At 41.8% G+C, this 56,466-nt stretch overlaps 3 protein-coding genes across 3 annotated transcripts in view; 1 reads left to right on the forward strand and 2 right to left on the reverse strand.

Annotated features, from left to right (window-relative positions):
- Nucleotides 1–17,563, forward strand: part of acox3 (acyl-CoA oxidase 3, pristanoyl) — a 22,387-nt gene extending 4,824 nt beyond the window's left edge. The window contains exons 9-19 of the mRNA XM_034557496.1: nt 1,873–1,969; nt 9,935–10,117; nt 10,240–10,362; nt 10,459–10,579; nt 10,653–10,775; nt 11,498–11,611; nt 11,762–11,877; nt 13,529–13,703; nt 13,790–13,857; nt 14,009–14,095; nt 16,856–17,563. Of these exons, the coding sequence (XP_034413387.1) occupies nt 1,873–1,969; nt 9,935–10,117; nt 10,240–10,362; nt 10,459–10,579; nt 10,653–10,775; nt 11,498–11,611; nt 11,762–11,877; nt 13,529–13,703; nt 13,790–13,857; nt 14,009–14,095; nt 16,856–16,975 (1,327 nt within the window). The 3' untranslated portion in view covers nt 16,976–17,563. The remainder of the gene's footprint in view (nt 1–1,872; nt 1,970–9,934; nt 10,118–10,239; nt 10,363–10,458; nt 10,580–10,652; nt 10,776–11,497; nt 11,612–11,761; nt 11,878–13,528; nt 13,704–13,789; nt 13,858–14,008; nt 14,096–16,855) is intronic.
- A 7,720-nt stretch (nt 17,564–25,283) lies between these two features.
- LOC117747731 (serine protease HTRA3-like) lies at nt 25,284–37,984 on the reverse strand. Its single transcript, XM_034557163.1, is given in 11 exon segments — nt 25,284–25,907; nt 26,023–26,118; nt 26,819–26,876; nt 26,971–27,085; nt 27,273–27,305; nt 27,421–27,615; nt 31,400–31,437; nt 31,440–31,488; nt 32,233–32,365; nt 32,616–32,715; nt 37,283–37,984. Coding segments are annotated over 11 exon segments (1,401 nt in total). The 5' UTR covers nt 37,698–37,984; the 3' UTR covers nt 25,284–25,738.
- A 5,384-nt stretch (nt 37,985–43,368) lies between these two features.
- Nucleotides 43,369–56,228, reverse strand: LOC117748165 (SH3 domain and tetratricopeptide repeat-containing protein 1). The gene is made up of 19 exons (XM_034557801.1): nt 56,123–56,228; nt 55,385–55,456; nt 53,197–53,327; nt 52,526–52,631; nt 52,217–52,357; nt 51,371–51,569; nt 51,205–51,281; nt 50,471–50,666; nt 50,246–50,376; nt 49,972–50,010; nt 48,509–49,870; nt 47,762–47,902; nt 47,101–47,319; nt 46,834–47,014; nt 46,181–46,331; nt 45,925–46,047; nt 45,326–45,476; nt 44,522–44,718; nt 43,369–43,635 (listed from the first exon to the last, which is right to left on the reverse strand). The coding sequence occupies exons 1-19, from the start codon at nt 56,226–56,228 to the stop codon at nt 43,369–43,371; spliced, it is 3,990 nt and encodes a 1,329-aa protein (XP_034413692.1).
- Nucleotides 56,229–56,466: the final 238 nt, after the last annotated feature.

The raw sequence follows: 56,466 nt of genomic DNA on the forward strand, positions 1-56,466 counted from the left end.
TCTTAAGTGGCTTGTAGGGAGGGGGAGAGAGATTTTTTTTTCTCCCTCATTGTGCAACCTGAAGTAACATGCCGAACAATTAAATGCTTAGTTAATTTGTCATAAAGGCAATTTCAATTCTCAATTTCTTCCCATTTCACCTCCAGCTGTTGTTTTTTGGTGATTTATTTGCTTTCCATTTTAATGACTAATTTCATCTTTTGTTGTTGTTTTTTTCCTTTACTTGCTGGGTCAAACAAGTGGTCAGAAATACAAATAGTTTGACTGTTTAGTGGTTATCCAATAACTACAAAGACTAAAGCTAATACACTATCCATAGTTGTAGTTTGGGCCTCATCCAACTAAACTTCTGTTTTCTGGATAAATGAAATGCTAACTTCCCCTTCAGCTCATGAACTTTGTCTTTTCCTGCTGCCCTTTAGTTTATTCATAGAACACATTTAAAACCAAGAAAAGTGGTAAAACAATAATAGAATAATAATAAGACGGCTCACTCCTTGGTGACTTCCATCATCATCTGGGGAAAAGATGTTTAGTTCGACCAAGTGAGCTGCTGGATGCTATATTTTATCTATTTATTTTTTAATACATTTTGGCAGATGGTAGATATACAAAAAGGCCCATCTTGAAACGGCACTTCTACGTCTGTTCTACTCCAAACTGCTGTGGTTTTAACATCCTACTCTCACGACTCCCCATCCATCCACTGGTCATGTGTTGGTCAGTACCTCAGTCACGCAGCTAGATGGCGCTACAGTCCGAGTTTATAGAGGAACTGAAACCTTTCAGACTGCGACTTACACATGCAGGAAGGTGATTTTCTCAAACATATCAATATCAATCAGGCTATCTTATACATTGTGGGGAAGAAATGTATCCAATTCTAATATTTACTCTTCTTGAATAGTACTAAAAATGACAGTAAATAGGGCTGGTTTTAAACCTCAATACAATCATTTGTCAGGCAATAAAGCAGAAGAGGAATTATTGTCAGTGTTTGTTTGATTTATTTATTTAGTATCTTTGCAGTAGTGGTTTGATAGGATTTGAACATCATCTGTTTAGTACTATAGAAATACAATTATTATTACTAGATATTGGTCAATGCTGATAATGCTCAGTTACCTGTGAAGTCACCTTTTTGACTTTTAATGACATTGCCATGAAATGCAATTTGAAGCTTTGAAATATGTATCATATTCAGTGTGCATGAGGGCTTCGTCCACTGATGCACAGACATAGAAAGTGGGGGATGAATTTTTGAGGTTGAACGGTTAGTTTCAGCTCCCGTCGAGGTCAGAGATGTTTTACTAAGTTGTGACACCTTCATCTCCTGCTATCTTTTAAGTTTGGTTAGGGTTCCTGTTTCAAGTCAGTTAGAAGTAGCAAAGTGCCGACACACCACAAGCTTCAAAGGTAATTTACTGTCGTTCTACAAGTTGTCGTCCCTCAAGCTCCACATGTTTTATGATGAGTTGATGAGTTCTCCATCCCGAGGAGAGAGGCTGCACTGTTGTCTGGTGCCACGGCAACGGAGACTTGTGAGCTTCTTGCTGGACGGCCGCAGGGCGATCGGGTGTTTGCTGGGGGTTTTTTGTCTCCAGGACCCTGTTGGCTCGGCGCAGGCACCCCCCATCTTACCCATGCTCCTGATGCTTGGTAGATGGTTACCAGTTATGTTCTGGGTGCTAACCCCTGGCTGCACACTACCTCCCATCCTGGCTGCACACAAATGCAAATTCAGCACGCGATTGTGAATTTGGCACGTAAATGTTGCCTTTTATAAGGAACACTATCATATCTATGACCTGCTTTAGTGTTGCGCACATATCGTCAGTGTAACCAAAGAGCACTCCATCTTTTCCCCTTCAGGTTCGCTTTGTTTCACAATGTGAGGATCCCTCGGGAGAATCTGCTGAACAAGACTGGAGATGTGACTCCCGATGGCCGCTACGTGACTCCATTCAAGGTTGGTAGGATTTCCACTGGCATGCCAAGGTAGTTTGTGTGAGTGTTTCTTTCCTGGTAATTATCTTTTGAAAAGCTTTGCACTGAGGACACAGACCCAGCACATGAGTTTAATTTTGGCACAATACTTAACAGAATGGCTGTAAAATTGATGACACATGCATGAGGCTGTGGTCGCGTTGCCGAGGACAAGAGAATGAATCCGAATCTGAATCGGATGTGTTTATTGCCAGGTAGGTTGTCTTGGTAGTTTAAACACAAAACAATGCGCACCAACACAGCGAGCCGCCATCCTAGGTGAGAAGTAGGTGGTCGGTGTCCGTGCCCAAGATGCTCTGGTCGTCGGTCTCCTGTATTGTTTTAAGTGAAATATAACCAGCTCCAACGCAGCGTGGAGATGACTGATCTGCTCAGATTAACTTCATAACTTCTATGTACACACAGCCTACTCAAACAATAAAGATAATTTCAATAATTTCTGTCTCTCCTTCTATCACAGTAACTTTTTAATAAGCAAGTTTAGCTGCTGTGTAACAAAACCCAGAGCTTGCATTGCATATTTGAAATAGTTTAACATATTGATATGAATCCAGTTCCCAAATTCATGTTGCCCATGTTGTTCGGGATTTAATTTTGGGGGGTCTTAATTTTCAATTCAATTTATTTTGTATAGCCCAATATCACAAATTACAAATTGTCCTCAGAGGGCTTTACAATCTGTACACATACAACATCCCTGACCTTTGACCTCACATCGAATCAGGAAAAACTCCCCAAAAATAACCTTTCACAGGGAAAAAAGGGAAGAAACCTTCAGGAGAGCAACAGAGGAGGATCCCTCTCCCTGGATGGACAGATGCAATAGATGTCATGTGTACAGAATGAACAGCATTTACAAAGTTACGTTAACACATAACATGAATATGACAATGTATGAATGGAACTCCAATCCATGAAACAGAAGGAGGTAGAGAGGAGGGGGGGCGGGGCGCATCAGCAGGGCCAACGCGGGAGGCCGGCTCACCAGGCATCAGACACCGCCAGGTCCAATGGACCCTATGAGACGTGAATTCACAAAGACTCCGGGGAGGAAGCAGAGTTAATAAGGTGCAATGGAGAGATGTAAATTCATCCATAAGGAGAGAGAGAAGAGGAGATAGGTGCTCAGTGTATCCTAAAACATCCCCCAGCAGCCTATAAGCCTATAGCAGCATATCAAGGGGCTCGACCAGGGCAAACCTGATTCAGCCCTAACTATAAGCACTATCAAACAGGAAAGTCTTAAGTCTGTTCTTGAATGAGGTGAATGTGTCTGCCTCCAGGACTGAAAGAGGAAGCTGGTTCCATAAAAGAGGAGCTTGATAACTGAAGGCTCTGGCTCCCATCCTACTTTTTAGGACTCTAGGAACCACAAGTAGCCCCGCATTTAGTGAGCGCAGCTCTCTAGTGGGGCAATATGGTACTACGAGCTCCTTAAGATATGATGGTGCATCACCAATCAAGGCTTTGTAGGTGAGGAGAAGAATTTTAAATGTGATTCTTGATTTTACAGGGAGCCAGTGCAGAGCAGCTAATACAGGAGTAATGTGATCTCTTTTCTTAGTTTTTGTGAGTACACGAGCTGCAGCATTCTGGATCAACTGGAGGGACTTAAGAGACTTATTAGAGCAGCCTGATAATAAGGAGTTACAGTAATCTAGTCTGGAAGTAACAAACGTGTGAACCAGCTTTTCTGCATCTTTTTGAGACAGGATGTGCCTGATTTTTGAAATGTTACGTAGATGAAAAAATGCAATCCTTGAGATTTGCTTAATGTGGGAGTTAAATGACAAGTCTCGGTCAAAGATAACGCCGAGATTCTTTACAGTGGTGTTGGATGCCAGGGCAATGCCATCTACAGAAACCACATCACTAGATAATTGATCTCTGAGGTGTTCAGGGCCGAGTAAAATAATTTCAGTTTTGTCTGAGTTTAACATCAGGAAGTTGCAGGTCATCCATGTTTTTATGTCTTTAAGACATTCTTGAATTTTAGCGAGCTGGTTGGTCTCCTCTGGTTTGATCGATAGATATAATTGAGTATCGTCTGCATAGCAATGAAAGTTTATGGAGTGTTTCCACATAATGTTGCCCAAAGGAAGCATATATAAGGTAAATAAAATTGGTCCAAGCACAGAACCTTGTGGAACTCCGTGATTAACGTTGGTGGTCATTGAGGCTTCATCGTTTACAAATACAAATTGAGATCGATCTGATAAATAGGATTTAAACCAACTTAGTGCGGTACCTGAAATGCCAATCGACTGATCCAGTCTCTGTAATAGGATGTCATGATCAATGTTGTCGAACGCAGCACTAAGGTCTAATAATACCAGTACGGAGATGAGTCCTTTATCTGATGCAATTAGGAGGTAATTTGTAATTTTCACCAGTGCTGTCTCTGTGATGTTTTCTAAATCCTGACTGAAACTCCTCAAATAAACTATTCTGATGTAGAAAGTCACACAACTGATTTGCGACTACTTTCTCAAGGATCTTAGAGAGGAAGGGAAGGTTAGAGATCGGTCTGTAGTTAGCCATCATCTCTGGATTAAGAGTGGGCTTTTTCAGGAGAGGTTTAATTACAGCTACTTTGAAGGAATGTGGTACATGGCCTGTTAGCAAAGACACATTAACAATATCCAACAGAGAGGTGCCCATTAAAGGCAACACATCTTTAAGCAGCCTCGTTGGGATGGGGTCTAAGAGACAGGTAGACGGTTTAGAAGTAGAAACCGTTGAGGACAATTAGTCAAGGTTAATGGGAGAAAAGCTATCCAAATATACACCAGGGCATACAGCCGTTTCCAAGGCCACTCTTCTTGATGACAGATCGGCAGTGGTTGAGGGCAGGAGATCATCAATCTTGCCTCTAATAGTTCAAATCTTTTCATTGAAGAAGTTCATGAAGTCATTACTACTGAGGTCTATTGGAATACACGGCTCCACAGAGCTGTGACTCTGTCAGCCTGGCTACAGTGCTAAAGAGAACCCTGGGGTTGTTCTTATTTTTCTCTATTACTGATGAGTAATAGGCTGCTCTGGCATTACGGAGAGCCTTTTTATATGTTTTAAGGCTGTCTCGCCAAACTAAGCGGGATTCTTCCAGATTGGTGGAACGCCATATGCTTTCGAGCTTTCGTGAAGTTTGCTTTAGGTCTCGGGTCTGAGGGTTATACCAGGGAGCAAACCTCCTTTGCCTCACTGTCTTTTTCTTCAGTGGGGCTATCAAGTCTAGTGTCATTCTCAGTGATTTTGTAGCACTATCGACAATATGATCAATCTGGGACGGACTAAAGTTAGCACAGGAGTCCTCAGTCACATTGAGATGCAGAAGGAATCGCTTCTTTAAATTTAGCTACAGCACTGTCAGTTAGACATCTGGTGTAGAAACTTTTGACTAACGGTGTACAAACTCAAAAGTTATGAGGTAATGGTCTGACAGAAGAGGGTTGTGTGGGAAGACCTCCAAATGCTCAATGCCATATGCAAGAACAAGGTGATGGGTGTGGCCAAAGCAGTAAGTGGGTTTCTGTACTCTCTGACAGAAGCCAATCGAATATGAGGTTATTTTGTATGACTCCTCTTCTGGTTACTTTTGATTTAATTAATTTAAGTGGCCGTGAGACAGACACAGTCTCTATAGAGTTAAGGTTAAGGGTGGGTAACTGCTCAGATGGAAGTGCAGAGAAGGGTGGAAGACTACAACTCTGCTTCTGCTTCCTGATCTGAACTCTCGGTCATGGATTAAGTCCGTTAATCAACTTGGCCATGTTTGCAGAAATGAGACGCGCTCCATCCCAAGTGGGATGAATGCCGTCTCGACTCATCAGATCAGGCTTTCCCCAGAAAGTCTGCCAGTTATCTATGTAGCCCACATTGTTTGCTGGGCACCACCTGGACAACCAGCGGTTGAATGACGACATGCGGCTATACATGTCATCATTGATCAGATTGGGGAGAGGGCCAGAGAAAACTACGGTGTCTGACATTGTCTTGGCATAAGTACACACCGATTCCACATTAATTTGAGTGACCTCCGACCGCCGCAGTCGGGAGTCATTACCGCCGGCGTGTATTATAATCTTACTGTAACTACGCTCATCTTTAGCCAGCAGTTTTAAACAAGATTCAATGTCGCCCGCTCTGGCCCCCGGGATGCATATGACTTTGGTCCCTGGCTTCGCTATCTTTACGTTTCTGACTATGGAGCTACCTATAACCAGAGTGGGTTTCTCAGCGGGTGCGTCGCTGAGTGGGGAAAACTGGTTCGAAACGTGAAGAGGTTGGTGGTGCTCAGTTTGCTTCTGTTTAGACTTAAAACTCCTTCGAACAGTCACCCAGCCATCCGGCTGCTCGGGGGCTGCCGGGGAAGAGCTAACAGAGGCTAACGCTAGCGGCTCCGACCGGCTATGGCGGGCGGGCTAACTAACGTAGCTCTATGAGCTTCGATGGTGCGGAGCCGTGCATCTAACCCACTTAGAACTGCCTCCAACCTAGCAAATAAACTACACTTGTTGCATGTACCGTTATCATTAAGGGAGGCAGAGGAATAGCTATACATGAGACACTCTGAGCACGAGGGAGGGGGAGAGGAGGAAAACATCACGAGCTGCTAAGCTGGCAACGGGAAGTGATGCAATACGCTTACCGGAAGAGAGAGAGCGATGCGTTCAGGAACCTCCTGTAGAAGAGATAGAGAGAGCGGTAGAATCTGTTTGTGTGTTAATGATGCAAGATAGAAATGGCAGCCAGTGTTGCGATACTATATTGGAAATATATCATACCGTAGAGATATAATATAGTCCTATAATGTGTTCATATTTGAGATGCATTTGGGTTTACTCATGTGAATGTCACTAGGACTCTATGGTGGTACTTTGGATGGCAGCAGTGTATTAAAGTATAAACGGGTCTCAAAAGTGTCGTCAGATCAATAATAATAATAATATGATGCAAATCTCAGACTGTATAAGAAGTGGACATCGTAATGTCACCCATTTGTTTGGGCAACACGGTTTTTTTCACGCCATCTTGGTTTTTTTGCAACCAGTGAATGGAAGTGACCATATTTGGACTGCGGTGTAGAAACGTGGATGAGAAGAACACGAGCGGCCGAGCAGCAACCACAATGCATCTGGACCCATTCCTACCTCACTAGCTCTCTTAAAACCCTCACATTCCACTGGGATAACTTGATGGCAGAAAGTTTCCCAAAAATGTGCTTCCCTAATATTCAAAATCAGATGCATTTGGTATACGTCTGGGGTTCAGTTATGTCAAAGTGTCTCACATAGCACTCATTTTTAGGTCTTACTAAAAATTTGTGACAGACCTATTAATCCATAACAGAATGTTCTTTCAGGCTCTCTTGGTTCAGTGGCTTGGCTCCGCCTCAGTAGTTGTTCCTTAAATCAGGTTCCTTAGAGATCTACAGAGGGAGCGCTTGAGGAACCGGTTCAGGAACTTAGATCGGGGGTTTGGTCAAACTTTCAGGCGAGCAATAATGCAATTATGTCAGCTTTTGATTAATAGGGAAGGACATTTGTAAATGTTATTTTAAAAGCCCCATCCACTTTTAATGTGTAGTATCTGTGGTCTCTTAAACACTTTTCTGAGAAATTACGACCATTTGAAAATGGAATAATACAGTACACACCCAGAAATGGGTGACGCTCTTGACCTTTTGACCTTTTAGTGCTGGTCTTTGGGGACATGCAGCCAGGGCGTTGCTCTTTGATGGAAAACTGAAACCAACCTCCCGATCCTCCCAAGGAGGCGGTTCGTCTGGTTCACTGGGATTCCCCATCGGGATGCCAAATTGATCACATGTGCAAAGCAAGCTGTCTGTGGTCCCAGTTCTATCACGGCATCATTTATTTGGTTCCTGGCATTATCTGTGGTGACCGGGAGATTGGCATTGGGCCTCTCTAGCTTCCACTCTGCGGCTGCTTCTGTCAGTACTCGTGCCAGATCCGTGGCTGTGGGACTCTCAGAGGGGGCATGAGGGGGTATTACTGGATTTTGAATCCACTATTCGGCTGCCATGTGGTGATCAGTCTGTCAGTTGCTCTGGAGCCCTTCTGTGGTGAGGGCGACTGAGCATGCCTCGGATAATTCGTCAACAATTCTGATTATAAAGACCTTGAATGATCTTCATACTGAAATGGGTACTTGAGGGCATATTGTTGCCTTTCTCAAGCACTTTCACCACATGTTGAATGGTGTATGGCCTAAGGGCTGCAGCCAATAGATTTGGTAATAGCTTTAGCTTGGTCTGAATCTGCCGCTTACAGTTCCTCAAACACTACGGTGAGAAGAAGTTGTTGTTGTTGTTGTTGTTGTGGTGTCCTGGCTCCCGGCGATGTCGCTTCAAATGTGTGTCATTGCTCAAGAGATTGCCGTTGTCATGTGTCTCAAGGCCTACGTATGGAAACGGTGGTCAACATACAGTCTGCTACGTCAACGCTCAGACTCCAGCTGTTATTTCAACAGAAAACTGTTTTGGCTAACATAATAATTCTTGATAACGAGGTGAAACTATTTGGGAAACATTTTTAAGAAAGCTCTGAAATGTTTGCGAGTATTATACAATATGTGGATCTGAATTCAGTTGGAATGCAAGTTCAAAGTGGAAATGCTGGATAGAAATGAGGAGCTTCTCCTAAAATTATTTCCACAATGGAATGGAAAGATGGAAGATTACTCAGTTTATTGCATCGGGAGGAGAAGGTTCATCATGCAGGAGGCATCACCTGGATGCAGTTTGGAGAGACTCCTTCTAGACGTCACAGAAACTCAAATCAACGTTGTGTTCATTGCATTAAGAAATCAGAAATAGTTAAAGAACACAAAGATGGTGGTTGAATGTTGAAAATAAAATGGCTAAAAGAAAAAAGTTCTTGCTAAGTTTTGTAAAAAAAGAAAAAGAAAAAGAAGCCTGATATTTAGTTCTGAAATGGGATTTTTCAGGTTGAAAAGGAACTAACTACGGTAAGAGAGAAGGGATAAATTCAAGAACAAAAATGCAATTCCATTCTACGCCACTTGGTGTCTCTAATGCAACACATGAAAATGTGGGGCAGAACAGTCAGTATTGGGGCGACTATGGGTCAGTGGTTAGCATGCCCGTCTTTCAATCAAGGGGTTGGCAGTTCAATCCCCGCCCTAGTCGATGTGTCCTTGAGCAAGACACTTAACCCTGCATTGCTCCCCGTAGCTGTGTCTACGGTGTATAATGTAAAGTGTCTTTGAGTATCTAGAAAAGCACTATATAAATTAAATGGATTATTATTATTATTATTAATAAACGTATCCCGTTTCATAACCAGTTCAACGTTCCTAACAATAAAGCGGTGCCGTCCAATCACCCGCAGAAGCAAAGTCTTGATTGGTTCTCTCGCTCCAATTGAACGCCTCTTCTCTCGCAATGAAACGGATCTCACTCTCAACACAGCCGTGTCAGCATTTTGCTTTTAATGTTTCTGAGTACTTGAGGTGGGAAATTGTCTGTAGAGATGATCTTGAATGTCGATCCCTGCTTCCGTTCACACACACACACACACACACACACACACACACACACACACACACACACACACACACACACACACACACACATGAGCGCATGCAGGGAATGTTCAGGAACCTTTCAGGGATTGACTGCATCCCAGGTCTCACCAGGCTGAAGGAGCATTTGATTAACACCGTGGCACACCTGGACATGGACATGTTGTTGGACAGGGGGAAGAGGAAGAGTCACTGGTGAAATCCTGAGCTGTTCTTGAGGGGACACGTTTCCTATTTTCTTAGATCTTAATCCGTTATCTAAGATCGTGTAGGATTGTCATTAAAATCAAGGGAAATTGTAAATATAGAAATGTTCTTTTTTTTTTCTGTTATTCATCATGTCTTTCCTCTCCTTCAGGATCCCAACAAGCGTTTCGGGGAGTCTCTTGGTGCCCTGTCTGGGGGAAGAGTGTCCATCACCAGGATGGCTCTGGTCAACCTGAAGCTGGCTCTGATTGTCGCCATCCGCTTCTCAGCCACCAGGAGACAGTTCGGACCCCAAAACACGGAGGAGATTCCTGTTTTAGAGTACCAGTTACAGGTGAGGATGTGAACGCAAATATACTTTATCAAAGTAGAAAGTACTTTGTCAAAGAAGGTATCTAAAACCATGTTACTTATGTACATCTCTCAGTTTTGAGTGCCACTTACTTCTTTCTCCAGCAATGGCGTCTCATCCCGTACCTGGCAGCAGCATACGCTCTGGAACACTTCTCCAAATCCATCTTCATGAACTTCGCTGAGTTCCAGCTTGGACAGATGATGAGGGAAAAGAGTGCCAGACAAGTGAGCTACGATGAAGTGCAATATGCGTGTCCATATCCAGAGTTATCCTTCTGTATGAACTGTAGTCTCATGCGTCTGTCTGCTGTGTGTGTTTAGGCAGAGATGGGCAGAGAGATCCATGCCATCGGCTGCGCCAGTAAACCACTGGGCTCGTGGACCGCTCAGAGGGGAATCCAGGAGTGCAGGGAGGCATGCGGTGGTCACGGATACCTGGCCAGTCAGTCTCACACACACACACACACACACACACTCTCACACTCAGAGACCTAACTACCGTCTCTCTCTTTCAGTGAACCGGCTGGGTGATCTGCGTAATGACAACGATCCAAACTGCACATACGAAGGAGACAACAATGTGTTGCTGCAACAGACCAGCAACTACCTCCTCGGCTGGCTGCATGCTAAACACAGAGGTCAGTTCAGTAGACATTGATGGATTAAAACAAGCTTTTATTGTGAGGTATTGGTGATTGACATGATGACATCCCATTGCTATGCTCGTGCTGACGCGCCTTCCACTGTTAAAGGGATCGTTTGGATGTTTTGTGTGAGGTACTTCTACATGGCTAGTGTATCACCTACACTAGATGGAGTTTGGAGGACCAGCACGGGAGCAAAACAATATACAGCTTTAGACCGGCAGCAGCTAAACTTATTTCAGACATCTATGAAAAAAATCTATATCAGTTTAAGCGTATGCTATATCTAAAATGTTTTCACTGCTTTATCTTGCTCTCAGACAGTGTTTTAAGACGAGGAGTGAAGCTGTTATCTTCATCTATAATGTCTCTTCCAAACCACTAGACTCCTTTTGAGTAAAAATAAATAAATATGATTTTACCTTGCAGAATACTGGAGTTTCTGGTGTATCCCCGCCTCGATCGATCTGTTAGTTTGTCTTATTGTTTGAGTTTGGTGATTCTGTACAATCCCTTAAAAACACTAAAGTCACACTAATACATGCAGCGGTATATCAGCAGCTCTTGTGTTCTTCACGGTACAATGACAGTTTTATCCCATTTTGGTGCTGTTGTTGTCTGTTCTCCTAACTGGTGGCGTGCCAACAGTCAAATGTGTCCAGCCACAGTTTCGTGATTAATCTCTTAAGTCTCAGCTGCTGTGCTTCTGGTTTCAGACGCTGTGCGGATCGAGTCTCCTTTTCACACTGTGGATTTCCTGAATGACTTCCACAAGATCCTGGAAACCAAGTTCACAGCAGGAACAATGGAGGAATGCATGGACTCTGCAGGTACTCCTAGAATTCAGAAGGGGTTGTTCCCTTAAACCAACGGGATTTCTAATTATAACTCAACAAATTATCTAACTATTGCAGATATAGAATTTCTACAGTGGTTTCTCAGTTCTACCTATTGAATATACTGTTTCTTTGTCACATCAGTGCCACTGGCAGCTTATAAGTGGCTCGTGTGTTTTCTGCTGGAAGAGAGCCGGAGGAGGCTTGAACAGCTGAGGGCCTCGGGGAAGGATGAGTTTGAGGTCCGGAACAGCAGCCAGGTACGACCCTCACTTTCCTTCTTCCTTTGGTCCATTGTGTCCTTGATGGCTGTAGAGTTTCACACGCTGTCTTCTCCCCTGAGTTTTGACATCAAGCTGTGATGAAATGTTATATAAATATATATATACACACCCTTTCGTCCCTTCTTTCACATAAACTAGTTATGAGGAATTATGAGAAGATAGACATAATGTTTCAGGCCAGCTGATCATAATCAGATTAAATGAGTGTTGGCTGCCTTCATCTAACGCATCAGGTTTGCGTTATTATGTCACAAATTAATAAGATACAGCTGGAGGTCACTGTGCCAGACGGGTTTCTCGGAAATGTGTGCGTCACTGGATTCAGTCATTGAATGTATTTGTTTTGGTTAGCATTAATATGATACGGGCACAGGTTTAATGTTCATTGTAGAAATGTAACAGTTTCTAGAGAGTTAAGCATTCAGTTTGTTGTTTTTATTGTACATGTACAGTGTGATTACATTTTTACTAAATTATGTATTGCCCATGTGCTATGCAATTTTAAAAACACTTGGTTGCTGTCAAATAATATAAGACTGGTTCGGTCATGTTATGTCCTTCACAGCGTAAATACCAGCAATACTCATCCCGTTACATTAAAAGGTAAAAGACCCCAAAAATAATCCTTAAAATCCAATCTTGTTTCCCTAAAAAGTAGCTAAGTGGGGCTACCTACTTTGTGTGACCACAAGGCTAACAGTAAGAGTAGCTATCTCTGATTTATGCTCCCAATTCTGTCGACTTTGCGTGATTGCAGCCTCAGAACCAAGACAGGAAGTAGAGCCGTTAGCTTACATGCTAAAGCTATTTTGACCAAAGTCCACGTTAGCTGCTGTTCCACTAGCTTCTGTAGCTCATTGAGGACTTTTACCAGCACAGTAGAAATGTTACTACATGATTGTGCATATTATATTTCACGGGTTAAGAACCGCTACAAAAGTACAAATCACGCAACTCCCGTTTAGCCACGTCTTGCTTGTTGCTGCTTGTCCTGCTTCACTGTTTCTCTTATCCATGATATCCACCCACGTTCTCTTCTGATTCCGTCTTTCCAATGTTTTCTGTGTAAACTAAACTGTAAAAAAAACTCTACGCCTTTCGCCCCTTCTAGCGCACCATTAGAACAGCTTTTTCTGACTGGTGTTTATCCCAGGAGGCAACCGCTGCTTCTGAAAAGTGACTTAAACCTGCATTCTTTCCAATGGCCATCAGGGGGTGACTTCTCTGGTTTCAGAAAGAAGTTATATAGTATAGAAGTCTATGAGAAAATGACTCTACTTATCTTGATTTATTCCCTCAGTAAACATTGTAAACATGAGTTTATGGTCTCAATCTCTAGTTTCAAGTCTTCTTCAATACAGCGTGATGTTCATTTAGTAAAGTATGGTCCTTTTAGAGTCAAACAGACCATAAAGCAGGGGATGCTTAGGGGGAGGGCAATTTTATTGGCAGGGCTCTACCAGAGCTGTATACAGCGTCTCTACGTCACTCCTCCACAGTCCAAATATGGTCACTTCCGTTCACTGAAATAAAAAAACTAAAACAAATATTGCATGTTTTTCTGCTTCTGCTCTGGCAACAGCTACAAATATTCATTGTGTGTGTGTGTGTGTGTGTGTATGTATAGGTTTACTACTGCCGTTCCCTGGCCATCGCCTACATAGAACTCAACTGCCTCCAGAGGTTTCATGATCTGGCCACTGATGAGGACACACCAGCTGGTCTCAGACCTGTTCTGAGCAAGCTGTGTGCCCTGTATGGGCTGTGGAGCCTCAGCAGCCACATGGCCACACTTTACCAGGGTGCGTAGTGTACTCTACACACTGCATGCATCCTTCCAGAGAACACATTGCATTGATATTTGTAACGCAGTCTTGTTCCCGTACAGGTGAGTACTTGAGTGGGAGGAAGCCCACAGAGTTGGTCCAGATGGCCATTCTCGCTCTCTGCTCCCAGGTACAGAAACACTGCATCTTCTTATACTATTTTACAGTGTGTATTCATGTGTCCTTCTCTACTTCCTACCGGCTTTGGCTCTGCTAGATTCTGCTCCTCCGTTGGACTTTAAGCTCAACCTAAACGTCTCTGTCTGTGTGTCCTCTTCCAGCTGAAGGATGATGCCGTAACATTGGTGGATGTTTTCGCACCTTCGGATTTCATTCTCAACTCGCCCATCGGCAATGCCGATGGACAGGTAAAGACACACACACACATTGAGCCTAATTATACCTCGGTATTTAAAGTCACGAGCATAAATACTGCGGGAATTGTCATAGCAAGACATTTCAAAAGAGCTTTGGCAGGTGAGAGGGTGCCTGCTCTTTTCATTAGATCAGAGTCAGATCAGCTGTTTCCGCAAATGTGTGTCCACACCATATATTTTGTGGTCAAAAGAGCTGCTTTTCTAAATAATCTTCACAATTAAAGTCCCTCATTATTGTTGCTGCTTACTCTTCCTCTCTGTAGTGTGAGTCGGCTTGTTTTAATATCAAGTAGCCGCTAAGAAAGCTCTGCTAATTCGGTGAAAACATCTTTATCTAAATTCTTCACAATACAAGTCTCCTGTCCAGAGACTGGGATCCATACTGAAAGTGGTCCATGCGGTCCCGCTGATCGCATATTTGCTGATAAATTGTACACTACCGTTCAAAAGTTTGGGGTCACTTAGAAATGATTATTTTTCAAAGAAAAGCACTGTTTTTTTCAATAAAGATAACATTAAATTAATCAGAAATACACTCTATAATGTGGTAAATGACTATTCTAGGTGGAAACGTCTGGTTTTTATTAGGTGTATAGAGGCCCATTTCCAGCAACTATCACTCCAGTGGTCTAATGGTACATTGTGTTCTTAGAAGACTAATGGATGATTAGAAAACCCTTGAACACCATTGTGCAATTATGTTAGCACATCTGAAAACATGCTAGTGAGAGAAGCTATAAAACTGCTGCAAATGGAGCATTCTTTGATGAAAGCAAAGTTTGAAGAACAAAATTAATATTTTAAATATAAATCATTATTGCTAACCTTGTCAATGTCTTGACTATATTTTCTATTCATTTTGCAACTCATTTGATAAATAAAAGTCTGAGTTTTCATGGAAAACACGAAATTGTCTGGGTGACCCCAAACAACTGAACGGTAGTGTATATTAAAATCAGTGCCACATATATTATTGGCCAATAAATAATAAAAATAATTATATATTTTTCTTATGTATATTTAATTTAGAATAACAAAATGTAAGGTTATTACAGAGAATTGTATGATTGTATTACAGAGAATTAAATGATTGTATTTATTATTCTAGGTATGGTGCAGGTTCTAAATACTGTTAGTGTCAATCGAAGATATGTATTTATTTTCCTCTTCACATTTCTCCATTTGTAAGATTAATATTAAAGAGGGATAGTCAGCTGTAACCAACACCCACCCAGTGAGTCAGTCACAAGCCATCCAGTTGTTCCCCCCGTGTGGACCCCCTCTGAGACACTAAGTCCGTCAGGTTCAGGCTGCCGTCTCCCTCTTCCAGGAAAACACAGACAGCGATGACTTTGCTCATCAGTTGTCTTTGACAGTTGTTGACAGTGATCTCCTCTGCACTTCCTCTTTCTCTGAGAAATGAAGACCCTCGGTGTATTCTGTTACACCGTCTAGTTTATTTGAACAGAGAAATTGGTTTACATCATGATGCGTTCAAGCTCCATTCAGTCAAAATGAGCATTGGGGCGATAGTAAATGAAACCATTATCATGATGTGTTTGAATCTAATCGTGGTCAAATGGAGTTTTTGGCGAGAAATACCAAATGTTTGTAAGAAATGTTTTCACGGTAATCTAAAATAGATAGAGGAAATTATGACTTGTTTATCTAATAACTGTCTAATACAGGTCCCCCTAGATGTCTAATAATTCAGGATCCAGATACTTTTTCATATTTTGATGTAGTGTTCAATATTTAAAGCAATAGCTGACAACAAGCCGTGTATGTTGTAATTCTATCACAGCTGAGGGGAGTAGCACGGCTCATTAGACGTTCTGTTGCATGCGTTAGCTGCCATTGTTGTCTGTTTGTGTAACCTGGAGAAAGTGACCCCCCCACCCTCAAGCCATTAGTCAAAGAGTAATCATTCTCAAAGGGGCTAAGGTATTAGTCGTCATAGCATTCGTATGTGGGTATTATATCACGGCTAGTATGAACCAATATTCTTTTATTTTGAAACCAAAATATGAAGCCTCTGGTTATCTGAGGCCTTAGATTATAATGCAGATTGCTTTAGGATATATGAGTCCTGATGAATCTTTATTAAATCTATTTGCTTCCAAACAGCACAAGAAACACAAACGCATCGTCAAGCTGCGGACCTGTGTCATGTGTCATGTGTCATGTGTCATGTGTCACGTGTCACGTGTCATGTGTCATGTCTTCCTCTAAACTTAAAACAACAACCCTTCTGTGAATCTCCAAATTAATTGAAATGTGACCACACAAACAAACTTCCTGTTCAACTGCGGTCGTGTTCAAATAACACGGAGAGGCTCCAAGTCATAATTCATCCAACGTGTTTGGGTTGTTTGTCTGAAATGGGGAAGAGATGTGCCTTTTGGAAAGGGCCAGTAGTTTGTTTACAGTATCCTCCAGACGACAGCTTGGCCTCTTCTTGCGGCTCCAAAAGGCTTTGATTGCATGTCTGGTTAGACAGGAAGTGATGATGGGAGCTCAGATTCTACAGGAAGGGAACTTGATCGTATCAAAACATGGCAGGAAGACGATGTCCACCCACACTCCAATCCCCTTTGCTTTGTGGTCAACAATATCCATCAGTCCTGCTAGAAAGGTGGATTAGGAAAATGGTTCCAGTTCCAGTCTTTTTTTTGCTGGGATGTTTGGATCAGGACCTTTTATGAGAGATGCATGAATAAACCGTCCTCTCCTTGTGTCTCTCACACACAGCTGTACAAGAACCTGTGGGCGACAGTCATGCAGGGCAGCCAGGTGCTGGAGCGGCCTTCCTGGTGGAAAGAGTTCTGCTCAGACAAGCCAGTGGTCGGATCCCTCCGTCCCAAACTCTAGAATCTAGTCTAGACCACAATCCTGGACTGCAACTCTAGACCACAACCCTGGACTACGTGTGAGGGGGGTGTGAAGTGGAAAATGTGTGTGGCCTTAAATAACTGTGCAATTTATACCTTGTGATGATTATTCTTGCTTGGGGTTCACCAACATGGATTCATTTTTTCACCAGATGAATTCATGATTTAAATTGTGTTGTACACAAATTTGAAATAACAAAAAAGGATACATTTTAAACCTCTTCAGTTTTTTGAGAAAATCAAGTTCTTCAAAATAAGGTAAGGGAGCGACTTGAAGGAGCTCCTCAACAAACACTTGTCTTCCCTAAGATGATGAACCATGATAGGCCAAGAAGACATTTCAAATTCAAATCATTTGACACATTGTTTTGGGGGTTTTCAGTTGGACACTTAGATATGATTTGTGTGTCACAGAAAGACCATAATCTGCTTTATTAAATGTTATTCCATATGGAGATGAAATATGTACCGGTAATGTAATAATTCGTCTGTAAATTGTGTTCATCTGTAGATGCATAATCAATGTTTTGATATTTAACACTATGCCAAATAAATATTTTTAATAACACAACGTGTTTTGTTAAAGTATTTGTTGCTCCAGTGAAACCAGAATGACTTGATTAAAAAAAGACAAAACATTGCAGAGAATTTCATGGCGAGAAGATGATTACAGTTTCCGACATATAATACCATTTATTTTTTCTCCACCTCTTTTGCAGATTAATTTTCAAGGCTAGTTTTTCTTTGTTCTTACGCCATAAACCAAAAAGGGGAAAAAATTAGGGAATTAAAATGGCTCACCAGAAATCGCTGACGCTAACTCACTGAGCCGGACTCATTTGTCGAGACTGGATTTAGAGACCAGAACCCTCATTTATAGTATCAGAGGTCTGCCCCAAAAACCCAAACACTAAATTACATGTTAGCTTGTGACAGCTGGTAAAAATTAAGATGTTGTGTGGAAATGGTGAGGAAGGAAAATAGATGAAGACGAAAGGGAAGAGGGAAAAAGAATGATGAAGGTACCTACTTCCAGGAGTATATTATGGATCACAAGTGGTATGCACTTAACTGGTTTAGGGCAAATAACATAAAACCCGTTGTGTTTATAGTGGGAAATGTGAGTTTGGATCACTATTACCTCTGCAAACAGGGTGACGCACGGGCCGACGAAGAACCCATGAGTGTTTACTCTGTGTTTACAGACTCATTGACAGCTATTTATTATAAACCCCCCCAAGGCAACTCTAGTAAAACTGTCTTGGTGTTTCATGAATTGTCTGATTACCTTTTGGACAAAGGGAACCAATCCTAACCACTTAAATGTGGGCTATTTCATGGGCAAACTGGGTGATTACCCAACATGAAAGATTTTAGGACAAAGTCCAAGGAATCGACTCCTCTTCTACATTTAGGTGTGACAGAGTCTGACAAGGACCGGGTGGTTTTGAGGCTCTGATTATCAGTATACTTATGTGTTGGTACCCGGCTGTTTTTAAAACGTAGGCCGATCGTTGCTATACATGAACCTGAGCCAAGAGCAACTGGCAGCCCACGTGAAAGCCTGTTATCATGGTCTCATGGGCTCATTCATTTCTCTGGCGTGTGACATTTATAGCCACTGTGTCCCCACATAACGCCTGTTTGAACCGACCACAGAACCAGTCAGCATAACCACGTCATTTTTCCCCATAGTGAGGTTATCGGCGATGTTTGAAACTGTGTTTTTAGACCCAGATGAATAATGTGGTCTCTAATTAGAGGACGTTTGCTCATGGAAACAAGGATGCTCTTTTCTGCTAGGGAGACAGCAGAAATATACTTTTAGACTCAAATGTTCCACTCCCCAGGCAATTCCTCCAGCTCCTTCTATGGTATCCTGAGGGGTCTTTGGGCCAGATGGGATTTAATCTTTTCAGCATGTTCTGGTATCCTAGTTGCATATACCCATAATTTGTCAACAGGGATGTGTCAAGGAGGCATGCTGATCAGATGCCTGTACCATCTCTACCAATTCCTGCCAGTGCAAAGGAGCAGCAGATCAAATCTTTTCAGAATGTCCGAGCCCCTCACCCGACTCTTAAGGGTGAGCTCAGACACCCTGCAAAGGAGACTCACCTCTGGATTAAGAGTGGGCTTTTTCAGGAGAGGTTTAATTACAGCTACTTTGAAGAAATGTGGTACATGGTTAGGGTTAGGGTTAGTAATAATATAATTAATAATTAATAACAATATCCAACAGAGAGGTGCCAATTAAAGGCAACACGTCTTTAAGCAGCCTCGTTGGGATGGGGTCTAAGAGACAGGTAGACGGTTTAGAAGTAGAAACCGTTGAAGACAATTGGTCTAGGTTAATGGGAGAAAAGCTATCCAAATATACACCAGGGCATACAGCCGTTTCCAAGGCCACTCCTCTTGATGACAGATCGGCAGTAGTTGAGGGCAAGAGATCATCAATCTTGCCTCTAATAGTTAAAATCTTTTCATTGAAGAAGTTCATGAAGTCATTACTACTGAGGTCTATAGGAATACACGGCTCCACAGAGCTGTGACTTTCTGTCAGCCTGGCTACAGTGCTAAAGAGAAACCTGGGGTTGTTCTTATTTTTCTCTTACTGATGAGTAATAGGCTGCTCTGGCATTACGGAGAGCCTTTTTATATGTTTTAAGGCTGTCTCGCCAAACTAAGCGTGATTCTTCCAGATTGGTGGAACGCCATATACTTTCGAGCTTTCGTGAAGTTTGCTTTAGGTCGCGGGTCTGAGGGTTATACCAGGGAGCAAACCTCCTTTGCCTCACTGTCTTTTTCTTCAGTGGGGCTATCAAGTCTAGTGTCATTCTCAGTGAGCCTGTAGCACTATCGACAATATGATCAATCTGGGACGGACTAAAGTTAGCACAGGAGTCCTCCGTCACATTGAGACGTGGTATTGAATCAAATGCAGAAGGAATCACTTCTTTAAATTTAGCTACAGCACTTTCAGTTAGACATCTGGTGTAGAAACTTTTGACTAAGGGTGTGTACTCCGGGAGTATAAACTCAAAAGTTATGAAGTAATGGTCTGACAGAAGAGGGTTCTGTGGGAAGACCTCCAAATGCTCAATGTCAATGCCATATGTAAGAACAAGGTCGAGGGTGTGGCCAAAGCAGTGAGTGGGTTTCTGTACTCTCTGACAGAAGCCAATCGAGTCCAACAATGAGATAAATGCAGTACTAAGGCAATTATTATCAATATCCACATGAATAACAAGGCTTTCAAATGAGTTGTAGTTTAGTTTAGGTTTAGGATTCATTAATAGGCTTGAGTCAAAGATGGCTGCTACTCCACCTCCTCGGCCGGTGCCTCGAGGAATGTGAGTATTAATATGACTTGGAGGAGTTGATTCATTTAGGCTGACATATTCTTCATGGCTCAGCCAGGTTTCAGTAAGACACAATAAATCATTATGATTGTCTGATATTAAATCATTTACTAATACAGCTTTAGATGACAGAGATCTAATATTTCATTTAATTATCCTGTTTTGTTGCACTGTTGCAGTAGTGATGTTAACCTGTATGAGGTTATTTTGTATGACTCCTCTTCTGGTTACTTTTGATTTAATTAGACTACATAAGACTACAACTCTGCTTCTGCTTCCTGATCTGAACCCTGGGTTGTCATGGATTAAGTCAGTTAATTAACTTGGTGGATTGGGGTTTTAGAAACCTCTTTAGCGATCTACATTCAGTAATCACACTTTTTGAAGTGAATTTTAGTAGTTTAGGGTCCAGGTATCATTATCGGAAAATGCACAATTCATTTGTGATTTCGATTTCGATTTTTGCAAATAGTGTAACTTTTTTCATTTTCCTTTTGAATAATAAAACATAAAGTGAGACAGGAATCAAAGTAAATATATACAAAACAAAAGACGAGGATAGAATGTCCGCCTCCCGAGCGCCCGACTCCTGTTGTCTTCACACCAGCTTATCCAGGATTACATGGACCTGTCACGAGCGGTGATGGAAAGATTGATTATGTCCAAAAATGATCACCGTCTGTCTGCAGTGACTTTATCGCTGAACCTTATAAAGGGTTTCCTTCCAGTTTTGTTCCCCCTTTCCATTCCACCACAGAGACTTGTTTCCACTCAGGCTCTGGCCATGAGGAGAGCTCAGCCTGGTTTCACAGTCGGGTACGAGTGCTGCAACAAAAAACCCACGAGTCATTGCCTGGGACACAGATTTGAATGTGAGGAAATGAGGGATACATGATGACATTTGAATTCTGCACCATCAAGACCACAGATGTAATTAAACAAACTTTATTTGGTGGTAAAGGCCACTGTTGAAAGTTGATGTAGAGAATTGCCATGTTGGCAACATGCATGTAAACATTTGGTTTGAGTCTTTTTATTCTAAAAGCACAAACAGTTATGAAGCAGCAGCAGTGGTGAGACTACGTATACAAAGCTAAGCACATTTTCTGCTCTTCTTTCCAACATCATTTAAACTTAATCAACACACGTTGTTCACATTTGGTTATGGAAGGACAACTTGCAGCAGGAACAAAATCATGCCAACCATAAACCATAGATCTCAAATGTACACGTTGAGTTCATTGTGGTGCCTGAAAACACAATTTGACACAAAGCATCAAATTTGGCAACTTTCAACCTCCTGAATGTTTACCTGGTGTTTATTATAGATAAATAGTGTATTATAACAATTAGATACAAGTAAAATGTTATCTCTGTGTCTCATTAGCTGCTAAAGAGAGACGTTTGTTTCTCAATAGTTGGTGGAGACCAAAACAGACAAATCAGCTATCATAAGCATGATGCATGTAAACACAAAAGTATCAAGTGTTTCATATAGCATCCCAACATGTGGCCAGGCCCCATTCCATGCATTAAAACAGACCCAACGCACTGAAGGCCAGAAGGTTAACCTCTACCTCTCCAGAGGAAATGGGTCACAACGGATTCATCCTGGAATAAAATCCCATTTCCCCAAACCTCGCTCAGACCAGCGCTATTGGTGATCCTCCTCAATCTTTTCAGGCAAAAATGGATTCCCAAACTGGGAAGTTGCGCTCTAATGACGTGAGTGTATTTCAAGAGTAGTTTGTACAATGGTCTCAGGTTGTCATTTGGCCAAAACAGCCATTAGTAAGCTGGTTTGGGGTCCCTACATTTGATCCTTCTCTCATGAAATGTGAATGAATAGAAACCAACAAAGCTCAGTGCCAAGTTGGTCATGTAAAATAACACCGGCCCAGCTCCGACCACTCAGGGACTGAGTTGACACAGCAGAGAGTTACCCCAAGAGGAAGAGTCCATGGATATATATATATATATATATATATATAATATATAGACAACTGGCACAAGAAGCAAAACACATCTGACTTCCGAGTATCGCGTACATGAGGGTCCACATTATGGTTTTCTTTAACCCCGCCTCCCAAACCTGGTTCGTTCACATGAATGGAGGAAGGAAAATAACCTTTTGGCAATTAGTGTATTTTACAACTTTTAGGACCTATTAATTTAAATAATTGCTAATCATGTGTTCATAGTGGTTTGCTCTTTCATTTCCCAATGTAAGTCTAAAGTATTTGTGGGCCCCATGGTGTGACGGACCTGGACATTGTAATTCACAATGTCAAATCTGCTGCAAAGTCTGGAGCTCCTCCCTGGGGGCTTGGACAAGTCAAGCTCAATGGGGGTCAGGTAGGCCCGCACCCTTTTGTCCTCTCATCCTCTTAACGGTGGACCTCTTTCAGACAAACAATCCTCAAAGACATCCATAGTGTTGTCCTCAGTTGTTCACATGAAATGTGACTTACATATTTAAGTAAAAATTAAGAAAGAAGGCTTGGCTTCCTGGTTTTATCCTGCAACTTCCTGCCGGATTGGTTGAAACAAAGTGGATTTGGGGAATTACGTCGTCTTGCTGGGAAAGAATAGTGTTAATGTTGATTGATTCAGTAAATGAAAGGAAATTAGTGATTCATGGTGTGGAGGATTGCCTATATGTCCTTGGGGTGCTAGGCAAATGTTTGAGATGTTTTCATGGTCAATTCCCCACATCGATACATGAATCATGACCCCAAACACCCTGTCACGAACCCGCTTCACTTAAATCAAGTGAAACAGGATATCAAAATGCACTCAAATAATAAGTTGACCCGACATCCCCAAAGCGGTCGGAGTTACTTACTAAGTTGATTGCTTTCAAGTGCATGCTTCTTTTTCTTTCAAGTCCAAGTGAAGTCACTTGGATTTATTGGTGGTAAAGTCCAAGTCGAGTGAAAGTTTTCTTTGATTTTGTTAAGTAATCAGATTTGTCCACGTCATGTGACTCGAGTCGACGCCTCTGGCTTGGGAACTGTTAGATGATCTGACGAGCACAACATACCGATGAAGTGAAACTCAAGTTGTTAACTCGGGTACGTTCCATGATATGCAAGTATGAGTTATCATCTGTTGTCAACGTGAAGGACCAATCCCAAAACTAATATGAAGCCAAGAAAGCTATCCTCTGGTCTAGAACAAGTAACCATTAGAACCAAGGTCTTTCAGAGGTGATACAACTTTATGGCTCAGATTGGATGGACCCTCATCCAGCCATACTCAAACGGTACTACAGCACTTAGTTCGGGTCTATAGAAACATATCTTTCAGTAAAAGACACAATGCACGTCGTCGTCATATTCATTAGAGGGTTTTAAAGGGTTTTCAGCAGTTTGGGACTGAAAGCTGCTTGGCCTAAATATATTATATTGTATTCAGACCGTTTTAATAACAACAAATAAATTGCAGGTTTTAAAAACTGTTAAGCAAACGCTCCACTAACATTCTGCAATCCTCTGATCATACAACTAACATACAGTACAAATCATACAAATTATAAACATAACGCTTACTCGTGTCAGGATCTGTAGTGTTGTCGTGTTTCCTGTTTTATTTTGAAGTCCTTGTCTCTCGTGTCCTCTGTTTCTCTTCCTGTCCCTGTGATTGTCTGCCCTGTTCCTGATTGTTTCCTCCTGTGTCCAATCACCTGCACCAGCCCTCTGTATTTAAGTCCTGTTTGTGTCATTCCCCTTGGTCGGTTCGTCTTGTCTAGATCGTGGAAGATCTTGTGTGCGTGTTTTGTATCCTGGTTTTTGAAGCCTGTTTTTGGAATCCTGTTTAGCAATAAAGTTGCTTTTCCATCGTTGACGGCGTTTGGGTCCAGTGTCCTGTTTGCAGCCCCACATAACAGAACGAACCGACCAAGGGGAATGACACAAACAGGACTTAAATACAGAGGGCTGGTGCAGGTGATTGGACACAGGAGGAAACAATCAGGAACAGGGCAGACAATCACAGGGACAGGAAGTGAAGAGAAACAGAGGACACGAGAGACAAGGACTTCAAAATAAAACAGGAAACACGACAACACTACAGATCCTGACACGTTGAGGTCCAGAAAGGCCGTCCATCATATCTACAGTCTGGCTGATTGAAAAAACTAAAACCCTATTTTGGTGACTAAATGGTGCAGCCCAAGACACGAGTATGTTGACACTTTGGTTAAAAAGCATTTATAACTCAAATGATAAGTGATAAAAGCAGTTGATGAAGGTGACTAAATTGTTAAGATTTTAAATGAATACTGTCCTGAATATTATGATTTACATAGACAATAAAGAGGTCAGCACTTTAACATTCAATACAATTCTGTTAGTTCATTTAAAATTGAAGTTGGCATTGGTGCATTTATTTTTGGGTCAGACCCCAGTGACTCTCATCCATCCATTATCCAACACTCAACGCTCCCCGGTCACGTCCTACATAACCCTTCCAGGGTATTCTTGGTCTGACCCTTTGTCTCCACTCAATGGGACATGGCCAGAACCGCTCATAGGGGAAGCCTCCAGCAACTCCTTTCAACAAGAAGAAGCAGCACTTCTACTCTCAGCTCCTAACCCTGCCCAGGCACCTTCCAAAGGAAATTAATTTGAGATGCTTGTGCCCACAATTGTTTCAGTCATAATTCAAAGCTCATGACCAGAGATGAGGGTTTGAATGTAGATCGGCTAGTAAATCAAGAGCTTTGCTTAGTCCATATCAAAGCTACCTCACTTGGATTTGGATTGGCCTCAGTGTGCTGAGCTCAGGCCACAAAGAACAGTCCTGTTGTGGTGCAGTGGACCAGCTTTACCCTTGGACGTATACTAGAGGGGTCATTAGAGTCTATTTATGGAGGCGCATGACCCTGTCCCCCAGTCAGAAAAATGCTTTAGAGCAAAGTCACCATCATTTAAAACATCTTTTATGGGAAGTTTTCAATTCAACTGTACATTCATCAAGATTTATTTTATCTTTCTGTGATGTGAATCATAAAATGCTGCCAAACAGCCATTATTGCCTCATATCAACATCTTGAGGTACTAAAAAACGGTATAATCAAAGTGAACCATAACATACATTATAGGGTATGGGTTTATGTGATTCTCTAAGGTGTACATGTATGCACCTGTTCCAAACGAGGCCGGGTGAGCAGATGGAAGGCACAGTTCTGGATACCAACGCTGCATTGACCATGTTGCCCACGTTGGTGCAGTTAACAGCCAGTTGCCAAAGTACCAGAAGACGTGTGTGCTTGACAAAGGTTCCAGTGCACCGGTGCAGAGCTTCCACCATCCACCGCGTTCTTTCACAAACATAAGGCCTTACATGTTGGTCTAACTCCACAGGAGAGCTTCCGATGTCTACTGCATGATAACGTCGGGTTCGATGTTAAAGAGCAGGTCGTCGTTGTCCCTCCTGACCTCCAGCAGGAGGGCTGTCTCCTCCTGCAGCGCCCCCTGCAGGTCGGCCGTGGCCATGAGAGGTTTTCCATTCAGTTTCACAATAATGTCCCCATCTTTGATACCGCCTCTGGAGACAAAGAGAGGAATGAATAGAGCCTGTTATAAAGTATTCATGGTACTTCAGAAGATAACACACTGTGTACTGCTTTTGTTTGAGGAATAAATGAATAATAAAAACCTACTTCTGTGCAGGTGAGTGAGGAACAACTTCATGAACATAAATCCCACTGGTAACATCGGGGAAGTCTGGGTTCTGTTGTTTAAGCTCTTCAATTAATCTGGAACCAATACATATATACATTTTTTGTTTTTCAAAGAAAGTCCATGTAAACCAGTGGTTCTCAAATGGGGGTACGTGAGATTTTTAAAAATATATTTAAAATGAGCATTCATTACAAAATCCTTTAAAAATAGTTATTTAATAAACATTCAATCACATAAACTGAATTAAAATCAGACACTGATGGCACAATGCTGTATATTACTTTAAATGCTTTGCAGTGGTCAGGGGGTACATCACTGAAAAAAGGTTGAGAACCACTGATCTAAACAATCCCACAATATTTAACAATTTCTATTCAGGAACCACAAGGTGTACACATACTTATACATACTGTATTTTTATTTAACCTTTGAGAGCCTCATTGTATCGAGTGTCCTGACTAAGATAGACTGCAAAAAGTCAGTCATAAAATAAAAGACCGATAACAAATTTGACAAAGTTTGACACATTTTTTATACAATTTCATTTTCAAATTCAAAACATAAACGATTTCATCATAGAAGTGACCCAAATGGCACCTTAAAACCACCCATAGTTGTCCTATCTAAAACCTATCCTGCAAATGCACATTTAGATAACTTCTGAACACAGTTTCAGTGGATTGTGTAAATACAATAACTTTTAATTTAAAGACAAAACATTTTTAGACATATTTCCCATCAACACAATAATTGTCCTTAGTAGTTCAGACTTACGTTGGTGTTATGGTCAGCATCCTGATTCCAATGAAACGTTTCTTTATTGACCTCACATCTGAAAGAGACTCCAGTTAGTTTCTGTATATTCAGCGGGATACTCAAGATGTTTATGAGATGTTTAATTCTGGCCCGATGACATCACTTCAGACCTTTGCTGTGCTTGTCGAGGGAATCATTGAGGAAGCGAGTGATCCTGTCGGAAGGAATGGCGAAAGATATTCCTGCTGCAACCTTCAGGGTGTTGATGCCGATCACCTCCCCGTCCTCAAATACAGAGACAGTCAGGGTTATTTACTTTTCTATTTACAAGTAGTTTTCTAAGGTTGGTGTCATCAATAATGCCAAATGCAGTGATTGTGTAATTTATATTTAAAGTTTAACAACCAGACCCGGGCAGAGAAATGATCATTTTAAAGCAAACACACTTTGAGGTAGGAAACCAAAAGCGTACCAAGTTGACAAGAGGTCCTCCTGAGTTCCCATACTGTGAAGGAAAACACACACACTGGGTGTACAAAGGATCTCACAACTTGAAATGGGACATCATTCTGACAATCATTTTGACCCAAAGCATGTTTCCTGCCTCGCTGTATTCTCACGTTGATGATAGCGTCCGTCTGGACATAGTCCATGTCGGAGTCCCTGAGGCCCAGCTCCTTGCCGTCTCTCTGGGCGGTGCTGACGATGCCGGTGGTGACCGTGTTCTGGAGGGAGAAGGGGCTGCCGATTGCAACCACGAACTCCCCGGGCCTCAGGTCTGCACTGTGGCCCAGGAACAATATGGGCAGTTTCATCTGGGAAGAGGCACAAAGGGTAAGATAACGCTGTTGTAGGATATTAAAACAATCCGTACAACTGGCCTTCGTTCCAAACCTCTAATACAATCCACGGGAGCATTTTCTCAATCAGTGCCCCAACCAATGGGGGATCAACATGACCTTCTACTTAAATATGATGGTTGCAGTTTTTAACATAGCTGCCATCTTTGGCGGTTATTTTGAATATAGGACAGGGACTATGTTACACTGATTTAGGGCAGTATAACAAATTCCTGTCCTCAGATAAGATTGGATTTTTTCCTCAGTTCAGTTAGCGAACATGTTTCTGTATTACCATAAATCCTAAATGTCATCCAACACTGAGACAAGATCGGATTTCAGACTTAGACAGTTTCTGTACTGAGGTCCTATAATCCAACATTCAGTTTAATTAGGAATTTAAACCTTAAAACTAGCCAGGTTGTTTGATAGTCATGGATCATTACTTTGAATGTTTGCATTTGTTGTACTGTTTCCAGAGGAGTGCGTCTCTTCAACAATATTGGCGAGTAGTAAAATGTGCATGCTTATAGAACAAACGTACAAAAATATGATGCTGTTTGTGAGAAGTTGAACTTTCCGTTAATCTGCGCTGCATTCCTCTGAATCAAACCTATTTCACAGCTGTGTAAGAGGCTCATGATCTACCATATACCAAAAATGACCTTGTTCCATGAAGCATGTACATTTACACTTTTCACACTCAGGAAATACGACCCAACGTGTGTTAAAAACAAAACTGCAAATGTCGATGACTTCAGTTTGGGACACAAAAGCTTTAACGGCTAATTTAACAGAGGATATACAACCTCACATAACCAAACAATCAACAAGTCTGGACCATGAAGACAAATTAAATAAAGCATGGAAAACAGTGCTTTACAGCCTGATGATGATGAGAATGGCTGTGAGACATACACAGTCAATAAAAGTACAACGGTAAAGTCTATGAAGCATATCCTGTGCGATGTATTTTAAAAAAGCAAGTTGTAATGGAGACGACGCGTAAAAAGGGAGGATATGATAAAGAGGAGGAGTGAGGAGGTGAAAAGGAAAGGGAGAAGAAGAATGGAGCTGAGTATAAACACATGCTCAGCAGACAGATGGTGTGACTGGAGGAGAGGAGGAATGGGCAGAAAGGGTTTCTTTAAGGTGGAGCCCTTCTGGATCGGGTTTCTCTTGGTCCCGGTCCAGCTCGCTCAGCTCTAATGCAGAGATGTCAACCGAGGTTCAACTCGTTTTGGTTTTCAAAAGCAGATATGTTATGCACTGAATAATGTCTTCACCTCTACACATCTTGTGTGTCCAAGGATTGGATAATGATTGTTACATTATATATACAGTATATATATTCAATATAAATACTAGTTTCCAAAGATACCAATTCAGGCTCTCCAGATGAGCTTTGGGGAATTATTTAAAATATGATTCTCAAGGCAGAACATTTCCATTTGAAGTTTCGCTAAACTATTGGAAAAAGATGATAGAGAATACTTGCGACTGTGCAATGTGGAAATATTTGTGTTATTGTTATTAAAGCTACATTAATCATTTTCATGCCACAGCATTATGTTTTCAGATTGTACGCCTCTCGTCTCGTGAACTGATTAGAATTTGGTGGTCAAAGGTCAAAGTAACTGTGACCTCACCAAACACACTGGTGGCCATAACTCAATAATTATTATGCTAATTTGACCTCTACTGTACGTGCCAAAAATACATCAAAATGTTTCTTGCCTGTGATGGTTTATAAACTAACGATCATCATTAGCTTTATTTTGTTGTACATTTACAACAAAATGCATCAGCAATGGAGAAACTCCCGTCCTTGCTCACGTTTTATGTTTTTTCAATATCCATGTCTCTCCGGAATGTTACGTTTTCGATTGTGAGAGGCACTGCGATTCTCTTTTGAAAGATTATGTCTCAATAAAGAAAACTCAATAATCAGAAACTTAAAACTGAAATCTAAACATTATTACCGTTGCCTTCCAGCAATGGGGATTTACTTTTTCTATATTTAACCCATAACCTTAATTATTATTATTATTTATTTTTTTACAGCAAAACTATAAGCAGGATATCTTCAAAAATATTAATGTACAATTAAATAAAAATCAAACTGTTGCTAGTATTAGCCCAATAAATCAAACTAATACAACGTGGGAGCGTAGAGGAGCAGGACACTCTGAGGTGGTCCAAGCTCTGGATGATGCACTCCAGATGGAAGTATTTGGTGTCCCTTCAGGGGGGCTTTGGATTCTGATCCTGGTCAATTAACAGTATTAACATCCCCAGGAACCTGAACACACACTGTACACACACACACACACACACACACACACACACACACACACACACACACACACACACGTTTAGTCTGCTGACTCATTACCCTGCTGGAGCAATCATTTAAAACAGACACTGTTTATCATTACAACTACAGTTCATAACTTCAATTAAAATAACTTTTCTTTATGATATTTAGTGAACAAAATATGCCTCCTTTTAATGCTCTAAAGCATGTGAACTCTGTTTAAAACTGTCAAACTAGGCAGGGCTAATTAAATATGATTAAAGAATCCTATTGCTCCCCTATATTTTCTGAAACATATTCTAGTGTACTGTTTGGATGTAAAATGTAGTGGTTGGCTCTACTGGGCCACCATGTTGAAAACAGTCAACAGGATCAATCTTGGCAATCTCAATCATTATCAGGCGATATCTAAACTCCCTGCTTGGCAAAATAATCCTGGTAAATAACCATCTCCAAATATCCAGTTGTGAGCCCCCAGCAGTCTGTTTCAGACCTCGGCATACCTGCTTTACTTTATTGTTTCTTGTCTGGACAAAAGGAAGCAAGCTGCTGATTTCAGTGACTCACCAAAAGCTTTTGATACAATCAATCTCAGACGCTCCAATTTTGGTTTGAATCAATTGCTTGTAGATGGTTTCAGAATTACCTTTCTGCAAACAAATGTTATTACCAGCAACAAAAGGTATTCCACAAAGATCCGTTCTGGGCCCCGTCCTGTTTACAATTTAAATGAATAGTATTGTCCCTTCTCTAACTGACTGTAATGTCCATCTTTATGTGGATGACACTACTTTGTTTTATGTTGCTGACTCTGCACAACTTGCTGTTGAGAACCTAAAACTTTCCTTTAGTGATTTTCAAAATACATATTTTTAACGAGTACTTGATGCAAGTCAATGCTTCTTCAAGAGCAAGACATATTGATTTGAACAATCGACACCTATCCACATTGAATGGTAGCAATATTGAGACAGTAACAGTGTATGAATTACTAGGTATTGGTCTTGAAGAATCATTTACATTTAACAACATCAACAAACTAGGGCAAAACAACAACAACATCAACAGAAACAGATCCAGCTTCCTATTGAATTGTATAAACAAACTAAAGTTGAGACAGTCTTTCTGTAGATTATGGGGATGTTGATCATTCTGCTCTTAGATTCATTACCAGAGATTACTATAGGTTTGTCGTCTGGCACAGTATGCTATATATGTATCTATACTATGTATCCCTTATTGGACATTCACCACCCTTCATAACATCTATGCTATGGAACATTTACTTCGATGCATATCCCCACTTTACCTCCTCAAGTACATTTGTGTTGCTTATTCATTCTCACGTGACTAGAATGGTCGAGCACAAAGGGACAGTGAAACAATTACATCATGTTCTTATCTATTGCTTGTTGAGAAAATCCCAGAAAGCAGTGCACTCACCTGGGAATTGATTTTGATGGTAGCAATGTCTGACTTTTGTCAATGTCTTTGATGTTGGCTTCATATACATCCCCGTTATGCATCTGGACCTGCAAAGAAGAATGGAAGAAGTTCACCATCTCAAAGTCATAGAATAGGATTAGGTTTGATTCATATCCAGGAAGTCAGCTTTGTGGCAGCTTTCTGCAGTGCCCTATGCACCTCCTAAATAATCTAGTTGTGTTTGAGCCAATGGTGGTTCAACCAGATATGATGTTATTTGAATTTGCAAATAAAGAGTATTTGGTGCCAATGTTGAACTTTGATATATTTATACATTTAAGTACCACACATTGACAAGTATTGAGGATTTAATCCTCTTTGGTGCATACATCCACAAAATAAATCTCATAATTGTTATCTTTCTGAAACTGAGAAGAGAATATATTAACCATATCCATATTAACGCCTGTGTTTTAAGTACAGAGCTGGGCATAGCAGAAAGATGTGGAAGTGTAACTCCTAAAACCAAAATGTGTCATGTTTACGTTCCCATTTGTGTGCAGATTACATACAAGATCAAACATGTTCATTGGTGAGCCTGAGAGGTATTGGTAGGTGTATTCTTTTACTTGTTAACTGTCCACCTGCTCTCACTCGTTGCTGGTCAACCACATCCTGACTCCAGCTCTGTAGTTTCTTTTGTATTCATCCTCACAGTTTCCTTTTCACCCAACGATACGATTGGCAAACCAATTTCAATACAACTTGAGTTGACTTGGTAAGGATTTAGCATGTGAGGAAGCTGTGAGCATTTAAAGGCGGCGTACATGGTCACAACAGTATGTCATTACCTTGAGTTGCTGTTGGCCGGACACCGGCGTGGTGCTGGATACCACGTGGGCGTTGGTAACAATCAGTCCGTTATCCGACATCACAAACCCAGACCCACTAGACAGAGGGATGTTCCGACCAAAGAGAGGATGCCTGGGGTGTGAACAACACAATCGTTTCAACTGAGCTGAACCGGCTCACAGAAAGAAGATGTGCTTGATGATCATTTAGTTTGTCCCATTATCTTGTGTTTAAGGCTTGTTTGGACATGCTTAATCTACCGTAAGAAAACCATTCGATAAACCAAAGGCAAAGTTATATTCTAAAATGTATTTCATAACCTTTTAAAGTCACATATTCCAAAGTGACTTGCTAAAATAACCTCCAACCACACAGTCGGTACCTGAGGAAGAGCTCGATGTGGACCACAGCCGGGGCGATCTTCTCCACCACGTCGGCTATGAAGTTGAACTTGTAACGAGGACTGGCAGCATTTGAAGGACCTATACTGGCAAGAAGAATTATGTATTTTAATAAACAGTCAACACCTTAATATAGGAAAAATCAAATCCAAATCAAATCAAATTAAGAAATTTGAAATAAAAAAAAATTAAGGAACACGGGTAACTTTCTCATTGTCATGGTTTGATCTACAGATGTCAGGACATGAGTTGTTTTAAGAACTCAAATAAAAACAAAAGTCAAAATGGAATCCTAAATGGTGGCACATCAGTGCTAGATAAGAAAATATTAAACTCTTTCGACAATAACAGTAGAAAGATTAGCAAATATCTTAGTTTTGTCCACACTGAACTGTCGGATGTTTGAGTTCATCCAGTCTACTTAAAGGGTTCCGATTAAAAGAAAGGCACAACGGCATATCATCTGCATAACATTGGGCAACCCGTTTTCACTATCTAACTTGTGTAACCTAACTTACCTACCTAGTTACTTAAGTATTAAACCGAAATGTTGTGTTGCGCAAGTAAACCTAAAAGCTGAGTGAACATACTTTTATTTTCTAAAGACACTGTGTGAATTACCTCCTTCTGTTTCATGGATTGGAGTTCCATTCATACATTGTCATATTCATGTTATGTGTTTATGTAACTCTGTAATGCTGTTCATTCTGTACACATGACATCTATCTATCTGTCCATCCGGGGAGAGGGATCCTCCTCTGTTGCTCTCCTGAAGGTTTCTTCCCTTTTTTCCCTGTCAAAGGTTATTTTTGGGGAGTTTTTCCTGATCCGATGTGAGGTCCTGGGTCAGGGATGTCGTATGTGTACAGATTGTAAAGCCCTCTGAGGAAAATTTGTAATTTGTGATATTGAGCTATACAAAATAAACTGAATTGAATTGAATTGTGCATGTAATGAGCAATTCCTGTGAACTCTGAAGCTTATTTTGAAAAGACACTCAGTTGCTGACACCTCCAACACTGACGCTAGAACGGTCCGGAGAGCGACATCGCTTTGACATGAACCACGAACGAGCAGAACCACACTGCTGACCCACAGTACTCCAATGGAACCGCACTTGTCATACTGGCACACAGCAGGGTTGCTTGCGTTGTACCGAGATAATGCCGGACTGATATTTAAGGATGAATTGTTTGATCGTATGTGGTTCTTGAGGAGCTGCTCTGGAAGCCAATTCAGACCAATATTAATAACTTCCATTTATGACGTGTGTTGTCATGATACAAACTAGGCAGCTAGCTCAATTTTGCTAGCTCAACCCTCAGTCCTCTGACTGACTTCCTGATGTGCAGTGAACACAGGAGAGTAAATCTAGACACAATCCTGGCCACACTTATGGACAACCTAGTTCGCTTTGCCAGGATCATAGGCGTCACTGCTCGACCAGTTACGTGTTGTCCCTCCAGCTGCACTGAACACTGCGAAGCCAAGTCGGCCTTTGAGGAAACTGTGGTTTGGGATTTTAGACTGAAACTGGAATCTCAAATGACAGAATGGCAGAATGCAAACCAAAGGCAGAAGCCAGTAGGTTAACATTACTGGTCTGTACATTATTATATTTCGCTTACACAGCCTTGAAATTTCATTCAATCACCGTTCAAATATTTTTTTTAAAGGGAAAAAACTCATTAATTAATAAAGCTCCACAAAGCTGCGCTGCAGAGTCTGTGATTATTAACCTTGCACGCGGTCATTTGATCCACTGGTATTAAGAGCAGCTTCAAGTTCCAAATTGCCTTAGCTCACCATAGCAATATGTTTCTTTGTTTCCATTAATAAGGTCATAAGAAAGAGAGAAAACACTGCTGCTGCTGGTAAGAGTTCACTAAATGACCCGATGGGCGGCTGTTTAAAACCACACATGTGGAAACTGTGATGACCTGCGTGGCGTTGGAATCACTTACGCTCGTCATTTGGAAAAGACCCGAGAATAAATCTGTACAAATATTTAAGTTGATTAATCAAGTTTTTTAAAGCTCAACTACTGATTTTGGGGAGAAACTTTCTTGGGAAAGAAATAATAAATAAGATGCTGAATGATTTACCACGAGCAATTTGGGAGTTGGGACTTGCAGGTCAGTCACCCATATATTTTAGTTAACCACGCCCGTAAGCATGCAACGCTCCAGTGACATGGTGTGTGTGTCTGTGTGTGTGTGTGTGCCAGCCACATACCCTTTAAAACCTAGAGAAAATAAAGGGTTTGTGATCAAAGGGAAATGTAAATAGAGTCTGCTACAACTCTGGGCTGCAGGGACTTCCTGTTTCCTCATTGGTGTGTGTGTGTGTGTGTGTGTGTGTGTGTGTTTCAGAGGATTATAACCCCCTGAGCAGGGGATTGTGGTTATGATTGGAACAGTCAGCAGCAATCTGTTTCATTCATCAGCACCGAACAGACGTCCAGCGCATCGTATCCTGGCCTGACATGTTGGAGATGTGCTTTCCTTAAAGGGCTGGTTCCAAATGTTTCAGCATCAGGCAACAAAAGTAATAAATGTAACAATTAATTACAACACATTGTTACGTTTTGAAAAAAGAAAACAGCCTGACAAATTGCAGGAATTGATCATCTGATCACAGAAAATAATTAGATTTTAAAACTCACTGTCCACGTGTTACATACATTATTATGTGTATTGCAACGTGTGGAGTCAAACTGTGGAATTCTCTGGGATTTATTTTAAATGTTATTCAACTATTAACCAAGGTAAAAAAAGAGTGTGTTTAGTCTTTTAGCTTCAACACACTCCAGCTCAGAAATGTAAAAGGCTACAAAGCTCTCTGTAAGTGGACGTTCACAGTGAGCAGAGCTCAACTCAGAGGAGCTGAACCTCAAGCTCACCCTTTGTTTGGACCAGTGTGGCCAATGAGAGAGAGAGAGCGAGAGAGAGAGAGAGAGAGAGAGAGAGAAAGAATGTGGGACAAACAGAGGAAAGAGGGTACAACAACATGTAGTGAATAAAGGATGATTATTTAGTGGCTTGTAACGTTTGGTTTTAAATGGAGACGGTAGTCTAATTAATTCTGGAGAGCTGCGGGCAGGACCGTGTCTCTCAGTGTGACGAGGAAATGAGGAACATGTGCACACGTGTGGACAGGAGAAGGACTGTAAAACAGCAGATGCTGGAATCGGTCCACAAGATACTGTGTGTGTGTGTGTGTGTGTGTCTGTCGTCATGCTCACCATATTTATTATCACCGCCAGGTCGTAAGCCTGTGGGGAGATCATGCTTTTGGTCGTGTGTGTTGTCTGTCTGTCCACAGCTAATCTTATACTGCTGGACCCAATAGTCTGGTGTTGTGTGTGTGCTCGTTTCAAAGCCCTCTCATGTTGTGGTGATTCGCAACCAAAAAACTCATTTTATTGGCTGTCTCATAGCTCCATTGGCTGCTGATGACTTGCTCCTCTTCACCGGGAGCAAAAGGCATTTCTTACAATCTGCTCGGCTAAAAACAACCTAAAGTTAAGCATAAAATGGTATGAATAAAACCAATGCTAATACATTCTAGGAGATCATTAAAGTATGTAAGGTTCATCCTCTGGGGACAACCAGTACAAAAGCTCCTGGCAATCCATCCAATAACTGGCGAGATTTATACAAAGTGATTTGATGTACCAAATGATATTGCTTTCCGTTAGAGACCTCTAGAATGTAGCCCCCCCCCCCCCCCCCCCCCTTTACAAGGGGAAAAGATGAACGTTGTTTACGGAGAAAGGCCTGCACATGAACTCTGTGTTTGGGTTGAGGGAACTATGTCCGTCAGTATGCAGGACAGAACAACATCTTTTTACAGGAGGTGTCGTTCATTCCCGCTGTTTGCTGTGCTCCAAATACCTGGTTCTGGGCTGTTAAACCAGCACCTGCCCTCTAACCAGTGTTTATTGCTGCTGGGAATCAGTACTCTGGAGACCAAGCCTTATTAATCTGTCTCTTATTAACGTGGAGACAGTTGAGGACAGCCACAGGGCGGTTTGTTGAGGTGGGGGTTGAGGGCCGGACCCCACACTCGCTCCATGAGTCAACATGATTGTGGGAAACACATTTCTACAATAGTCAAAGCAGACTGAGGATCACTTTTGATTTAGAAATAGCAGTAATTAAAAACCACTGTTATTGGTGTCACTGAACTACTGAAGTGCAGAATATTTTTTTTGTAAAGGCAACGTATCTTCACAAAACATCTGTATGATGAAAATAAATACTCCTCTGTGAGGTCGAAGACAAGATCATGGCTTGGGTGAAAATAACTATGTAATGTTACTTCGGCACGGAATAACAAATCATGGTTCAAATAAATACTCAAGTGTCAATGTTCAATTCTGGTTTCACAAGTGACAGGAACAGCGGACTCCTCTGTGAAAGTCTGGCGTTTTAGACCCTTATGCGGATTTTATTCTTATTTTTCCTCAACATATATTCCTATATTTATTTTATGTTTTGGTCTCCTTTCTTAATATCATTTATTTTGTAAGATAATACAACAGAATAGTAAAGTGTTCTTTGGAAAGGGCTCTGCTCCGGATCCCTGTACTCGGTCCTCTTTGAGTCTGGATCACCAAATGAAGCCAGCAATGTGTAAATCGTACCTGTGCCGTTCTCACACGGTCCCTTCTGGACCTGGGTGATGCCCGGCAGAGCCTGCTGCTGCGCCTTCCTGCTGGTCGCCTTCAGTTGGCACACGTTTCCGTACGTCTTCCCGTCGCTGCCGCACACGTCCTGACGGAACCTGCACCGACAGATGCCCTTGGAGAGCCGCTTGCCCGCCGGGTGTTTGCACTCCAGTGCGTCCCCGCACGGCAGGTCGTCCTTGCGGCCGCACGGCTCGCCCTCCGCCTGGGCGCACACCAGGCAACAGTTGCAGCGGTCCGGCACGTAGCCGCTGGGGCAGCCGGGGCTCGGACAGGTACTCACATCGCACCGCGTCGGGCACTTGTCTTTCGGCTCTGCGCCGGCGGACTCCTTGAGGTACAGGAGCACGGCTGTGTACAGGAGGACGTGCATCCTTAATGGAAGATGTTCAGCGGATAAACACGAAGGAAGCCGACACCAAGTTCACGCGGAGATCATAGCTGGTTCTGCACTTTCTGGAGACTGCAGAAAGAAATCCACACACACGGAAGACAGAAAGACAAATGTCCCCTGAGTATTGCAAAATACATCAGATTAAAATGATCCTGATATTGGACGGTGAGCTTGTTATTGTTATTGTGAACCAGCTGTCGGTGGAGAGCATCCAGTGGAGTGACACTGGCTGGTTCCTGTCTCCCACTCAGTTGGCAGTGTGGAGCCTCTCGCAGTGAGGCCGGCCGGAGACGGGGAGGAGATGTGGGCGGCAGCTTCCTCCACTGGGGGCGTGGCGACGGCGCTCCGACGCAGTTGTTGGCTGCGCCGCTGTCACCGCGTGTGACCTCAGAATGAGGCGCAGTAATGAGGGAGGATGTTTAAGTTCTAGAAATACGGAGTTCCCTAAATGCACCAACTATTTTCTATGAATTACGTTGAAGTGGCAACAGCAACGTTGTCATTATTAGTTGCCATAGTACACCTTTAGCATTGATTGTTTTATAGTAACTGTTAGGAATATTTGACTGCTTATGAAATCAGTGTGTCAATTTAATACTGATGCCTCTATATGACCTTCATAAGTAATCCAGACCCTCAGAGAGAAGATTGCTTATTTATATATAGTTATTTGCTCGTCATCGGGTCGGATTTCTGAGCCAAATTAGATGAAATCCTACAGGTTCACCAAACTCCTCCGGTCCCCGCTGGGAGTCGACACCACGCTGCTGGAGGGAAGGGGGTCACGGGAGAACCAGAACCAGGACTGAGCCAAGCAGACTGTCAATATATCTTCTGCAGTAAGATGAGAGGTTTTCTAAAGAGTCTGATGCTCAAAAGCAGTCAAAATCATCACAATATGAAAGTTCCTCGTAGTCACTTTAAACTTTCCATAAATGGGGAAATGTAATTTTCAGATGCTCAAAATGTAACAGGTATGCACTTTCTCAACCAATGAGTCGGCTACACGACACAGAGTCTTGAATCCCTTAGACAGAACTCAGCTTCATGTGCTCACTACTTTTTTCTCCTTTCTTTCCAAAACATTAAGTCATTCTTTGGTGCAGACCAGGGACGTGCTTTCATACTGTCCCCTTGTAAGGGCAATTTAAGACGACCAGACGACCATGCAGACACACACACACACACACACACACACACACACACACACACACACACACACACACACACACACACACACACACACACACACCTAAATCTATGTCCTACTACTTTTAAAGGTGCTGGTGCTTTAATGTAATGTAATTACATGTAATGTAATGCTTTACAGTTCACTCTGACTTTTGTTTTTCTACTTCCTGTGAGAAAAGGAAACCTAGAGCAGCTGTGGCTAAACGTACATTTCTTTCTCACCTCTCAAGACAAACTGTTCTCATGACCGCAGTGTGTTACCCTTTATTCATTTAATATTACAGACTGTTAATCATGTAGCTATCTTGAGTCAGAGTGTGATGTGGCATAAAGGTCAGTCCTGGTGCCACTTCATATTTCAATGTGTGCATTATTAAGGTTTAGTGTCAGTAAAACATAGGTGAGAAAAACAACAACCAGGAAGAGACAATGTATGGAATTGCAACTTACCTTGGAAGCAGTCCAGTATCCAGTTCTCAACATACATCTATGAATAGGACCACAGGAAACATGTGGTCTGGTAAAGGTACAATGTGTTCAACATATATTCTTATATCAAAGCCTATATTCAAATAAGCCAGCACAAATTTTAAAAAGGCCATGTCACTCAGGTAGAGAAACATTGACTGGGGTCACGCAATGACAAAATAAATAAAAGTTATTTAACAACTTAATTACACTTTGCTCCCAATGAAATGGTACATTTTGAAAACTTTTACTTTGAAACCTCCACTGAAGGTGTTGAGTTACATTGATGGTAGCATAACGTTGAAAACCGCAAAAGTTCGCAGATTAATTTTTATTTGAGAAATATCTTGACATTTGGGAAATATATTTTCTTTCTTGTTGAAAGCTAGACTATGACGCTCTACGTACCCCTAGCATCAGTTCTTCACATGTCGATTTACGCTTGTTACATGCAAAATAACTTTTCAAAATAAACTTACATGTTCACAACAAACAGCTTAGTTAGGTTTGGGAAAAGATTGTGGTTCAGGTCAGAGTAAATACGTTTGTTACGTAGTTGAGCAAGATAAATAAGGTCAGAAGGCTGATGTAACATAACATTATGTATTGTGACTTAAAATAAGTGACACTTCATACAAGACACCGACAGCGGTCGCCTGGGTGAAAGTCCTGTCTTTTTTGTACCATCCAACCACCCCGGCCTCGTCCCTATGCCAGCCTTATCACTCTTTACTACAGAATATGACTCCCTCTTACTCCGCCATAACCATGATCATGTCATAGTTTGACACATAGGGCCACTGACCAAGCGGACATATTTGACCGCTTGGGAGTGGGAAGGGGCTGCGTTCTTGTGACTGTCTGTTAAATATAAGTCTACAGCCAGTTGCAAGTTAGCCTAGCTTAGCATAACGACTGAAGTCAGAAGTCACAAGCTAGGCTAGCTCTGTTTGAAGGTAATGCTTATCATCACTTGTTTTCTTTGCAACTGCTAAGTGTATTATGTTGCCGCTGCTATTTGTTTTTCAATCTTCTCGTCTAACTCGCAACCAGAAAAGAGTATTTCTCAACTTTTCAACCTATTTCTTTCAAAAGAGAAAGTGTTCTCAACAGAGCGGAGAGGATGACATGACTGTTGTTGTACTGATGGAATTAAGTGTTGTGGAAATGTACCAACGGGCAGAGAAAGGTTGTCGCAGGGAATGGGTGTATCAAATTAGGCAAGGGTGTGTTTTATTGCTTATATTTCTATTTTCAAAAGTTTCCAAGGTCTCACTTTAAGATGGTTTGGATGATATGTTAAAACAGTTTTTTTTAAGTGCCACGTGCACTCTGCCTCACAGTCATTGCGTAAATGAAGGTAAATTAAGCTGATGTTATCATAGCAGCAAAGAGCGATGGTCAAAACTACAAAAACAAGACTCAGGTTATAAAAAAGAGACATTTCCCTTGGTCCAAAATGACCTCACTAAGCAAAAATGTTGTTTCTCTCTGTGACTTTAAGCTGCTTCTCACATGGATAGCAGTAGAGTGTCCGATCCCTCCCACCGACACGCTCTCTACAGATGTGAGGCTGTTTTTAATTCTTGCTTCCCTCTGACAGGCTGAGGGTCACAGGGTGGGACGCTGGCTGTGGACGGCTCATATCTCCAGAAAGACGAGCGTCCATGTTTGTTTGGCCAGACAAGAGGGGTGTCGACGGAGACATGTGTTTCTCACCCAGCCGTGGTTGTGTTTATTTGAAGCAGTCTGTCACCTGAGAGAACACAAGGCTCCTTGTTCAGCAGAAACACTCAGTTTATGAAGTTCATGGAGGCATGCAGACAGCACTTGGTAATATTTATCCGACTATTTGACACATTATGACTCATTAATTAAGCACTCCAGGCCTAAACCCAAACTATTGTCGTGGTCATGTTTGCGCCATCCAGTGATCGTAAAAAAGCCATCAGAATATTTTCAAAGACGAAATAACCACATACAAACAAATGCAAGGGCCAATCAAATACACGCAAGTATCCTGGTACAACTTTGTAACTTGAAAGACGTATTTCTACTGTTTCTGAAGAGAAAGAAAAAAAGACTGGTGACCGGATAACTTTCATAAGTCTTAAAATCCAAATTCATGCCCAATTGGGACTCAATATCATTCATAATTACAGCTGCAATAACTTGGATGGTTTTCCCTTCTTGTAATTGAAAACCCATCCAGAGCGACATCCTTGTATTTGGATCAAGTGGATCTCAGATTTATTTTTTCTGTGTGAAAAGGTGCTGCTCCTTCTACTTTTGTATGAATCTGGAGAAAGTCAAAACAATGTTTGTGAACGACAAATAGGCCAATACGATGACAAACATTTCAGTTTTACATTCTTGCATATTGCCACCATTAAAAGTATGGCAAATGAGCAGTGTGTGTTGTGACTTATTGGCCCAGTACGGATGGGGTGGTGAATGGAATGTGCTCTTGACGCACAGACCTTTGGTTGATCTTCGGTTGCTTGCTTCTTCTGTTGGTGCTGCAGTTGTGGATTGCAGACTGTGGTTTCGTTTGCCATGATAGAACTTGTTAAATATTTATAATCTTTGTGGTAAGAACTGTTACATCTCCAGCGGCCCAAAGCACACTGAGAGCACACGCCTTTCTTCTTGATCGTAAGGCGTGACCCATGAGCAAGACTCCTCGACTGATTCGTGGCCTTTGAGCAACATGTTCAGCAGTTCAGCTGTTTTCCAGACTAATTGAGTGTAAATTGCAGTTATGTTCATTGAGTAACCGTCTGTCATTAGTTACATAAACCTATAAGGATATTTCCATCCTGATTCAAGAGAGTAGAACCACATCTGCTCATATGCTGGTTTCAAAACGTGTCTACAACCTCGAGCAGAGACTTGTTTGTTCAGGTGGTTCACGATGGATGCTGAGACAGAAACAAACTAACAGACACAGCAGGAGTCAAACTCTTTCTTGATTTTTAAAGGCAGCAATGTAGAAACATCATTGTTGCTTTTATAGACTTATTGCAGCTCAAAATAATATGAGAATGTGTGATGGCCCTTTGATGAGAAAACACACTGTTAATCAGCTCCTGGTAACTTATACACTTTCTGACAAGTAGACCATCATACTTATTATACATTTTATGTCTGTCACATTTGCATATTAGTTTGTTCATCATCAGACAAAATAATATTAAAAAAATACTCAATCTATATTAAAGATGTATAATAACTTATTTTAACACATTTTATTCCGTGGATAAAACCCTGATGAATTAATCTGATCCTCACAGGTTGCATATTCAATGTTTTACAGCTTCAAAAAACCTGCCTGAAGACTTCTTTTGTACACTAGTCATTGAACTCTAAACTACAAAAGGGACATTACCAGAAATCATGAAGCGTTTGAGTGTATGGTGTGGGAGTACTAACGACGCAAGAATTTGCTTTGAGAATATTTCCATTGATTTCTTATCCACATTTCTATTGCCTAATGGTTGTCATGTTGTGTGTTTCCAACAGAAGTACAGTGTTACTTTGCTTTGGTCATAGAGTCTCTAGGATAAGTAACCAGCGAAAGGAAATTCAAACAAGTACCCCAACACATATAATTTCATTATATGCAGATGATGTACTTGTGTTTACTTGAGTCTTTTTTCTTGTTTAAAAGAATTATAAAAAAGAAACTGAAAAACAAGAAATCATAAATGACACATCTATCCAATTTAGATACATTAACATAATAAGCTTTCACAGTTTTCTGGTTTAGTATATGTATCTTTTCCCTATTAATTATCAGAGGCCTGACTAAAGTTGAATCATGATTTGTTGAACAAACACAGTTTCCCATAATTATCTCTTCCAAGTACAGTCCTAAATATGGGGTTTCTGGGAACAGTTGGATCTGTTCTGTAGTATTAAGGCATAATAATTCTCATGAAACATGAACTTCTGTACCAAAAAAAGAACATTCATCCAGCCATCTGTTGGATTAATTGTTTTCTGCGACTTCCCAAAGTGTCTGTCCTATTGTGGTCTTGTACTGCTGATCCGGTGAGATATTTATCCTCCTCACGTTCAGCTCTGCAGCAAAGGCCCGAGCCTTCTGGTAAAAGAAGAGAGAGAGCTCGCGGTCTATTAGGAAGTTGTGATAGATGGTGGCGAGGCGGGTGCACAGCTGCAACTGAGACCTCTTGTTGCCCAGATCCATGGCAGCAGCCAGAGCCAGGTGGTAGTAGCCTGCAGCATCAAATGGGTCCTGTAGAGATAACAGCAACATGTACTTCCCCTTAGAAATGTGTAGTTTTGTCACATTTGGTAATTGTAGTTTATAGAAAATACAGACTGGTACAAAATTACATTTGGTCTCTCTTGCTAATATCCCCATCATGACAACTGTAATCCAAAGAAGTCTGTGCTGTAGTTTTTTGGTGAGTGAAATGCTAGTATTATTTGATGTAATAACTAATTAGCATTTTTGTGGCTGTTGGCCACGCAACCTTCCAGAGAACAAAAACTGAATTTCTTTTTTGTCCTGAGGAAACAATTTCATTTTATATCCCAAATAAAAGAAATTCAGTAACACGTGATCTTAAAATAACGAGGTAAAAAACATCCAACCACCTCTTCCTCAAGTGAACTCATGTCTGTACTGTAAAATATGGACAAACCTCAGGTGACCATTGGGTGTCTTGATAACTAGCTTTCCAGCGAACATGACAATAGTCCCTGTTACTACAGCACCACAGCACCCATCTCAGGAACTAAACTAAGATCTAGAAGTCCCCTTTGAGCATTCCTTCTTACTGTGTAAATGAAGCTGCAGACATGTTGAAGCTGTGAGGTTTGAGTGCAGCTAGCAACAGTCAGCACTGAAACTCCACAACATGTACATTTTGGGGACCAGGGCTGAGGAACTATATTAGGACCATGGTTCCTCAGGTGGAAACAAACTAGAACATCCAATAGAGCTCTGACCTAAGTAAAAATAATAAAGAAAAAATGTCAACTATTTTCAACTGATATTCTAAGATTATTTTTTCACATAACATTGAGGGCACTACCTTTGAACGTCAGAGTCTGTGCGTGTCCTATTGTTCTAATCGTAGGTATCAGATTGACATATCTATCATTTAATCCCTTACCTTCAGGTCATAGAACATGATGTCTCCCAGTGTCTGGTACACCCTAACGTAGTACAGAGTTTCCTCATCAAACCGCAGAGGTGTTGGACAGAGGGTCAGGGTTTTCAGGTAATAGTGTTCAGCCAGTTCATACTGGTCCAGACAGTGGTAAAGGGAGGCCAGACGATGGTAAGCCACTCGCTCATTCAGACACTCACCTGTATTAACAATCACACACAAAGGTAGACACAGTAATTATATTATAACGCATAACTTCAAACTCTTCAGGATATCTGTAAATTCAGTCATCAATTAGCATGTCTAGTACAATACAGCATACTGATATTTATGGTTCAGAGGCTCACGAATGCTTAAATGGCCAAACAACGCACCAAAAGCTACATTTTTACTTTCACACAAGAAACTAAATGTAATCTAATGGGCATGAAATTAGCAAAGCATGGTCCCCAGAGGGTGAACCAGCCAGGAACGTTCCTCTTGCACAAGATTCCACTGTTCCACTGTTGGAAATGAGCTAAATCACCAGTATGTTGTTTATTTCTGAAAATGATGTACATTTTGTGGACTTTATTTGGCATGTTCTTTATGTTCTCTTTGAAGGTAACCCCAGATCCATTAACATCTACTAAATGATGGCTTGTTAAAGCACCCAAAGTAGGTCTTTCTGCATATAATCAATGTAGTGCTGATGGATAACAGTAATTGGACCATGTCTTGTTTTAAATTAAGAGTAAATACAACCATCAATCTTAATACTGAACTAACATAGACAATTCTAAACTTTATGTTGGAGGTTTTCCATACCCAGAGTGATACTGATATCCAGTGCAGTCTGAGCAAACTCCACAGCTTCCTCATACAGCTTGAGATTGAGCATCAGTTCAGTCAACTTGTTGCACAACCTCAGCCTGGAACGTACACTGCTGCTCTTCACTGCGATGGGCAGAGCACGGTCCTGTATGGTGATGCACAGAGATACACATTATTATAGTAGGCTTCTTATTTTCATAGTTTTGACCATCATACCTAACAATAATAGTAATACTGTTATAGCACAAAAAGGCCTGTATAAGGACTGTATATAAGAAGTAGACGTAGTCACAATGTCGTCAATCATTGGTTTTGTGGACTGCCGTTTTGAAGCCTCGAGTTTGCCGTTATATCCGTTACAACTTGGCATAATTTTATCTTTTATACAATCAGACTTCTGTTTGCAACCGGATGAGTCACTCCCTACTCTAACATATGGATACACAGTCTAAACCTACACCAGAACTCACTGGGATTCATATAAAAGATGCCCTATTATGCGGCCATAATGATGATGACGGATGTAGAAGTGATGCTTAATGGTGAGGTAACGGTAAAGTAACATGTTTAAATATTATTTATCCAGTCCTTACCCTGTAGAAGGTGATAGCCTTGTCCCGCTCCTGGCTGCTGTTGAAGAAAATGTCTCCTGCAGCTTCCAGAAGCTTCAGGAGGAACCCGGTGTCTCCGGTACTCAGAGCGACATCCTGAGCTACCTGACAAGGACATAAACAAAAACACAGTTTTACTTTTCTTAGTTCCTACATGAAACTGCTTGTTCAGTAGATTGTGCCTCAGCTGATGGACATGATCACAATAGTTGCAATGTCTACATAGCTGCTCTCAGACCTGAATGTAAAGGTCCACAAGTTCAATCTGGTCCACCAGCTGGTAGATCTTTCCCGCTTGCAGCCAGCCGTACGCCTCCTTCTCCCTGCAGCCCAGGTCGATGAAAATACCCAGACTGGTCTTGGTGTAGCCGAGAGCTGCCCTGTATGCCCTGGAAACATTCAGAGACTTAGATTAGTCCTGTAGGAGCCACAGTGACTATATCTGTGGCCTATATCAAATCTGACCACAGGTGGCAGGGCAGATTAGTGTGGCAGGTGAAGTGTAAAAGGGTAAACTCAAATTTAAACTCATCAACACCTTCAAATTAACAGCTGAGGATCCTTTTCAGCATGGTTGCTTTTGAAAACAAAGTTTGTTACACACACACACACACACACACACACACACACACACGCACACACACACACACACACCCCTATACTCCCATATTTGTGAGGAAACTCATTGACATAATGCATTCCCTTGGCCCTTACCCAACCCTAATCCTAATCTGAAAACATGTCTCAACCCTTAAACCATTTGAAGAAAATGTTCTCACTCCAAGGGTCTCAAATGCACAAAGGACCTCACAAAGATAGATGTACAGGTTCTCTCTCACACACACACACACACACACACACACACACACACACACACACACACACACACACCTTTCTGTGCCCAGAGTGAGGTAGAGCTGGCTGATGGCTTCCAGTGCCTCTCCCTCCTGTCCTCTGTCTCCTGTGTGTGTCAGCAGCTGGACCTGGTGCTGGCTGTAGATGATACACTGGGCCTGGTCTGGACTCTCACACCCATACAGATGGCACAGGTGTCTGGTTGCAGTGAGCTGGCCTGGCGATGAGTGAAAGTCCAGTCCAGTTCATTGATGGGAGCTCAAGTAATAAAAAAGACACGCAGTGTGTGATTTACATACTTACAGTCTAACAGGTTGGCATTGATGGCCAGCAGCAGAGCCCATTCGTAGCACCCTTTCCCAAAGTCCAGCTGGTGCTGCTTCACATAGTGCTGACCCAGCTCCAGCAGCACTGTGATGAAGTTCGCCTCGTGACCTTCGTCCAGCTCAGAGAAGAGCTGCACCGCCTCAGTCAGGTGTCTCAGCGCCAGTCCTTTAGCTCCGCCCTTCAGACATAACAGCCCTTCACGAGGAAGAAGCGGAGTCATCTCAGAGAATCATGTGTTAAACAGAATAATAAATCCGTCTATGAATGATCAATGCACAAACCTGAGAAAAAAGATATGTATTTTAAAATGACAAACATGTGGATATGGTAAAAAAAGAATTCAGATTTAGATATCGCCATGAAACCTTCCCCGTCGAATACTTACATTAAGACAATATTTTTTTTATTTACATTTTTCTGAAATGTTAACTTTAAATATGCAAATGAGGCATCATCTAATAGTAACTTTTTGTGAATTCATGAGTCATCTACAGACGCAAATAGACAAAGTAGTAAAATAAAGACCTCTCTGTGTTTTTGATGTTTTCATTCTGAGATATGTTATGGAAGCAAAACAGACCAACACCTTGAAAACAATGTTTTGCCGGTAGTGTCTCCCTTGCATATACTTTCTTACCCAGGTTAGCCTGAGCTACAGCCCAGTTTGGCATGTCCTCATACTCTTGGCAGATGTCCACAGCAGCCTGGTAGCTCTCTGCCGCCCTCCGGAGGTCACCCGTGCATCGCAGCGCCACGCCACGCATGTTGAGGACCACCCCTTTGTGTTATATCAAACATATTTACTTTAAATGTTACTTTAACTTTAAATCAGTTTTTGTCTCCTGACTGACACAAACTATTGTATTTCAATAAATCATATGTTTACATCTTTAAAAAAGTTGACCAATTTCTTCTGTTGGAACATAAAGTCCTACTGCAGCCTATTTTGGAGTCAAAATAATCCCAGAGGCATACATCATAGTACGTTGAACCTTGAATCAGGAAGTGATTAAATTAATATTAATAACTGGCAGTTAGCTCACAACTTTAATGTTCAATGGAAATCTTTTCCAGGAACCTTTTCTCGGATGAGCTTATTTTGCTAGCTTATTAGTGAACATGAGAAAGCAAACATATGTATTTTAGTACGTCAAATACAGTTACGTTCTGAATGAATAACAATAAAACTGCAACTGTAACGGAAATGCAATCAAAAAACTAATTGGACTTGTCGAATATCTGACGTTAGTTCCTGGAAATATTTGCTTCTGAAACAGTCTGTATCTTTGTGGTTTTATATATCTATATCTATCTATATAGATATAGATAGATATAGATATATATATAGACATATATATACATTAAGCCCCAGAAACCCACCGACCTTCCTGAGGGGTAGTGCAGTGTTCTGGCATGGAAGCGAGGACAGCGTCCAGGATATCCAAAGCAACATCTGGCTGCTTGCTGACAATGTGCAGCCATGCCAGCCAGATGAGGGTACCGTTTCTCTCTGGGACTGAGATGGGGGGTCGCTGAGAGGGTGGATTCCTGTCGATGAGAGTATGCATGTGGCCGATAGCGCGTCCAACCATTCTGTGCTCGCAAAAGAGTTGGCACAGACAAACGGTAAGCTGGTGGCTCAAAACATGGTGCTGATCACTTCCTCCTCCTTGGACTTTGTTAGAAGAGAGGGCTCGGTGTAAATATGGAGCCCCTTGAGGTGGGATGCTGGCTTCCTGTTCTGCGATCCCATTCAGCCTGTTGACATTGTCCAAAAGTAGACGCATGCTGCTCAGGCAGTCCGTCAGTGTAGCAGAGGGCTGCTGAGAAGCTCTGCTGGCTGAACTGACACTGAGGTGGGGAAGTCGGAGTTCGCTGTAGAGCCTTCCCAGGGCGAGGTATTCGTGACTGGGAGAGTTGCCCCATGTCCTTTGGGCTTCAGCGCAGAGAACAAGCAGTCTCTCAAGATAAGGAACGACTCCTACCCCTTCAGCACGAGTCCAGTGGTGCTTCGCCAATAGATGACAAGCCCGGGCCTCTGCCATCTTGTTGTGAGACAGAACAGCTTTCTTGAGGATGTATTTAAGAGTGGAGTTGTCCTCTAAGCATTCCAGGCAGTCTGGGATTCCCAATAGCAAAGCAACAAGTCGCTCTGTCAGAGCAAAGAAGCTTTCGGTATTTTTCTGCAAAAGGTATATGGTGACCAGGTTGGAGTAGATGCTGGCCAACAGCCGGAGGTCCGCGAAGCCTTCTCGTGGCACGCCGAGGGCTTCCTCAAAGTACACCCGGGCCTGGCTAAACTTTGACCTTCCAGAACAGAGCTTACCCAGCAGAAAGCACAAACGAGTGTGTGACCAAAGGAGTCGCTTCTTCCTGGCTGTTTCCCTGGCAACACTTAGGAAGGCGATCAGCTCGTCCTCGTCCGAGTGACCGGTGAAGGTAGAGGACGCCAGGAGTTCAGAACTCCGTCCATACAGGGTAATAAACTCCACTTTGTAGTCTCGTCCCTCCAAGAAAGAGAGAAGCGGAACAAAGATGTCTGTGTTGTTGTCTCCTTCTACAACTGGGTGAACAGTGAAACAGGGAGGACTCGGGCCTTTTGCTTCTGTAGCCAAGACGGAGTCCGCTGGAGTCCCGTTCACGGTCACCATGGAAGCTGGCAATGAGTCTTGTCCTTGATCAAGAACCCTCTGAATATTTGTCTTCAAGTCAGTCTGCTGAGTATTAACGTTGCTTGAAGAGCTGACTGTAAAAGAGTAATTGTTGTAAAAAAGAATGACATACAAATATGACATACAAAATAAATAACACAGTTAAGTGACATCTACCGCAGGAGCCAATACTTACGTAATGTTTTTTCCTCCGCGTCTTGGTAACTGATCATATCTGAGATTGAACAACACAAAGTGCAAGAAAGTGAATGAGAAAATGCTGTAAAACATCAGCGACTGATAAATAAAATATGCTAAAATAAAATGGTGAACCTACTAGACAGAATGTGTTGTTTTATAAGAAAGAATAACATATTTAGTCATTTAGTTTGGATAACCTGTTGGATTGTTTGGACACATGACACACATCTGTATAAATCAATGTGACCTATGAATCCTTTCTGGCTCACCAAGTTTGTAGTTATGACCAATATCATTGTGAGATTTCTTCTTCAATAAGGCATTTGTTTCTTCTATGACTTTGTCCTCTTGCAGACTGAAGAACGTCTCTTCCTCTCCATCCAGAAAGATATCTGCTGAGCTGGAAGGTTGACGAGAGTAGAATAAGATACAGTATTTACATATAATCTATTGTAAAACAATTTTATACACAGTAATATTGTCAATACACTCACTCATAAATGTCAGTGTACGGTTTCACCAGGCTTGTCTTGACCAGACCCACTTCTCCTGTCGCCTCCTTCCTCCCTGTGAACCAATCGAAACAAGACACCAGAAGTCCCACGATGATGATGCGATCACCGGGGGCCACGCTCAGCTCATCTGGGCCCCCAGCATCATACTCCACTGTGGCCAGACAGCTTCCTCTGGCTGGACAGAGAAGGAGGAGGACAATATGAGAATAGATGGAATGAGTGGCAAAGAAAACGGTTGTGTGCTCGCTGCTGATGTGGTTTAAAGGAAAGTACTGAACAGAGTTGGAGCGGCAGGAGTGATAACACAAGTTGAATATCTTTTTTATTAGTGATTAAGTGTCAGTTTATAAATGAGCCTTCAACATGTAAAGTCATAATTGAGACAAAGATGTTCTCTCATTTGTATATTCAATTCAATTCAGTTTATTTTGTATAGCCCAATATCACAAATGACAAATTCTCCTCAGAGGGCTTTACAATCTGTACACATACGACATCCCTGACCTTTGACCTCACATCGGATCAGGAAAAACTCCCCAAAAATAACCTTTCTCTGGGAAAAAAGGGAAGAAACCTTCAGGAGAGCAACAGAGGAGGATCCCTCTCCCCGGATGGACAGATGCAATAGATGTCATGTGTACAGAATGAACAGTATAATGTCTGCAGGAAGTCGCTCCGGACCCCCGACCACATATATATTGTACTTCACTCACCAAACTGCAGAGGGAAGTCACACGAGGGTTTCCCATCACCAACTAAAATGCTCTCTGCACAGGATTTGAGAAACCATCTGTGGACAGATGGATCATGTGAGCCCCTCATATCTTCTACTGTCGGGTCTCAGATCAGACGCCAGTCCTGTGGGGGGGGGGGACTTACTGATGAAAAGGGACCACCGGCTCGAGACCCGGTTTGGGTGCAGTGCCTCGGGCTCCATCGGCCAGGCAGAGGACGGTCCACCCCGAGCCCAGGAATGGAGGCTCAAACTGGGCTATGTCTCCCTGCTCCAGGTACAGGTCACCTCCAGAGGTGGAGCTGTCAAACATCTGGTTGGAACTACAACTAGCAAACAATGAACCTGAGGACACACAAGAGAGTGTGTGCATGGGAAAGTCAGCATGTCAAATATTTATTATTTCTCAGTTATTTAGATCATTTTGAGGTAACCATGGGCAGAGTAGTAACGAGTTACATTTACATGTGTTAAAGTACCTTCTTTGAGTACATGTCTACTACTTACTGCTTTCTGTCCTAATGTAAATAATCAAGTGCATCTAACGTTGCGTAGTCGGATGAGGAGAGAGAGAAAAATAGAGACCAAATTATGCAAGACAAACTGCGCTTAATACATGACTGATATAATGGTGCAACCACAGATGGTCCTCCTCAGGTCAGCGTCAAGACGTGAACACACCTGTATTATGTGTTATCATAATTAATGATAACACATCCCAGCCTGTATGAGTCATTTGATACGAGACATTCCCAGAAAGATAAGAGAACTGATTTGTCCACTTCTCTAATCTCGTCGCACTTATTTTAACCCAAATCATTTCTCACCACTCGTGTTTTTTCAGTGAATTGAAGTAAAAATGATCTCGAGATCATGTTTTCCGCTTGCTCCACCTTTGATCAGCCACTGTTGGTGCTTGCTCTTAGAACTCAGGGGAGGATGCATGTCCCTTTGTGTCAGCACACAACTCAAAAGACTAAAGTCCTTCATACCTTCCTGCATAAGGATGCCTTTGTAGATCAGGTGGAGAGTGTCCTCCTGAAGGGAAACCTCGATGGCGATGTCCTCCTCCAAGGAGCTGAGCCATAACTTCTGGTCCCACAACAGAGTCTCCATGCACTGACCCAGGAACCCTGGAGGAGGAGATGTGAATGAAAAGGTCACCTCTACAACAGCAGCATCATCCTCCTGGCGGATATAATAACAACATGATTATCTTTTGCTTTTATTGCCTTATTACAAATATTTAAGTTTAAATCCCACTGTTAGTGACTACAGCGACTACTGCATTCCAAACCTACCGATTGTGTAATATGTGGTGAACTTCCATATTTCCTCAAATGTTTTGAATGACACAAAAATAACTTTCTCTTCACTGTTGATGGAGATGAGATGAGTCGACAGCTCCTATACACAGAGAAAAAAGACAAGAGTTGGATGAAATGACACTTGTAATAATTTTTATAATATTCATCTTTCTATAAAATGATACGTTGTGTATTTTTCCATATCAAAGAAAACATTATGTGGATTAGGCAGCAGTTTTTCTGAACATTGAGATACTTTTTCTTGATGAGAATGAATGAATCAAATTGACAACAATAAATACATAAATATAAATATATGTAAGTATCTTTTTTACCTTAACATAACTATTTTCAACACACTAGAATATTTTTTACAGGTTCTTCAAAGAGAATAGTAGTTGTCTGCAAACCGTGCAGACAGACACAACTGGATTCATTCAGAATTCATGGAGGAAGTGGACTTTTGTACTGCTCTCTTTGTGTGTGTGTGTGTGTGTGTGTTGTGTGTGTGCATTGTGTGTGTGTGTGTCCGTGTGTATGTGTGTGTGTTGTGTGTGTGTGCATTGTGTGTATGTGTGTGTGTTGTGTGTGCGTTGTGTCTGTGTGCATTGTGTGTGTGTGTGTGTGTGTGTGTGTGTGTGTGTGTGTGTGTGCAGCAGCTGTACCGTGAACAGAGCGTTGACCTCGGGGCTGTCAGCTTGCAGAATGCGTAGTTTCCCTCTCAGCACTTCCTGCAGCTCCTCGTCTGCAGGAAGTCGCTCCGGACCCCAGACCACATGCAGCAGCAGCGGCAGAGCTGGACACACGGAGCACCATCAGCATGTCGAATGCACCACGTGTCAGTTTGCATTGCATGAGAAGATCACACTGTGTGTAAGTTGTCAGTGTGAACACAACGGTCACTTGGGAGCATTTGGGGAGTTACAGCGATGCCGGTTATGATTCCTTATGATTCAGAAGATTTATTGTACCACGAGGTCTCCGCCTCTCCAGAACAAACAGACCTGCTGATTCAAACCGGTAAAAAAACTGAATAAAGCAACTTTTATATATATATATATATATATATATATATATATATATATATATATATATATATATATATATATATATATATATATATATGTGGAGCCGAACTGCTGATGACTTGTTTCACGGATATCTCAAGTCCAAAACGTTGATGTCTATAATCCTTCATAAAGGTAAAAACACCACGATAAAAACCTGGCTTCAAACTAAGTAAAAACTTATGATCAGCTTCTGGCAGACAATCAGCTGACCCGTGACTAAAGGTCAGATATGAGCGACCGAATGAAGCGCACCGCTACCTTCATGATAATTACAGATTCCTCTGGTTTGAGAATTGTTGGAGTCATTTGGGATCATTTGGGACAATGCACACAACTCAACAAAATATATTGGGTCCTGTCTTTTTCAGACTTTTCAATGCGTTACACATGAAACTTTAACTTGCAGTAGCCTCCAATGTCGACTGTCCAGTTATTGACTGTGTTCCTGACATCCCACAGGACGCCACCTCTCTTTATTAATGTTTGCTCAAAAAGAGTGAGCGCAGCAGTTTCTGCTGCTTTGGTGAAAACCCATAACTGGTGCAATAAACATAACATACACCATTATAATTAAATGTAATAATGTTGGAAGAAAAGGAAGTTCTGGTATTTGTAGAGTTTTTACTGAAACCAGGTTTTACTGAAACCGGGTCCTTTAGAAATGTATCCCCGGAGATACAGAAAGACAGAAAGTAGGACAGAATTTTAAAAAAGAGAAAGAAATGCACCAATGAGTTGCACCACATTTCTGACAATTAACATCATTGTTGTGTGGTCTTTGATGTAGACGGATGTTGGTGTTTGACACCTTCACCCTCATCTAGTGATCTGAGTCCATGATCATCTCACAGATTAATAAATGACTTCAGAGGTATATAAAATCTCCCTCATGACTTCCCACTGAGAGTCATCTGTTCTCTTATGACTTGTCGAGGTGGACATTGTAACTAAAAGAAACATTTTATGAGGGATTTCTTTACTCTAAAGATTTCCTCCCAAATAACAGGAAGGGTTCAGCGGCCTTTGGCTTGATCCCGTCTGTTCTGACATCTCGCTAGATGGTTAGGTGTCATCCCCAATGTCAAAATCAGCTACATATTCAGCCATGACATCAGAAACACAAGTTACATAGCGTTCCGGTTATGATTACATAGCGACCCGGTTATGATAACATAGCGGCCCGGTTAGCGGCTGCCGCCTGAAGCATCCTCGTGAACAGCTGTTCCCATTAGTCAGCAACGTTTCCCTTTGTCTACAGTGGTGATGTGAGCTAAATGCTATGTATTAATTCAGTTTATTTTGTATAGCCCAATATCACAAATTACAAATTTGCCTCAGGGGGCTTTACAATCTGTACACATACGACATCCCTGTCCCAGGACCTCACATCGAAGCTAACATTAGCATGCGAACATGGCGATATTTAATGTTCAGTGTAGCATGTTAGCATGCTGTGAGGTGCTACTGGTCACACTGTGGCTAATGGGAATGTCATAAGTTTTTGAAGTTTAGAGCTGATGCAAAAATCGACCAAAGTCATTGGGATGTATTTTCTGGGCAAAATGGATTTATGTACCAACTTGTACGCCAATACCCAAACGGTTACAGCCCATGTGCCACGTGATGCTGCCGGTTCGATTCCATCTGCGGAATCTGTGTTACACGCCTCCCCCCTCTCACCCCACGTACCCAGTCTGCCGCTACACTTTTCATCTGTCCGGCGAAGGCGAAAAAAGACATTAATACACAAATCATGTCGACCAGGTGAAGAAGAAGCGGTTACCCGTTGGGACGTTCTCCTCACTTGTCGACACGGTTCTCCTCAGACTTGAAGAATCTCTGGCGAAGCCACGCACTGTTAAAAACATGAATCATTAAAGCACCATTACAGATCTCATGTAGATCCCACAGCAGTTTGGTGAGGTCTTGTCCATACTTCGGGGACGCCATAAACCTGACCACTAATAATGATGTCATTTTGATATTCTAATGACATTCATCTCAGTAGCCAGAAGCATTCACAAGTGGTTTGGATCCAGTAAGCAGCTGTGGAACCTTGAAGCCTCTAACGACATGCTCCATCTCGTGGCCAGCAAAACCCCAAAACACATTAAAATATTCATAAATTCTGGATTTTTCAATGAGGGGATGACATTTTTATATTTTTATAACAGGCTAATTGAACCTTATTAGATGTGTATAGAGTCCAGTAAGTATGTGTCTTAAAACATCTCTGGTGGGGATCTTTAAGATATTATTATTATTTTTTCATTTGTGTGTCATGCTAAATTGCTCCAGATAATTATAATCTATCAATCTATATCACTATAAAAAAAAACTAAACACGGTATCACAAATCATTTGTTTTAATATAATAATAATAATAATTTATTATACATTACAATATTATATAATAATATACTTTCATATGGCCACGGCTTCATAACGACTTTTATAAGTTGGTATATTGAGACAATGATATCATATTGCTGCGGCTCTGAACTATTATAATATAATATACCTCTTCTGCTGTGTGGGGTTGGTTTCTCCGCCACCTGCCGGTGCTGCGGGGCGTCTGTGGAGCTCGTTCTCCGGTACCCGCTGCCTCGGTCCGAGCTGGCCGACATGTCCAAGTCTCCCGTGAAGTCTCCAGCGCGCCCGGTGACCAGTCCGCACCTCCCCCCCATCACATGCTCCCTGCGCGGGGCGGGGCGGCCCACGGAGGCACGCTCAAGTACTGAGTCCAAACGGTTCCTTTCAAAATAAAAGTCACTGAGATTAAAACAAACTAATTGACCTCGACTGACCTATAAATCAACGTTTAAATCCGAGGTGTGACAAGGAGATTGTTTTCATATGTTCTCG

Source organism: Cyclopterus lumpus, chromosome 18 (genome assembly GCF_009769545.1).
Source record: "Cyclopterus lumpus isolate fCycLum1 chromosome 18, fCycLum1.pri, whole genome shotgun sequence".
Lineage (NCBI taxonomy): Eukaryota > Metazoa > Chordata > Actinopteri > Perciformes > Cyclopteridae > Cyclopterus > Cyclopterus lumpus.

Excerpts from the sequence above, each read along its gene's own strand:
- LOC117748165 (XM_034557801.1), bottom strand. The coding sequence starts at position 56,228 with ATGTCGGCCAGCTCGGACCGAGGCAGCGGGTACCGGAGAACGAGCTCC. Across the intron at positions 53,328-55,384 it reads TGAGGAGAACGTCCCAACGG|CTCTGCCGCTGCTGCTGCAT; the intron begins GTAACCGCTTCT and ends CCGTGTGTCCAG. Across the intron at positions 52,632-53,196 it reads AGGTCAACGCTCTGTTCACG|GAGCTGTCGACTCATCTCAT; the intron begins GTACAGCTGCTG and ends CTCTGTGTATAG.